This window comes from Mauremys reevesii, linkage group 10 (assembly GCF_016161935.1).
Source record: "Mauremys reevesii isolate NIE-2019 linkage group 10, ASM1616193v1, whole genome shotgun sequence".
In the NCBI taxonomy this organism is placed as follows: domain Eukaryota; kingdom Metazoa; phylum Chordata; order Testudines; family Geoemydidae; genus Mauremys; species Mauremys reevesii.
In genome coordinates, this window is record NC_052632.1 from 59741962 (window position 1) to 59814050 (window position 72089).

Genomic DNA, 72089 nt, shown 5'->3' on the forward strand with positions numbered 1-72089 from the left:
CAAGCGAGGAGATGGGCATCAAACAGCAGGGATGGTGTGGAAACTAACACCAGTATGCAAGGAACAGAGTGAGGTGCATTTGGAGGAGTGAGGGGTGTCAAGAATCTGGGTGATGTCAAGTCTCTCATGGGTGGGAATAAAGGGAGTGGGAACAAAGTATGTTTTCCTTGGCATTTCTAAGCCCGACTGGAGCTCATTTTCAACATGAACATCAGAGCACTGAATTATGCAGACTTGACAGACACAGCGTTATCTTTAATTAAGTAACAGAGTTTTGTTTGTTTGTGTTTTGTTTTGTTGTTATCATAGAAATTTTATAGAGAGGCCCTGATTACTACCATACTGCAATAATCACAAAGGTAGGCTCAACATTGTGAGTCTAACCTTGTTCGCCGCATCCCTTAAATTCATGGACAACTCAGGCTAGGGAGACCTAAATATCATGTATTACTGAAATAACTGTATCACCTAGTTCTTTTACTCCCACCAGAGAGACGAATGATAGGAAAGGGTAGGAAAAAAGCCAAGGGATAATAAAAGTATGTTTGTTTAAAAAGTAAAAATTCCAGTGCATTACTGTTTGCAGTCAACACAGAGTTCCCCTTCCATCTTTGAAATTGTCCGATGTTCTTGCACCAGCTTAGCAATTTCATCATAGCAGGCAAATCAGCCAGCAAGAAAAAAAAATGCAAACATTTCTCTTTTAAAATAGATTTGTGACAGATGGGTCTAAGCAAATCAATAGCAGTCCTTTCTTTAAACACATCAACATCAGTGACTTCCTGAATTCCACTAATTCTTCTGGCTGCAGGGTTATTTTCTTCTAGAAAATTTTTCCCAGCATGCACTCTCTGGGGCTAGCCCTTTAAAATGGGGAGAGCCAAACAGCTCAGGCCCTAAAGTAGCCATTTTGGAATTGGCAGGGGTATATCTTGCTGTTTTCTAGCTGGTGAGTTCCTTTTATATTTCCTTCCACTTTTTCTCAAGACCTATTTATTAGCAGCATGTATGGAGCAGTGCAGTCCAGGAGAGAATGATTTGGTTCTGAGCTTCCAAAGTGAGGGCAGCCTCTACCTATTCATCTCAAGTATAGTTCAGAACACAACTCTCCTCTGGCCAGGTCACTTTGTTACCAGAGGAATTTCACTTGAATCAGCAATACAGTTTACTTTCTGTCTCGTGTGGTTGTGGAAGAGCCCCAAATCATTTTATAGTGGAATCCAGTTTAGTGATCATTACTGCAATGATACATAAATGTTGACCCAGAAATGAGTTTGTGTCACAAAATTGTGCTTTCTAGCAGTTTATGTGTGTAGCAATGGTTATTTCATAAATCTTTAGTTATCTTTATTTCTCTTCCCCTCCCAGCCCCACTTATTCTTTTTCCTAAGTATCTTCATGAATTACTGATATTATTTGCTCCTTTCTGTTGTTCTTCTGGAAGCCCTAAATGAGCCCACGACACAAACCAGGATTGCTAAATTGTGTAGGGCAGAGGAGTATAAATCGGCCATAATAATTTGTCCAGGGAACTGTAGCAACTCAAGTTCAAGCCTGTTTTTCAGCAAATGTTTCAAGCCAGGAGGCAAATAAAATTGCAGTTGATAGGGGTAATGCTTGAACATCAGAAAGGATACGATAGGAGCTGTCTGGGTCAGTCTAAAGTTTGCCAGTTCATTGAATCATATTTATATTGGTTTATTTCAAAGTTGTTTCCTTTGCCCTTCCTACAAGAAGATGTTGGGTAGGAAGGCGCCTACAAGCAAGATGCTCTGAGATTTGGTTCACTCTCTGTGAGACAGAGAAAAATGATTTTGATGAAATGCCAAGCGAGAATATGTGCACATTGGAAAGTGACAGTAGCAGCATTGTGCAGGAGCCTGTCTCTGGCAGTAATATCTTGGCAAACAAAGAGAACTTTAGCTTTTAATCCAGACTAGAAGTTCAAGCGTTAGCTGTGAACCAGCAAATCCATTTGCAGCCTTTCCCAGAGGTGAGCTTAGCTGCTGTGAGGTAGAGCCATTTAAAATCTCTCAAGCTGCTACCTGAGAAAGTTCACATTTTGCTTGTTTTCATCATCTGATTGCTGTTGGCAGCCTTAATTAGGACCTCTTGTTTTTCGAGATAGATCTGTGTTTGCATTTAGCTAACTAAGTCTGCAGGAAACCTCTCTGAGCCCCAAAGGCTGGCAGAGATTACAGATCTAAGCTTTTAACCTTGTGAAAATAGCCTTGATGATTGCAGCTGCCCCTGGGGCAGTGCCTATGGAGAGATAAGCACCTCCACCTGCTCTGCCTAGGATTTCACCAGCTTTGGAGTAAATGCACTAGTGCAGTTTCCCTTCTGTTGACTTCCTGGAGTGTAAATACAGTATCAAAATTCTGTGTATTGGCAGCCTCATGGCACATGATTTAGTAAAAGATGCTGGAAGATGGAGGCAAACCAACATCATGTTAGTCATCAAATGGAACTACTTGTTCCAAACGTTTCTGGGTCTAGAGTGAAATATCTGTTCTGATGTGATTATTCTACAGGTGCTGTTTCAAGCACTGTGGGAGTGCTGGGGTGAGATTTACAGGTTGTACTGCGGTTCTAGCTATTAGATCAGAGCAGAATAAAATGCCTTTCCTAGGAAAGAAGTGAAAGATGTCCACATAGAAATACTTACAGAACCATGGCCTGTACTGTGGCACAAGACCCTGCAGAGCTCCAATTATTCACCTACATGGAAAAATTTGTAGGATCAGGACCATATTTTATACAAAACTTAGCATGTTTAGCTCCTGCTGAGCAGCGTAGGAGGTGACCTCTCTGGCAACTCCCCACTGTAGTCCTGCCTTAATTTTTCAGCTGTGAGCCCTCAACTTTTCTAAGCAGATGGAACTAGGGCTGGCTAGAAAACAAGAATTCCACTTTGGGGGGGGGGGGGAATTGGGCTTTTGAAATTTGATTTTCCTCTTCGTTGGAACAAAAACAAGACTTTTTTGAGAAATTTCATGAAAAAAGAAAACCACAAGAGGAAAACCACCCAAGAATTGAGACCTCTGACTCTATTGGTGGAGCTGTTCCACTTTGTGTGAATTATTAAATATTCACTGTGTGAGAGACAAACTGACTCCAAATCAGGCAGAGCAGGGACTTATACCTGGGCCTTCCACATCCCAGGAAAGTGCCCTAACCACTGGGCTATTTTGTATATGTGTGTCTTTGTCTCTCTCTCACAAAATTCCCATCCAGCTCTAGCTACAATCCCCGGTATGTAACAGATGTACAGGGGCATCTGGAGATACATAAATTTTGTATGCAAGAGAAAATATATATTTGTGAACAAACTAACCAATTGCTGAGACAAACCAGTAACAGTTGTGAGGGCCATAAATAATTTCACAAATTGCTGTTAGCTACTCGGGGGGGGGGGGCTGGAAAAATGAACAGGCAGGAGAGAGTGGTGATGTCAATGAGACATCCTAAGAATAAGTTATTTTTAATGCAAAGGAAGGAATAGAAAGGGATTGTACAAGAGGGAGGGTTGGAAAGTCAGGGCACACAAGAAGTCAAAACGTAACCTTTACAAACTTGTATGATGTGGCCATATTTAAAAAAAAAAAAAAAAAAAAAAACCAGACACACACAGAATGTGGCCTGCATCACCAATGCCAGTGATTTTGGGTCGCCAAGTTGAGATACCTTAAAGAACCCTGATTTTCAGAGGGTGGGTCTTCAGCACTCTCTCAAACTCAGGCCCCTGTTAAGCTTGGGACACCCAGTCACCAGTCCTTTTTGAAAATTTGGGTCAGCAGCTTTTACCAGCTTCTCTTCAGTGCCATTGCCACTATATATTGCCTACGTTCTTGGGCAATGTCACCCATGTGCCACTCAGTGTTACGTATTGTCCAGGAGAGCCCTGAATCTAGCCTTCCTATCTTGCTTAAGGAAGGGAATGTACAAAATCTGGATTTCAATTAGGATGTGGAGCTTTGGGTGGCTTTCTTGTGTGTCAGTAGGCCACAATTAGTGACCTGCAACTCGCCTTCCCAGCCATGTGAATGGGGAGAATTTAGAACTTTGGTATGTAATATTGATACTAATTCTAGGAGTGGTATCTAATTTCCAGAGTTTCATTATACAGTATTTAAATTGCTATGTGTTGCATCACTCAGATGAGGCACACTCATTGCAGCTGAGAAAGGGAGTACAGCAGTACATTGTATGCTCTCATGACCCTAGGTGGGCTATGTGTCAGATGGCCCATTTGAAAGCTGCTCTAATCTGCATAATCTGCCAACAGCCTGAAGGAGTTGGGAATCTGTAAAGAGGGGTGGAGGAAGAAGAGGAGCTGTTCCCCCTCTACATTATAAGGAGGCTCCAAATAACATCTTTTTACTTGTACTCAGAACTCATTGTCTGTATCTTTTGTTTCTGCTCATGTGTAAATCTGTCAACGATACAAGTATGAGTGCCAGGTGTTATGTCTGACACAAATCAGTTCATTTATCATCTATAATCTTTTGTAAATTTTTAAGTTTGCTCTTTTTGTTCCTATATTACTGTTGCTGATGGCTGCTGTTCTCCTGCCTGTCTTCTCATTGATCCAAATGATTATCCTCAAGGATCTAGTCCATTTTTCCTCTTCTCTACAAATTCTCCTCTTTGGTAGTTTTATTAATCAGTGGCAAATGAGCTTCTCACAACTGTTTACTCCTGAAAATTGTCTCATTGTTAAGAGGTTTGGTTGTTGTGATGATTTTGGCTCTTCCTACCTTCTTTGATCTTTTTTTTTTTTCTGTGGTGAGTTCTCATTTGCAAAAGGTTCCACTGCAGGGGACCCTCTCTTCTGAGGCCTGGTATCCACACGCAGTTGTGCTGGTAAGGGTGGGATTTTAAATATGCTTTGTTAAATTGGTGCAATTTGTTTTGTGGACCCTCTCCGCAGATTTATGCCCATGCCGAGTGGGTGTAAAATGGCACCAAATCAGAATTCACTACTCACGCATGCAGTAGCATTTTATACCACTTTGCATTCACTTTTGTACAGATATAAAAGCTGTCTCAACACACAAGCCAATAGAGGATGAGGGTCATACATTTCCTAATCTCATTGACACCAGGATACGTCAGTGTTGGCACACCAATGGAGCAGGAGGATCAGGCCCATGTTGCTCAATGTAAATATGATTACACCCTATACTGAAGGCAAGAGAGAATCACGGCCATAGTTCTTGGATATGCTTGTATCCTACCAGGACATTAGTCTTCACAATCTTCAGGGTCACATTCAGATTTACTCTATGGAATATAAAAATTATTGCTAATGTCCATACAATCCTCCAGCAAACAGACACAATAAAACTATGGTTTGCCATTCCTCTCTCCTTTTTTCTTTCTTTCATCCTCTGCAGAGCTGCTTCCAAGTATGGCTGAGAAATAATATAACGTCTAGTCTGAAAATATACTGTGGAATCCACATTTTATCTTGAGGCTTTTATTTTCCTGCAGTAACTTTGATGCTAGGCACAACGTGGACTCATTATGCAGTTGGGAACATATCATGGCTACACATTAAAAGGGATTACTTGAGCCCCCAATGTGGCTGGCTGCTTCCTTTTCTCTCTTCCTCTCACCCTAAGTAACTATAAACAACATGTAGACAAGACAAAACCCCAGCAATGAACAAAAGCTGCCTGCATGTTATCCATCAGTATTATTTAGGTAGGACATGCTGGGCTGTTCATGATACACTCATACTGTAAGTGATAAGCCGTAACATATGGTATTCATTTACTTCTCCATTCCAACAGCAATATAGTGAAGACAATAAATTTTCCTGTTTGTTCTCTGACCCACTGTTCTTGGGTTAAGCAGCATGTTTTGTCTACATTTGTCAGTTGTTACAAGCTTCTAGCTGCTGTGGACTAGGGTATTGATGAACCCTGGAAAATGGAGCCTTGAATAATGTATAAAGCATTAAACATGCAACCGTTTCACAGGGGGGAAAAAGAAAAAAAGTGTGTTATATGTTTTCTCTGTTGTAGCTCCTTCATTTACAAAACATATTTGTCAAGTCTTTTGCAAAGAATAATGCCATGATGCAGTTTCCCATCATTCTTGTTAATGGGACTGTCTTAGTGTTACAGTAAACAACCATAACTCTTGTGTCTCAGCCATTGTGAGACATGCTTAGTTTTTTCAGCATCCAATTAAGGGTGTTTTAAATGTCATCTAGAGTCATGGGAGTGGTTGTTTAGTCTCCAGTCCTACAGCAAAAGAGGGGGCATTTGGAAAGGGGCGATAAAATGGGTATTTTAACAGGGCTGAATGCACTAGCAGGATTCTGGTGAAAGTTGACATGTTGGGGTTTTTTTAGGTTTATTCATCAGATCTGCAGAGAACCGGGGTGCTGTAGAAAATAGAAATGAAGTGTTTTGGTAATTATTTGGGTGGAGGGAGACAGAAGCTACATTTAAATGTGATTAAAAAGGGGAAATACTGTAAAAATCTATACTATATAACTACCTTTTATTATGATCTAAATTGAAAAATAAAAGTGATAGGTGATTCATGCATTTTGCAAAACAAATTAGTGTCATAAACCATTATATCTAGGTTTTCATTAACAAAGAAACTTTCTAGCAAACAAATGTTAAGGGCTGTTATAAAGAGGAAGGTGATCAATTGTTCTCTATGTCCACTGAAGGCAGGACAAGAAGCAATGGGCTTTATTTGAAGCAAAGGCTATTTAGGTTACATATTAGGAAAAACTTTCTAACTCTGAGGGTAGTTAAGCTCAGAATAGGCTTTCAAGAGAGGTCATGGAGTCCCCACCATTGGAAGTGTTCCTGTCAGGAATGGTGTAGGTTTACTTTGTCCTGCCACAATGGAGTGGGCTGGAGTTGATGACTTCTTGAGGTTCCTTCCAGCCCTATGTTTCCATGATTCTGTAAATGAGACCTGGGGCCAGATTTTCAGTGGCTGGAAATCAGTGCAGTTCCATTAGCTTCAATGAAAATATGGCAATTTACATGAATTTCTTCCTAATTCATCGGCATGTGTCAAAGCTGCAGTAAGTTACTGGGCTTGATTCATGCCCTATTTGACTCGTCCAAAAACCATCACCACATTTGGGTACCTGGTCAGTAGTCTCCTCAGAGAGCCCAAGGAGTGTACTGGCATGAAGACTGAACTATCCTTTTGTCCAGGACACCGTTGAAACCCATTGGCGAGCTGTGTGGAGGAGAATGGCAATGCTTCTATCTGTGCTATATCTGTTCTGTAGATAAACAGGGAGATGGAGGGCTTGGCTACACTTGCAGATGTGCAGCGCTGGGAGTTACAGCTGTGTAGGGACAGCGCTGGTGTGTGGCCACACTCACAGCTACCAGCGCTGCAGTGTGGCCACATTTGCAGCATTTGCAGTGCTGTTGGGAGTGGTGCATTATGGGCAGCTATCCCAGCGTTCAAGTGGCAGCAACGTGCTTTTCAAAAGAGGGGGGTGGGGTGGAGTGTGACAGGGAGCAGGGGAGAGAGAGAGAGTGGATTTTTGGAGCAGACACTGTGTGTCAGCTTCCTGCCTTGCAAAATCTGAAAATTTCCTCGACCCCTCATTTACTCTTAACTGCAAATAGCCTGCAGACCAGATAAGCAGCTGCTCTAACGGACTCCCTTTCTCCTCCTCCCCCCGCTGTTTCTCTCCTCAAGCAAACACTCACCCCTCTGCCTGCCTCATTCACAGCAAGGTAGTGGGTTATCTCAATTGATTGTTCACAGTCAGTTACAGATTGATCACAGCAAACAAAAGCTGTTTGTTTTTTAGATAAGCAGCTCCCGGAGCCCCGAGTTCACAACAAAACAAAGAGAGGCATCATAACAAAACAAAGAGAGTAATTTAGTTAAAAGCATTCTGGGGTATCTCCTAATACCCTGGAGGCCAATAACAGCGCTGGTGTGTGGCCACACTTGACGAGCAGCGCTGCATCACCAGCACTGCACTCGTTATACCCCAAGCAGACCAAGTGTACAGCCAGCGCTGCAGCCAGGGAGTTGCAGCGCTAGATGTGCCTTGCAGGTGTGGACAGTTACTAAGTTGCAGCGCTGGAAAGCCTCCACCAGCGCTGCAACTCTCAAGTGTAGCCAAGCCCTCAGTCTCTAGTGCTGATAATCTGCACTTTTCACACACTAAATTCACTTGCAAATTTGAAAATCTGTTTGACAGAGAGGAACGTTGCTTCTAGCATATGAGTGTTTGCGTGCTTGTTTTTAATTTTAAGCATTGCATGATCTAAAATGGTTACTATTATAACTGAATAATTCCTCCTTACCTTGCCAGGTGTGCATTTCTGCACATAAATCCCATAACACCCATATCTGTGTGCATTGAAATGAGAATATAGCCCATCAATTTACTGGAGTCTGACACTCCTAAAGCACTGTAAAAGGGCAGAGATTCCATGCAATGCACAGAGATTTAGCCACAAAGACTCCCATTAACTTTAACATAGTCACACAGCTAAATCTGCACACATCTTGCTGAATATTCGACCCTAAATGTGTTCATCCTCAACAAATTATTTATGAACGGTGAACTAGAAAATTTTGACATACATAGAGGCAGGTGCACACAGTTGAAGGCAAGAGTGTAAAGTTTAAAGGATATGAATCCTCTTTTCTACCTTCCTCATAGGTCTTCGTTATCCTCCACATGTGGTAAGGAAATAGCCACTGAAGCAGAGTATCTGCTGATAACCGCTACTGGCTTCACACAGACAGCTGATGCAATCCATGTATAAATGATTTTGGCAGGGTTATTCCCTAGGAAAATAGAAGACATTAATATAAGGTTCATAGTAATTTGTTGTATGATCCATATATTATCGGTACACTATTTCAGTCGTACAGAATCAATGTGATTGCTCATAAAGGTAAATATGATGGCTATGTAGGGGGAAAGCCTCCAGAAAATGAGAAATTTCTCTAAGACATAGGACCCTTCTTACATGTTCAACTGATCATAGAATTTTCCTGGTACAGCATCATTGGGCATCTCTCACTGTAGTTTTATAATGTTTTCAGTTCATTGGTTCATGCTTATTAGCATCTAGAGATTTTAGATCCCTGTTTTATGATGAAGGTACAATATTCCTCCAGGAAATAGGTGTTTGAGATATTCGCTTGATGGTGTGGATGATTTCAAAGTTGTGTGGAGGAGCACTGTGTTAGGCCACTTCTGCAGTAAGGTATCTCTGACAGGCCTCAGCCATGTGCCTTCATTATGAGACGCCAGCATATCTGGCATCTCAGATTGTCAGTCTGTGATTTGGAGGCACAGGCTTCACTTTCAACATCTGAAACACTGATTATGTTCTTAACATGAACCTTGCTAGTTTAATTCTCATCATTGCTGCTGTCCTCGATTCATCTTCTGAAGAAAATTATGGATCCACTGAAAAGCGGGAGGAGATATATAATTCAAGAAGTTTTCAAGATTCATTTTCAGGAAGATGAAGAGCTCAACACATTATATGCTGAGTAGGGTTCTTTGAACAGTAACAATGCCACCTGCAGCACTAAATATGTAGTCTGAATAAATGTTTTATGGCAAGCAAGTCAGGAAGAAGAATAGTCAATCACTATTACCTTGTCTTTTTCTTGCAGATTAAAGATTCTTTCCTTGCATTTGCAATGACTTCTACAGAACAGGCACACTAATGTAAAACTAGAGTCCATCCCTCTCACTCACACACCTCTACAATAGACAGAACAGTCCATGCATTAACCCTAGTAGTGATCGATAGAAAACAGCTAAGCATAGTGCCATAAAGAAGTAGTAATAAGAAAGCCTATATAGCAGGGAGGATTAAGACACTGTATTCCACAAAGGAAATATACTGCAGGGTACTGGCACTGATGAATAACACTGCGGTAATGTGTTCCTGTTCTCTCTCCCACCATGAACCCAAACTAACAATGGCCAGACATCATGGGTTCCATGCATAAGTATGGAATACAAGGTAATAAGTGCTAGGGAAGGTGGCCCTTCTATGGCATGAACTTTGGGGGACTGAAAAACTCACGCTCTATTCTGAAGTCCAGGGATGTTAGGCTGAGTAAGAACTCTGGCATCAAGACCTAAAACTCTCCTTTCTCAAACTAGCACTGTCATTCAAGTCAGTGAAGCAACTGTAAATATAGTAAAGAGACTCAGCCCTGTCTGGGGTTATGTGATGTAGGATGTTTTCAGGGTAAATGTGCTGTCATTGTTCTGTGGAGAAGAGGTAGCTCCTCCTTCTGAGAAAGTGAGAGGAGGTAGCCCTTGCCTCAGGGGGAAAGGGGGGGAGGGACAATTGGTGGAGAAGAGGGGATGATGGAGGGCAGAGGCAGGCACCGGGAGCCTGAGAGAGAGAGATGGAGAGAAACAGAGTCTGGGAGTAACCTGAGAAAAACAGAGCAAGGGGAGAGGGGCAGAGAGAAATTGAGAGTGAGCAGAGAGGCTGAGATTGGGCAGGACAGACAGACACATGCAAAGGGGACCTTTGCCTTTCTGTTTAAAGCTGGCTGGTCAAGTCATGAGCGATGGTTCTGGTCATCTCCTGTCATTGAGTCATGTTGTCTTGGAGATCCAGAAGAGGAGAGCCAAAGGTCCTTCAGATCCTGTGGGTCTGGTCTAATGTGCACCCTCACAAACAAGCACCTCTGGAGTCAAGTTTATCTCTTCAGGAAGTTATGAGAGGTCCCTGAGGTTCAAAGACAGATGTGGGCATTAGACAGTGAGAGAGTTGGGGAAAGGGGAACCTTGAACTAAAATAACAACAACGTATATGATGATGGCCTGTACATACATACATACATATATGGGTGGGGGGCATTATATTTTGTTAAGTACACTTAGTACTATAGTGTGTGTCTGTGTGTATTTGAATTGCTATTTTTTATTATATATATTCTTCATATATTTAATGTTGTTGTAGGTAGGTGGAATTAAGTTTCCTTTGTTCGAGTTTAATTCAAATCCCTGTTATGTTGGTTTTTGGACAACCAGTGGTGTTATTTTGTCTACCATTTTATCATGGTATAACACACCCCCAGTGCTCAGCTGCCAAGTAAATTGAATCACCACTGTGAAGGACCATTGGTAAATCTTGGTCAGTGGTTTTGAGATAGGGTGACCCTCGGATGTATTTCAAACTATAACACAATAACCCTATTCTGAGAGGTCAGTTTACACTACTCCCAGGAGGAAGGCAAGGAGTGATTTGGCCACAGGTACTTAAAACTCAGGGTCTGACAGTCACCTCACTAGCCATCAGTTTGACATCAGTGTGACTCCATTGACTTTAAGGAGTTACACTGGCATAACTCAGGGGTGAGCAGAGAATCAGGTCATGGTGCTGAAGGTCCTGATCTTGTCTCTTTAAAATCAGTGGGAATTTTGCCAATTTAACAGAAGCGGGAGCAAGCCCTAATCAAATGTAACACACTCGTATCTAGAAGAACCCATATAAAATAAAAGGAAAGTTAAAATCCCAGATAAGGACACCAAAGGTCTACGTTCCATTCAAGAACTTCCTCCTGAAATCAGCTGAGTTTTGAAAAGAGAGGGTGAGATTTGAGAGCCGTTGAATAATTTGTATTCAGTGAATTGAGTGTGTTTTTTTCTCCCCTTCACAAATCATCTGCAAGCAATTTAGGATTTTCTCAAATGTGTTAGTGGTTCAGAATTATTTGCTAGGCAGTTTTCTCTGAATAATTTTTGGTCTGTAGATTGTTTGGGAGTTGGTTGTGAATATTCAATGTAAGTCATTTTCCCAGGAAAGCTCTGGGAGCAAGAATAAAACATTTACTGCAGAGAAAAGGCTTGGAAAAATGTCTGACCCGCTGATAATCAGCCAAAGATGCTAATTATCAAATGGTCAGATACGATCATGATTTTTGACCTATAATTACTTGTACAAATAACAATAAATAAAAATGAATAGTAGTATGCTGACTTCCTGTGTAATAATACAGAATTACAGAGGGAGACAGTCAATCAGGAGGGGAGGTCACAGTGGTAGATAACATCATCATACTCACTCATTACATCCTTGCAGCATCCTCTGCTGGCAGGGCTCCTAGCAAGTCTCTTGCAGAAATTATAGTTGCCCCTAGAAGCAATATAGGACTTGCCCTCCTAGGAACTAATACCTCCTCATAGAGCCTGCTAAAGGAAGGTGCAGTTCATTTCAGGTGGGAGGGAGTGTGCGAGGATCAGGGCCCATCTATACTTGGAGACAGAAATATAATATCTAGAATCACAAAAGGGGAAATACATTGTCTCTAGGTCATGTTCCTGATAGCTATAAAGAGAGCCTGGGTCACATATTTGAAGGTATTGTTTGACACAGAAAGGACAATCAGATGTTCTTTAGTAACATGATGGACAAAAGCACTCGCTCAGGTGGCTTCTTCATAGAGAACCATCTCAGGATGAAATCTGATGTTCAGGGACTATAGGATTCACTAAACCACGCAGAGCCAAATTCAACCCAATGACAACATTTCTCATGTCCTTATCCTCCTTTTTTTCCCCACCATCATCTCCAGCCATCAGTATTTCATTCCGTCTTTCTCTTTTATATGTTTTCCACCAACATAATCTATTTTAAGGTTTTACACTGACACCCTTCACTTTAGTAACTGAACCCATTGTGTAAAATCAACCGAAATAGCAAAGTCCTTAGTGGACTTTATGGAATCCCTGGCCCTTTCCCCTTTTTGCAGTCAGAAATCTGCTTGGGGTAAGAATATGTTTTATTTCTATTTTTTTTATTTTATTAATTTCTGTTTTTAATACTGTAGTTAATTGTATGAGGGACAATTCTTTAATCCCATTTCAGCGGTGGGTGGATCTTTGATTTTCCAGCTGGATTTATGAGCTGTCTTTCTGATCTGTGTGCTATTCCTTTGAAAGTTTGATGGGATTATTAATCACTTTAAAAACTTGAGAAGATAAATAATGAAAAAATATTGTACCAAACAATACATTTTAACATACAAGAATTTGGGTCAGAAGGAAAATGGGAACTTTTATTCTCATCTAGATGCAAAAGTCTCTCTTGGATGCTTTCCCCATCCTTTTATACTTGGGAAATTAAAGTTAATTACCCCAAGACCAAAATTATGGCTTTTGGAAAGCTAGCTCTTGGTTTATAGAGAACAATAAAATCAAAAGGTTGGTATTTGTGCTTGTCCCTAAAAATGCTGATTTTTTTTAATGCCAACAATGACTATCTGGATCATTTAGTTCAGATCAAAGAAAAATCAAAATCTTTCTCTTGTGGCTTGGTATATTTCTCCTTTAAATTTGATGGGCCATCTATCCAAGCAGTGCGCAGAGCCTTTGAGGGAAAAATACAACGTATATTGCTTTCTGAGTTTGAAATTGTAGATGTAAATGATTTTTTAGATTTAGAAACAATCCAGAATTCATTTATCAAGATAATAATTATTTTCCTACCACAATTCCCCACCCTTAATTATAATGCTGTAACAGAACTGGGCTTGATTCCCCTTTTTATTATGGTTATCTCACTCCATCTGTTATTGATTAAGCTTATTTCCCAGGATAAATTACCCTTTTGTCAAAAAATGACTTATGAAAGCCAGAAGTCTTTCCCAATTTGATTTTCCTTTTGCTAGATGGTATACAGAATATTCTACACACAACTAGTATGAGCAGTCTTTGAATCCAACAGTTATTGGTTCCTGTTAGGATACCAAAGTGAGTCAGTTTGTAGTAAAAGACTCTGAGATTTATCTGCTGAATCAATTTGATTTTAAGTAAGAAAAGTGTGACTTCCTGATATGTGTGTATAACCTCTTCATAAAATGTGCTTAAATCTTAAAGGCTCTACTAAAGAAAGGTTGCTGTTCATTAGACTGCAGAGTCTGGTTTCTTGGTGGATGGCATCCTAGGCTAACTCAAAGCTATCTTTTTGTGTCTTATGAAATCCCACCAATTTGCCACCATTGTCTACAAAGACAAAAAAGCTCATTGTGCAAATGAATAGTCTTACATGTTTGTGAAATGTGTGTTTTCATAAGGGCTAAATATGTGACGGGTGACCTGTTTTGGGGTGGACTCATCATTGTCACTTCCACATGTGTTGTGCCTATGCATACACACATTAGCCATCCATAAGGTGACAATTCCATTTTGTGTCAATTTCCATGCAAAACCTTTTGAATGTTTTCACAAAAACAGAATTGGTTCAAAATCAATGAAACAGTGATGAGAGGCAAATAGTAAATATCCATTTTTGGATTATAATCTGAGTTTTTCAATTTGGGAAGGAGAGATTCTCACACTCTATATAGCCTTTCATCAGAAATGTTCCAACCATCTCTAATATACTATTCCCACTTTTGGCCTGAAGAGTTAGCCAATATTTGAGGTCTCTTACAAGTTGTTTCTGTTAGGAGGAAAAATTGATGTTGGAGTAAGATATTTCTTTGATTCAGTCCCATTTATTTACAAAGACTGTACCAAGCCCAGTTTCCTTAACACAGTAGGAATCCAACTGCAGGAGACTGTTTCTTTGCTCACATTTCCAATCCTCATTCCAGCCAACACTCAACCCCAAAGCTCTCTCTTACCAACTTACTGGTTTAGATTCTCATTTAGACAGCACAAAAGGTTAAAAAGAACAAAAAAGGTCCAAATCAAAATGATTCATTTCATTTAACCAGAACAAAAAAAACCCGTCAGTTTGTCATTAACATTTTTGAGATTTCATCCTGATTCAGAACAAGAAAAAAAATTAAAAATATCAAAATTTTTGGGATGGGAAAACAGTTTCCCACCTGGTCCCTGTTACTGTGGTAACTAGTGTACCTCATAACTTTTTAATGTATTTATCCTTACAACAGCCCTGTGAAGGAAGGCAATGTTTTTACCTCACTGTGGAGTTGGGGAACTGAGGCACAGAGAGTGACTTACCCAAGGTCATAGAGAGTCTATGGCAGAGCACAGAATTGAGCCTAAGTCACAAGCTACCACCTTAACCACTGGTCCATCCTTCCTCTGTCTGTTTGGCTAGCATTTGCGTAATAAATGTGACAAGCTTAGAGCTCTGTGTAATATGCCAAGAATACATGCTGCGCATGAACAATTTCCTTAAGTAATCATCTGGCTAACCCAATCTGTTTACGTAATAAGAAATTCTTTCATTCAGTTATTACACAGCTTCTCTAAAATTTGTGACTGATAATTAGTCAGAAAGCTGACTGTGAAAATTAGCAATTATTAAATCCAACATGTAGAGCCGCTTCTCTGTAGGAACGTCAGTCACATTCTAGCTATACCTTTAAAATCAAGGGCCATATTGTGCCATCAGTTATTATGCAACTCCCCACTGAACTCAGTGTATTGGACCTGGGTCATACACATACATTCATAGGCCACGGTATTGTTTATACTCAGAAAATGGACAATTGTTACAGGTGGGTAGCGCATTCAGGGAAAGCACAATATATTTCAGTAAACCTAATGTGTATTGACCCACAAAATGGGTCAATACATGGATTTAAAATGACCTAGACATTTGGAACAGATTTAGTTTAACCTGGTTCTCCAGGCTTAGGATCACTAAAATGAAATTCTCCCTAATCTCTATTATTTTCAAGTTCTTCCAGTTTAGGTTCCCTTGAGTTACTTTAGGAGGTTGCAAAATGACTAAAGTCAGTATAGCCCCTAGGTACATACAAATCAAACCTCAAATTGCTACATTAAAAATACTGGGTGAGAATCTGTGCTGTAGTGCACAGAATTTACAGTCCAGGGTAAGAAGGTGAGGAGGGGAATTACTTCTTTCTTAGGCTGCTCTGCAGGCTGGAGAGGCCCCAGGCAGAATGTAGACATCCCTGGGGACACATGTAAGATACAGCAACCTTCCCACTGTCTTTAGGGCCATCCTGCTGCCCAGAATCTTTTGATCTGCTCTGGCATACTTATGCCAGGGCTGCTGGGGGTCCTTGGAAGGCAAACCCAGTATGCCTGGCCCTGGGACTATCTTCATGCCTGGCTGCTCTGTAGCCATGGACCTTGGAAGCCCAAGCAGACAAGGTGGCAGGACACCAGGCAGGATTCTGTCAGAACTGGGCAAAGTCGAATTATCTCCAGGAAATGGCTTAATATTGCCAAATCAGTACAATCGAGGGAAAATATTTTCTCAGAGTTTTTTCAACCAGCTCTAGCTGTAGACTTTAGAGTGCACATTTTCCATATTTTCTTCCCAATCATGAGGCTGGAAACTTTTTTTTTTTAAATGAAAGCTGAAATTCTCACCTAATCCCATGAAACCATGAGGTAGGTCATTAAGAAAACCACCAAATATCATGACACTCATAATTAAACTGGCAATGCTGATTGTCTTTTTTTAACCAAAGGCTTTGAGTACAATATGTAGATTTGACTGTGAGATCAGGGTGTATATTTCCTGCTGCTGATTGAGATCACAGGCCAGGTGTGAGGACTGTGACCCTTGGAATGATGCTAACTATTATTGTACCTACCACTTCTCAGAAGCAGTCTACAATTCAGTCCTGAAATCCATATAATGCATGATGTCCATTACCATGCCAAAGTTGTGCATTTGTGGCAGCAGTGAAAAGTGGTTGGCTACACTGTGTGATTTTTCAGGATTTTGTTTTTAAACCATTTTTGTCTCATTCTTCATCTCCACTGGTCTATTTGGATGCCACAGTTTCTTTATCTTCCCCTGGCATAAATATCGCCTCTTGCTCCATGTGGAAAAGTGCATGTGGCTAGATGTAAGATGTCCTGATTGTTCCAAAAGCAATGTGTTGTCATTGTCATTTTGGTTCCTAGAAGCAGCAGTGCTGTGACACAAGCCTCTCTTTGATTAGCTCATGTGCTTGGCATAACGGATTCAGCCGCAAGAAATGGCCAAATTGGAATTAAGAGGCCCCCTCTGTAACAAATGAGGTTGGTGACATAAGGGATTTAAATAATGCTATGAAGTGTGCACAGAACAGAATACACTGTTTATCCCAGAGAACTGGTTGGGGCTCTCTTACAAATTTAAATAAATGAATAGGAAGGCATCACCTTTAATATTTTTTATGTTCTCCACATGGGTTCTGATCCATCTCTCATTGAAGCCACTCGATTGTGGGTGTAAATATCTGAGGATGCAAAGCTGTACCCACAAACCTTTTAGATATCCTTACTAGTGGTTGGAAAATGGGGCTTTTTTCTGCCAAAAATTTTGACTCTGTCGTAAAACTTAAAACTTTGGGGGGGTTGGGTTTTCAGCTGAGGAAAGCTGACATTTCCTGCAAAAAATGTCCATTGAGGGAAAAAAACCCAAGTTTTCAATCAAAAAATGTTTTGATGGGATGTTCTTGACCAGTCCTAGATGTCTGAAGGAAGAGGGAGGGCTCGGGTTTTGTGGGCATATTGTCTGGCCATTTAAAGGTCTAAATACAAAGGTTCTGGGAAACATCAAGGTACGGCACTCTTTCTCTGTGGTCAGGAAAACATAGAGTTTTCTCAGCCTCCAAGCCAGATTCACCGTGGGAGGGGCATACTACATTTTCCTACAACCGCAAAGGGGTAATTCACCGCAGAGGAAAGCTGTTGGTGTTGCTATTGTTGTTCTCCCTCAGGCTTCCTGATGGTTGAAAGAAAACAGCTTTAATTCCTGCTTTCTATTGCCACAGTCTCTTATGGACATCCCACCTGAAGGGCCTTTGGCCAATGTCTGTGGCAGCTAAAGCACAGAGACAGACAAACAGGGTGGTCTAGATCCAATAGTGAATCTTGCCCAACCTCATGAAAAATTACCATCCTGGGGATTAATGTGCCCTGGAAATTAATTGGCAGCACTCTGTTCGTTGCCAATAATTCAGCACGTCTGTATGTATCAGCCACTTGATGCTTGCGTAGCCTTCAAAATGGTGGATGATGTGCTAACAAATTTGAGTATCTGACTAGCAAACAATGTGAGTGTTGCTGTATCATTTCAGGTTGTGTTGAGTTCACATCAGCAAAAGAATACAGCACAGTGTAATGAGATATGACTAAGATCGCTGACACAATATTACAATGGAAAGCAAATGGTCTGTGGGATCCAATGTCTGCTCCCCACTGATACTGAGCAACACAGAAAGCAACGTAATGCGGAGAAATAAGTGGGGATTGGGAGGGTGTCACATGAAAACTCACTTGGAGGCATCTGGAGTTCTGAATCAGTTGTTGTTTTCCTTTTGTTTAAGCAGTTTTAGGTTGTTGTTTTTCCTGGGCCTTGTTTGGCTTACTGTGAAGTTTCTCTGTGACTGCAATTCCTGGGTGGTCAGGCAGCTCAGAGGAAAGTCTGGAGTTGTCAAATGGCAGCTCATACCTACCATGGTCAAAAAAATACTGAAGATGCTGCACAATGGCCACTGGTCTCATTAACGCCCTTGCTAAAAGACACATCACAGATGAAATTCTGGACTGACCACAACCAAATGTGTGACCCCATGGAAGTCAGTAGAGTCACACAGGAGCTAAGTCAGCATGCATTTCAGTTCTTTGGGTGTTCATGGAGGTGGCTGACTGAGGCAATGAGAATTTTAATAAATTGCTGTGAAGGTTCTCAAGCTGTGGTCCATGAAGCATTTGCTGGCAGGTTCCAGAGAACTGGGTGGTCACATTTTGCTGAACATCCTCTGGTTCCAAATGTAAAATTACAATAAAAGCAGCTTTTAAAAACCATGAAATACTTTCCTAATATTATTCTCCAAGGTCAGCATTTAGACAGAGAGGTGTTAAGCAGTCATGATTGGAAGGGGGGACATGGCCCTTGCAAATGTGACTGCATAGGAGGAGGCCACAGAGATAACCTCCCTATTAAGATGTGGTCCATTTTATGAACAAGTTTGAGAGCCCCTTAACTGTTGCATTCTTAGGGTCAGTGTCACAGGGATGGGACTCACCACCGTGATGCCTCCTGCTGGTCGCTCCGGGAATTAACTCAGTCCAGTGCGGCGCCCTCTCCCAGTGGTGTCCCGTCCATCGTCTCGCCCTCAATTGGCGTGTGGACCTGTGTTGCTCCCCGCTCAGTGGCGTCCTCTTCCTAATGCAGCTTTTAAATGAAAAGACTCCAAAATTCAATTTGGATATGTCTGAAAGCAGACCCTGTGTTAGGGGGCTCAGGCAGATAGGCCTCCAAAGTGGCTATCACTGAGTGGTTTTGTGACTCTGATTGCTAAATGGATGACAGAGAGCTTCACCCTCTGAAATCCTGTGATTTTACAATCTGTATAGAGCTTTCCCAGCACAGAACTGGTGGTGGAATTGGAGTAATTATATCAGAGTGTAGATGATTTATTTGCGATGCAAGAAGATTCATTTTCTGGAAACCCTAATCTGGTGAATTTGATGGAAGATGAAATTCTGCATCTTGTACCTTGATAGTGCTTTTCTTCTAGTTTGATGAGAGCAGCCCAAGCAACTATTACCAATGTTGGGAATTAATATGGTGTTTCCTCTCTTATATGATGGTAATAGTTTTCATTTAACATCTTTATACCTAATGGTACTGGAAAATTAATAAATCTAAAGAAAAAATCAGTAGTATCCAGGTATTTTTAGTAAAAGTTATGGACAGGTCATGGGCAGTAAACAAAAATTCACAGCCTGTGTCCTGTCCATGCCTTTTACTATATACCCCTGACTAAAACTTGCGGGGGGGGCTGCCCAGGGGCCCTGCCAGTGCTTGGGGGAGGGCGGCCCAGGTGCTGGGGAGGAGGTGGGCAGCAGCAGATGCCCCTGGGCCCCCAGGTCCCCACTGGTGTTGGGGGGTGCAGGCGGTGGTGCATGGCCTGGGACCCTTGCTGGTGCTGGAGGGGGAGGGCTGGCGGGGCTGTCAGGATCCCTACCTGGCTCTTTGCCTCCTCCCCCACTGCCCCAGCAGCAGCAGAGTTTGGGTGTGGGAGGGGGCAGGGGGTTGGGGCATGGCACAGGGTGAGGTGGGCTCTGAGCAGTGCTTATCTGGAGGGATCCCTGGAAGCGGTGACATCCCTCTTGCTCAGGTCGTAGGTGGAAGCATGGCCACGCAGCTCTGCGTACTGCCTCTGCCCCGGGTGCCAGCTTCGCAGCTCCCATTGGCTGGGAACCACACCCAATGGGAGCTGCAGGCAGAGGCAATGTGCCGAGCTGCTGGGCCACACCTCCGCCTAGGACCTGAGCAAGGGGGATATCGCCACTTCTGAGGTGCTCCCGAGGTAAGCGCCACTCAGAGCCCACCTCACCCCATCCCATGCCCCAACCCCCTGCCTCCTCCCACACCCAAACTCTGCTGCTGGGGGCGCGGAGGGAAAGACTGCCTCAGCAGTGGACAGTGTGTCTGGCGCATGGGCTGTCTGAGCTACCCCTGAACCAGGCGCACCGGCCACTGCAGTAAAGAACATGCAGAAGTCATGGAGGTCATAGAAAGTCATGGAATCTGTGACTTCCATGGCCTCTGTGACAAACTCGCAGCCTAATTTATGAATATGTTGAACAGGACTGGTTCCAGTACAGACCTCTGGGGCACACAACTATTTACCACTCTCCATTCTGAAAAATGACCATTTATTCCTACCCTTTGTTTCCTATCTTTTAACCAGTTATTGATCCATAAGAAGACCTACCCTTTTACCCCATGACAGCTTACTTTGCTTAAGAGCCTTTGGTGAGAAAACTTGTCAAAGGCTTTCTGAAAATTTAAGAACACTAAATCCCCCTTGTCCACATGTTTGTTGACCCCCTCAAAGAATTCTAGTAGATTGGTGAGGCATGATTTTCCTTTACATAAACAGTGTTGAGTGTTCCCCCAACAAATTATGTTCATCTACGTGTCTGACAATTTTGTTCTTTACTATAGTTTCAATGAGTTTTCCCACTACTGAAATCGGGCTTATCGGCTTGTAATTGCCGGGATCACTTCTGGAGCCCTTTTTAAAAATTGGTGTCACATTAGCTATCCTTCAGTCATTTGGTACAGAAGCTGATTTACAGTTAGTAGTTCTGCAATTTCACATTTGATTTCCTTCAGATCTCTTGAGTGAATACCATCTGGTCCTGGTGATTTATTATTGTTTAGTTTATCAATTTGTTCCAAAACCTCCTCTAATGACACCTCAATCTGGGACAGTTCCTCAGATTTGTCACCTAAAAAGAATGGCTCAGGTTTGGAAATCTCCCTCATATCCTCATCCGTAAAGACCAATGCAAAGAATGCTTATTACAACAATCTATAACCCACTAAATCCTTCCCCTTCCTGCCCTGCAGCTTTCTTCTTCTCTCTGCTTTTCACTCTGTGATTGGAAAGGTATTAATGGGCCACTTCACCTTGAAATGGTTCCTTGAAATATGGGTTAAATACTTACGCTAAACAATCTGTCCCACCTTGTATTTAGGTGTGACGATCTGAATACGTTTGCCAAACCTGAAGAGCTCGGTGTAAGCTCCAAACCTTGTGTGTCTCTCGAACAGAAGTTGGTCCCATAAAGATATTACCTCACTCACCTTGTCTCTCTAATAGCCTAGGACTGACATGGCTACAACATTGCATAGTGAAGTCAAAAATCCATTACTGTTTTGGCTTGTATTCCATAAGGAATGACAGAAACTCTGGTTACCAAATAGCATAGGAAAGCAATAGTAGGGAAAGAGAGATGTTATTTTCAAACCGCTGAGAGGTTATTATGCAATCAATAGAGAGTAAAATGGCCAAATTAGAAACTGTATAAAAGCACTTGATAATATCCCTTTATTCTGTTTCGGAAAAACCTATTAATAATATGCTTATTATATTTCTTGTATCCTAAAGTATAATGCCACTACTTAATCTGTAAAGGCAAGTGCTCATTGAAAGATATTAATGAAAAAGCTGCTTTTCCCCTCCATGTTACTGCAGTTTCTGTTATCTTTTTTCCATCGCTATGTATCTCAGCAAATACAGAAATGTATAGATTTCTGGCATTAATTGGCATTTGGGCATAAAGCTGGCATGTGGATATTTACAATACCTGTTAGTACAATTCATAATTTTCTTATTTATTAGACTACCTATATGTGAAATGCATTCGGCAGTGCATAATTCTGCAGACACAGCATTTCCTGACTGCCTGTGAGCAATTAGAAATACACCAAAACGATGAAGAAGGAAAACATGGTTAACTGAGACAGACCTGCAACCCAAGAGCTTTACATTATTATTATTGTTTATTATTTATTCATTTGTGTTACTGGAGCATCTAGAAACCCTAGTCATCCCCAGAACCTTATTGTGCCAGGTGCTGTACAAAGGAAGGTGAAAATGCTTAACTTCTGTGCCTGCTACATGCAAATTGAGGATAAAATTCCTCTACCTAACCGGGGTGTTGTGAGACTTAATCTATTAGTGTTTTTGAAAGTGCTTTCAGATCCTTTGGATGGAAGGTGCTATGGAAGTATCATTGCATGCAGTTATAATTATCTGTTTGTTCAACAGGCATGCACTTAGCTACTTGGCACAGGATTTGCAAGAGTTTGAAGTGTAACTTTATAATTTTATTATTTCTTCCCATTTGTATTTTTGCAGGAAAGGGACCAGTGTCATTTTGGCACAAAACTGTATTTTGTCTATGTGATTCAAATGAGGCTCCTGACCTTTTCTCAGGCTTAATTTGCATTGACTGAAATGCATCCCCCTCTGTGCTTTTGGTGTATGTCTCCTTGGGAATTATAAACAATTGAAATGGGCTAACAAGAGGAGTAAATTGTGTTTAATGAGTTGTGGTAATAGGATGTTCTACTGTTGTATGAGTAATTTAGTCTAGACTGAGGCAACAGACCAAAAATTAATTTCTTCATGGTAAGGCTTTATAAGAAAAATTAAATTTATGGTTAAGTTAAAAGTGAATGTATAGATCGTAGCAAGCGAAAGTTCCATCTTGGAGCTAGGTAGTTCTCTCTCGTACACCTAGCAAGAATGAAATCTCTAAGTACTATCAACTCTAATACACTGGGCTAAGGCTCCAGTGTTCCCTGTAACAAAAGTTTTCAAGAAGTGCACTAAAATTATCAAAAATTGAGGTCATGTGGCTGCTTTAAAACACTCCATTGAGCCCCTCTTTGTGCCAGTGTACATTTTTCATCCTTAGCTTAAGGTTGTATTAATAAAGAAGAGGTCTGCTGCACATTATGCATCTCCTGATCTTGGCTATTTTACAGAAACAGTAGGCTATGAAACTTCAGAGTGATTTTTTGCTATAATAATCTGCTTCTGTTCCTACTGATGAGGATCTACTGCTCCTTTCCCTGACCTTCTGTGTTCACCAGCCAATCAAGCTTGAACGGTTTCAGCAGTGTTAAACTTCACAGCTATTTCTGTTACTCCGAGGTCTGTCCCCATCGATTTTTTAAAAAGTCAGCATGCCAGGAATTCATGTCAGATGTCAGCAAGCTTCAGAGTCACCAGCGATAACCTGCTGTCTCAGCACATTGTAGCAGAACAGCGCATTCATGTTGTTCCATTCCTGATTGTCTAGTGAATTGGGAAAACATTGTGCAAAATACAGCAGCTTCACTGGTGGGAAAAATTGCTGAACAGCACCAGCATAGTAAGGCAAGACCATCTGCTTACTTCCCACACTCCTCATCCCTCTTTTTACCTTGATATTTGCCTTGTTTTATTTTATTTGATAAGATGAGACAGCCCTTTCCAAGATTTTTTTAAAGTCAGTAAAGAGAAAAAATCAAAGCTTCTACTCTGCTTTCATACAGTACACAACAAGCCTGTGGAACTCATTGCCACAGGATATCAATGAGGACAGGAGTTCAGCAGGATTCAAAAAAGGACTGGGTATTTATCTAGAGAAAAAAATGTCTAGAGTTAAAAGTATGAATTTAAAAAAAGTGGTTTGGAAGGCCTTTGGAATCTTTTGCTCCAGAGCACAACCCACTAACTAATGGAGGTTAGAAAGAAACATTTCTTGTTGGCGGGTTATTCCTTGTCACCTTCTGTGCTGCAGGGTTTCTTACACCTTCCTCCACAGCATCTGGTCCTGGCCACTGTCAACAGGATATTGGGCTAGATACTCATAAAACTGATCTAGTGTGGCAGCTCCTATGTTCTTACTCAAGGTGCACTCTATAAGAAGTAAAAATTCTCACTATTTTCTTTTTGTTACATAGCACCAAAGAAAGTAACATTCAAATAACCAATCCACTCCAGTAAAATTTAGCAACATCTGCTGTAGTGGGAACAATTGCACTCTTTCCTACTGGAGTTTCATAAACCTATCCACTGTAACATTCTGGTTAAACTGGAGACAGCTTGTATTGATTTTTGTGTTTCACATGCTTGTCCATGTGGAGGACAAAGAGACTATCTAACTAAATATTTTTTTCCGTAATCAGGCTGGGAGAAAGGAGGGTTTCAAGGTCAATTATAGTGCAAGATGCCTTTTATGACCTCCATCATGCTGTCTATTTCTTCAGCCTTAATAAGCAACCCCCCCTCCATCCTTTTTTTCCCCATTATACCAATTACAATGAACTCTCCCTCAGAGGATTTTTCCATTCAGGCTGGTATTTGTTCTCAAAGTCAAGCCCCAGTGCTACCCAGCATTGTTTTGGTGATGTGCACTGCTGACCTTTGGGAAACTATCCTGAACTTCATGAATTCCTTCATCCTTCACTTCACTTATTACAGCTGTGGGTTACTATTTGTCTTTTGCTGTGTTAGCAAACACAGTGCAGTCAGGAAATATAGATTTCTTCTGTGAGGCTAAATTGGTAAAATATATAATGCAGTATCAATTGCCCTTCATGCCCCAAACTCCTGCTTTTGTTAACGAGGCTGCAGCAAATGTTTAACTCAGACCAGTCACTAAATAGGGAAGGGACCAAGTCAGAGATAATCAAGGGAGCTGCTTCCCATTCTCTCTATCTTAGGTTTTTGTCTGGCCCTCATTATAGTAGTATCTGACCACCTCACAGTCCTCCTGAAAGATAGGCCAGTGCTATTATTTCCATTTTACAGCTAGGGAATTGAGCCACAGAGAGGCTAAATGACTCGTCCAAGGTCACACAGCAGACTGTGGCCAAGCTAATTCTCTAACCACTGGCCCACCCTTACTTAAATTTCCAATTTAATAGCCAGCATATGTTGTTACTGAGGGCTATACCCCATGCAATACAATGAGTAAGGAATGTATTGGTGTGCCTGCAATTCTGTGGCAAAAGTAAAAGGTGCCAGGAAAGGCTTTCCAAAGTCAAGTCAAGGGATTACCCTCATGTAAAACTGGTGTAAGTGAGCACAGAAGTAGGCCTGTTACCTCACAGTACATGTAAAGCAGCTACTCAATTAGAATAATGTATGGGCTATTTGTGTTGGTTAGAGCAAGTAAAGACATGTTTAACAAGATATAGCTGCGGGGCTTAGTTCTGCTGTTGAGCCATCTAGGGCATTTAGATTCTCTGGCCTGCTTCTTTGAGATCTTAATGCTGGAGTCTGTTTCCGAAGCGATGACATTTCCTTTGTTGTTCCTTACAAGGGTCAGAATTACTACCAGATAACATTTTCATTAAATGCTACTACATTGCAGTGGTGTTAAGTGTCCCATGGTAGCAAAGGTTAATAAGTGTGGAGCTGAGCATGACATGCTAAGGTAAATTCCCCTCTCCATGCACACACTGTGAAGAGGAATTGCATATGGGCATTGAAAGAACAGACTCCACTGTTTCCAAGTTATGCAGTTAGCTCTTGTTACTGCAGCATACATTGGATCGTGCACTGTTGTACGTATCCTGCACGGTGTGTTAAGAAAGAAGTCCTGCTGTTGCCTTTGATATTAAGTGTCTATCATTTCTTTAGTTCTCAGGGTATATGTACATGCAGTAAGTTCTGGGCATTTGCTAAAAACAGGCACACTTCTTTCCCAGGAGAGCTCACTGTCTATGAGTAGATGAGGTGATAGGCAATAGGGGGAGACAAGGGTGATACCAATGATCACACGTTTATTGGGGGAGGGGGAGTAGTATAGGCTGGTGCGTGCTCTGGGGCAGCGAAAGGGGATATATATATATATATAAAGCTTATAACTATAGCATTTTGGTGGGGGAGTGGTTTGCTGCAATGGAAGGAAAAGAGAAGAGGAGGGATGGTGAAGAGGATGTTGTACCTGGCAAATTGAGGAGAAAGAATGAGTGGGGGTGGGCTGAGGACTGAGGGGAGGAGGGAGAAAAGAGGCGGTGACATGAATTAAGGACAGTGACATCTTAGAAATACTGGATTCCATCAGGGTTCTCCATGACTTCCTGGGGCCAACGGGGCTAGTGGTGGCAGTGTGTATGACACAAGCCTTTAATGGTTGCACGTGAAGTGCCTTCCTGGCTTCTACTTTCAGTGTGAACTGTGCCTGGAGGCGTGAAATCCCTGCTAGGGCCTGCTCCTAGGGTTGCCACCTCTGAGAAGCAAAAAACCTGGGACATCGAGGATGATCCTGAGTCTATAAAACCGGACAGCTGGCTGTGTGTATGGAGCACCCTTACAGATAACTACCTCCAAAAGAGGGAAAACCTGGAGACATGGCAAGTCTACCAGCTTCCCCTGAGCATCTGGAAGGGGCAAAAAGGGCAGGGGAAAAGGACTGGCAGGACCTGGTTTATCATCAGGCAATGCGCAGAGCCCCCTGACCCCTCCACCGAGGGGCCACAGGGACTGCCAGCTGCTTCTAAGAGCTGCACAGAGCCAGGGCAGGCAGGGAGCCTGCCTTAGCCCCACTGTGCCACTGACCAAAAGCTGCCTGAGGTAAGTGCTGACTGGCTGGAGCCTGCGCCCCAATCCCCCTCCCGCATCCCAACCCCCTGCCCCAGGTCGGAACCCCCTCCCACACCCTAATTCCTTCCCATAGCCTGCACCCCAACCCCTTGCCCCAGATCTGAGCCCCCTCCCACATCCCAATCCCCTGCCCCAACCCTGCACTCCCTCCCACATCCTAACTCCCTCCCAGAGCCCGCTTCCCTGCCCCAGCCTTGAGACACTTCCCAGAGCCTGCACCCCAAACTCCCTCCCACACCTCAACCCCAGCCCTGAGCCCACTCCCACACTCCAAATCCCTTGGCCCCAGCCCTGAGCCCGCTCCTGCACCCCAAACCCCTCATCCCCAGCCCCACCCCAGAGCCTGCACCCTCAGGCAGAGCCCTCACCCCCTCCTGTACCCCAACTCCCTGCCCCATCCTGGAGCTCCCTCCTGCACCCTGAACTCCTCATTTCTGGCCCCACCCCAGAACCCGCAACCCCAGCCAGAGCCCTAATCCTCTCCCATACCTCAACCCCCTGCCCCAGCCCAGTGAAAGTGAGTGAGAGTGGGGGAGAGCAAGCGATGGTGGGAAGGGGAAGTGGGTGGGGGTGAGGCCTCTGAGAAGAGGCAGGGCATGGGCAGGGCCTCAGGGAAGGGGCAGGGGTGTTTGGTTTTGTGCAATTACAAAGTTGGCAACCCTATAAATGATATTTCCCCTTGTTGATTCCATATCCCCTTTCATCCTAGAACCTTAAAGCACTTTACAAACATTTACTAATTAAGCATACAGCCCTCAGTGAGGGCACTCTTATAACCATTTTTCAAGGGGTAAGCACAGAAGGTTAAGGCCAAGGACTGGCCAGCCCTTACACAGCGACACAATGTGGGAAGTGCATAAAGAGCCTCCCGCTCATCCCCAGACATGTCCCACATTAGGGCTGGCCACAAATACAGCCCCAGTGCTAAGGGAAATGCAGATTTGTACTCTACTGAGTGCAACTATGCTGAAGAGTATGGGGAACAGACAGAGCCATGAGTCTGGCCCCTGCACTGTTTAGGGATAGAATATGGCTGACTCTTTAAAGGGATGTTGCAGGTTACTCCCCAGTACACGCAGCTCATATGCTCCAGGAGGCGCTCTGCTCTTGTCGTCCAACACATTCTCTGCGCTGCCCCCTACCACAGGCTGTGGCGAAATGCCACATCTGGTATTAAATGATGAGCTCAGAATTATCTAGCAAGCGAATGACAAAAGCATAAATAGAACTTAGGAGCTCTGATTCCCAGTTCCCTCCTCAAACCGCTAGACTCCATGAAGCTGCTGTGATCTCCCAGGGGAGCTCATCTCAGCTCATTCCCTTTTTGTGGGGGTAGCCACTTCCATTACTTAAAAGCTACAGAACTGGTTGTCTCAAAAAATTATTTTAAAAAAATCCTGTTCCTTGCCATCTGGCTGTAAGCTTGTACAATATGTTACCTTTCAAACCAGAGGAGAAGTTTTATGATCAGGTTATAATTTGTCAACTGCTTGCAGAGCTTTAGATTAAAATCATATTGTACAGGATAAAGTTACACTCTCTATTTTCTATTTTTTTTTTTTTTTTCTTTACAATGAGTGGGGGAAGCAAGAAAGAAAAAAGGAAACTTGAAAGTGTTTTAATTGCACAGGCATGTCATTGCCTCTAGCAAGAGTTCTCCTGCTTCTGTCATAAATTTTTCATATTGCCTCATGAGAGTGAAAACTGGAAACTTTACCCTCTAAGTGAAAGTCGATGAACCTCATACCAGACTCAGATCCCAGTAGTCTTGCACTCAGGAATATTAATTTAATTAAGATTGCTACAATAAATTCTGTGCGGGAACTCTCCTGGCACCTGTGGTAACTCACTCAGAAAATAAATAAATAAATGGAAAGAAAAGGCAGACCTATGTCTGATGGAGGAAGATACAGTAGTAGTGTCCTCTGAATGGTTGTACACTTATCAGAACTGACAGTTTAAGAGACATGGGAGACGTACTAAAATAGAAGCAGGGATTTTTGGTGGAAAAAACATATGATTATATGTAGTGTAATCATTTTATTTTCATTACACTGACATATCTGCAGCCTAAGAAAACATGAAAAATGCCTTGAAAAATTGCTTCTCTTTCTCTTGGGAAATAGAGGGCTGCAGCCACAAGGGGCAGTTGCCATACGCTATATAAAACAAGGGAGAGGCCTCTCCTCATCAGCTCCTGAACATGCCACTAGGGGGCTGCATTATTTCCCATCTCCAAAGTGGAGCAAAGGACCTCTGCTCACCCTTCATTCTACATAGAGACATTGAGCACAGGACTGGGAGGTAGGAACCTCCCGACTGTAACTCTCTTTGTGGCCCTGGGGAAGTCACTTTAATTTTCTGCTTCAGGTTTGGAAGGGAGGATTAATTAGCAGCTTGAAAATAAGTAAAGAAAGCCTGGTTCTGGCCTGATTTACGTGTCTCTATCAGGGGACTCCATTTCAGTCAATAGTATTACAGCCTTGTTAAACCCATGCAAATTTAACTGGCTTCTCTAAAGATGCTAGTTACATAAATACAGAAGGACTTGGGAGGAAGCGCAGAATACAGCAATACATTAGTTTGTTAGGACTGACCATGAAGAATTTCATGGCCATGGCTCACTTAAGAAAGACCTTGTTTTAGAGTCATACCATACACTTCTAGATTGTGCGGGTAACTTTTGTGTCATCAGAGTGGGGAATTCTTATTTTAGACTCTCAAAATTTCCAGGTCTAAGTTTACATGCAGGATTATGTATTCAGTTATTTTAAAATAATTGTTAATGTAAATATTTAGGGTCACATGCAACACTGAATATTTTCTCCTTAACTTTTAAAAGAGTATTTCTTGATTATGGTCACGTGGTCTGTCCCACAATTTTTCTCTAGATGAGTTGTATGAGGTCAATATTTGTTATTGCTACACGGTCATATCTTCCAAATACTAATATGCATATGGCTAGATTCTGGAATCCTGGCTCGTAATGGGTAGCACTTTACCAAGGGATGTCTCAGAAGGTCAGACTAGGTTATGTAATGGTGCCCTCTGACCTTAAAATCTAAGAACAGTTCCATTGATTTCAGTGGGTCTCTACACAGAATTTAATATGAGTGAGGGTATCGGAATGTGGCCCACAGTGCTGACTATAATGAGTAGTCCCATTGATCCTAACAGTAGCAAGTTGTAAGCGTGCTATTAAGAATCCATAGTGCATTCTCTGACCAGTGTTGAGTCTGGTAAGATAGATGTCACATTCTCTTGCCCTAAGCCACTTCTGCCTTTGTAATTTTTTTTCACCCCAGAATTTAATAGATAAAATCTATTTTTTATTTCATAAAATATTCCTTAAACAAGATTTGTATTTTATTCATGAGATTTAAAAATTGAGTTGAACAACTAAGCTGACTGAGACCATGTGATGGCTAGAAGGCTGCTAAAAATAAAGCAGCAACAAGCAGAAAATAGCCAATTGTATTTTAAATTAAGTAAGCTTGGATGTATCATGATAATTTTTTGCCTATCCTTCTATCTGCCCTTTGCTAAATGGCACAGTTCACTAAGATGCATAGATTGGTGTTACTGCAGGCAGTGCAGAGCCCTTAACTATAGTATCTGTTCCTCCTATTCCTTCAGGGTTTATTTGCAAAAGGGCAAGGTAGCCAAATGTGATATTTAGGGTCTGGTTCCTATTAAAGCAAAACAACCATAGCACTACAGGAATGTTTCCTTATTTCAAGGCAACTTGTATCTATTTAGAAGTAAATACGGGTTTCTTCCTGTTTTCAGATGTTCTGCATAGACATAGCAAATATGAACCTTAGGGAAGGAAAGAAAGATTTAAACAAGCCCCTGGGTACTAGAACAGTTGGGAAAACTTCAGCAATAACAGCTGATAACTGATGGTTCAAGGGGCTGAGGATCAGGTTAAAATATCTTCATTTTCCTGAGAACCACAGGGATTTGGCTCCAGATAATGTTAAATCAACCCTTTATGCTCTAAAGGAAAACAGGAATGGATTCTGATCTCATTCACAATGGTGTAAATCAGGATAGACTCTCCCAAGCTACTGGGTGTGTGGAGAGCAACCAAGCTCATCCTGCTCTCTCAACCTGTGAAGGTGGAACCGTGGGAAGCTCCTCTTGGAGCAGTTTCCATTGGGCTAGAGGAAATGGCACCCCTTTCCCTTTCCCCAACTCACCCCATCCCTTAGTCAGATCCATGGTTTTTGGATCCTTCCTGCTTGTGCTAGTAGAGAGAAGCACAGTGCACTATGTTTAAAAGCAGGGAATGTGTATGCTGGTTGAAATAAAAGCAAACCAAATGACAATGATTGTGAGATACTTGAAGTTACTAAAGAAAATTGGGTTTAAATCTGATATATAGCATTTTATGAGCATTGCTTGTTGGTTGCTGATTCTGGGGGGGGGTGCTCCTACCCCAAATAGCCTGCATTCTGGTATGCACACTCTAAACCATTCAGATACATGGCGGCAAATAAAGCCCCTATCAACTCTGTTGCTGCAGTGCTCAGCACCCAGGGGGAGCACAAAAGTGGTTTTCTGTCCCCCCCATCCTGATACTAGTGGCAACAAGGGGCCAGTTCTGCCCCCAGTGACCTAGAGCACCAGGTTTTAATAGCCCCTTTATATCAGCAAGGATCACTGGACAACAATGTGATCCAGTCCTAATCCAAGCATGCCAACATGCCCCTTATGGTGCAGGGGCAAGGAGGGGATGGGATAGAGCCAGTTATGCCAACTCGTCACCAGGGAAAGTTTCCCCTAGGTTGGGTGTCCAGTTAGGGCAGCTTGAGCTTCTGTTTATGCTGCTACCGTGTTGCAAAAGGGACTTGTGTAGGTTAGGTTCTAATCCACAGGATGTAGACCCCGTTGAAGTAAATGGAGTTGATGGTATTCAGTGTCAGTTATGACTGGGCCCTAAGTGATTTCCAAAGTCCCATCACAAGTTAGCAGGAGAACTCGAAGCCCTGACTCGAAGCCCCCCAGCTCCAGTCACTATATAGTACTCCAGGCCTTCAGCTAAACTCTTTGATTTCTCCAAGCTATAAGCATTGGCACTTGTTAAATGTACTTTTAAAATAAGGTAAATTGAACAAAAGTCCTTGTTTTCAGTGCTTGCAGCTGTGGAGGGGCAGCAGATGGTCTGTTTGGGAATTTGGGAGGAAAGAAAAGGATTTTATTCCTGGTTGTTTAATAGCACAGCCAGGAAGCAGGTGGCAGGCAATTCCCCCAAAGCAAGGACATGAGCCAGGCAAAAAGGGGATATTTGGCTGCAAACTCCACTTGCCATGCCTGATCCTGCAAGGGACAAAGTGCCCCCTGGGAGGTGCTGAGCATCCTCTACTCCTGCTGACTTCAAAAGCAGCTTGAGGTAGTTCACCATTCTGCAGGCTTTTGCCCTCCATTAACATGACAGAGAGCAAAACCTAACCTAAGAAAAAGTGGTTTTTTTCCCCCCTCCACCTCTTTATAATCATGCTGCTGCCTGGAGTTGCCGCATTGACTGAGCTCTTGTTTTACATCATGGCAGCCAGGAGATAAGGTGAATCAGAGCTTTCCTTAGGCTAGCAGTTCAGAGAGTTTCCTGGATGGACACAAGGCATTACCAAAACAATTATCCAGTAGGAAAGTGCAGCTGTGCTTACCCACTAGAAACGCTCACAGCATTATGCAGTCTGGTGGCACCCACGGCCATTGTAAAGAGCCATTGCAGCTACAAAGGAGAGAGCTGTTCTCATTCATGCATGACTTTTTAGGAATTTTACTGCCGGCTTTTAAAAAATGACAAACTCAGCTTTAGCCTTTCCAAGCTAACTGTTCATTAGAGGTCTCCCTTCCGATTCCGTTCCATCCACAATAATCTCCAACTGAAAGGGCTGCATTCCCAGGAGAGATTGAAGGACCCATAGTGTGCAGGGCTGCTAGTAACTTACATTTGTGTGAATGTATTTGTTTGTCTGCTAGAACACGTAGCAGTTAGGAGCAGGCAAGCTTTTATCCTGCAGTATGCGTCAGGTGTTTGTCTTAGAATTTCTTTGTGACATATCCAGTCTGCAACACACACACACACACACACCATTTTCTGGTCACTTTATAATACAAGATACTTTATTTTTTCACTACCATGAACTTTTCTGCAAAGATGTCTTTTTCTTTTGAGGTTCCTTTCTGCTCATTTATGTCTCTGTACTTGTCCTCCCATGAGCTGCTGACTGGTTTTCATTTTGATATCTTCAGTGTGATTCATTCTTTTCTCTTTTTTATCTTGTACCAATACAGGAAATATTGGTATGGTCATGAGATACACACACTGTACGCGTCTCGCCTTTCAACAGGACACAATACAATTTACAGGGAAATATAAGACAGTCCCCAAGGTCTCCAGCTCATATTGGCTAATAGATTGATTTTGGTCACAGGAACAAATCTTATTATTCTTGCTCACTTGCACTGGAAGGTGTATTAGAGGCTTGCCGAGTCAGCATGCTCCAACACAAATAAACATTTGGCTTTCTTCTACTCTGTGGACTTTACTGTTGGGAACATTGGAATCTCAGGTTGCCATGAATGCAAATTTTATTTTTAATATAAAATAGGGCAATGGATAGATGATATACTTCTCCTGACACAGATGCTAGCAAATACTACATGGACTTTTCTCAGGCATTCAGCCTGGGCTCAATCACGGACTGAACAAAATGGGTCAGACCTGCCCTGATGCTTTCCCCCCTCCCTGCAATTGTATACATTACAAGGGATGGGAAATGCTGGCTCAAACAAATGAAAAACCAAGCCTCCTAAACCTTAGCCTTTTTCTAGAGCTGAGCCTAAGGGGAACAGTTTAAAAACCTTTGAAATGTTCAAATAAATGACTGTGGGGGATTTCTTTTCATTGTCCTGTCGCCTTCTGCACTTAAGGTTGTGGCCTGTTTTCATAAGATCTCCAGCCTAAGTTTGAAGGCTGAAGATAGTTCAGATTAGCTTCCTACAAATAGTTGAATTTACATGAGCTGTGAACCTTTCTGGGCTTTCCCATTGCTAGTGTGAATGAACAAGGAAAATGTTACCCTGTGACCATCCTAAGGGACGAATAGGAACCTTCTGAAAGACACCTCAGCATGTGAGCTCTGTATCACTGGTGCTTGCATGCAAAACAAGACAGGAGAGCATGTTCTTTCTCTAAACCAGGTACTCTCCTCTGATGATGATGAGTGCAGACATGTATGTCTTATAACAGAGACACAATTCAGTGAACAATTTCTCTGGGGCAAAATCCTGCTGTTACCCAGGAAGTCACTCAAGGAAAGGAACAGTGGTGGCTGCATGTTGCAGGCAGAGTAGCAGCGTGGGGAAGGAGAACTAGGGGGGACAAGGCACTAATCATACTTTGCTGCTACTCTGCAAAGTAGCAGTGTCCATCTCGCCCCTTCCCCCCGCCCCGCAGCTATTCTGATGGGCTGACTGGAGCAGTGTCTGATCCACAGACTGCACTCCATGGAGCTGAGGTGCTCTGGCCAGCTGGTTCCACCCCCTCTGATTAGGAGGAGGGATGCTGCCCTTCTGCTTGGAATAGGGAGTGAAGGAGGTGGTTTCCTGTGCCCTCTTTACCCCCTAGTTCACCAACTCAGCAGGGAGTTCTCCTCACACCTTCTATGGGCCATCTTAATTATCACTTCAAAAAGTTTTTTTCCTCCTGCTAAGGATAGCTCATCTCAATTGATTAGACTCTGCCTGTTGGTATGCATACTTCCACCTTTTCATGTTCTCTGTATGTATAAATATCCCGTCTGTGTGTTCCATTCTATGCATCCGAAGAAGTGAGCTGCAGCTCACGAAAGCTCATGCTAAAATAAATTTGTTAGTCTTTAAGGTGTCACAAGTACTCCTGTTTTTTTTGCGGATACAGACTAACACGGCTGCTACTCTGAAATCAGCAGGGACAGGAATTCACCCTAATTTTTAAAATGAATGTAACTCTTTAGAATCAATCCTCTTGCCCTGCTGCAGAGGTGAAGGAATGTGTAAAAGGATTTTGACTCTTAGCTTCTTGACAGGCAGTCTTTAAGCATGCTATTGCTGCTCATTCAGTTCCTGTTCTGTGAGCACTGTCTTCTCGGGCTCCTCCCCTAATCCCAGCCTTTTGGTGTAACATCAAACAAGCAGAAGTGTTTTCCTCCCAAAAGGTTCCCCCCACCCCAATCCCAGCTCCAGATGTTGTGTATGATCTTCAGCCTGGTTATTTGAATTTGTTTCAAGCAGCTTTCTGACAGCAAGTCTTAACCAAAGCCCTGAAGGTTTCCCCTACCAAAATCTCATGACAACTTTGCTTCAGGCTTACAATGGTCAATGCAAGTGCAAGTTGTTTTAATGGTGAATGGCCTTATTAGCAAGATTCTGTTCTTGGAATGATGCCAGGTCTAAGCTGGGTTGAGTCCTGGAAGTGCAGGGAGAGGAGCCCATTTGTACCTCTCATGATGGGAAATCAAACTATTTGGAAGAACCAGGACATGGCTCGCATACTCTGAACAGGACCAGGGGCGGCTCCAGGCCCCAGCATGCCAAGCGCGTGCTTGGGGCGGCAAGACGTGGGGGGTGCTCTGCTGGCGCCGCGAGGGCGGCAGGCAGGCGTGCCTGCAGGAGGTCCGCCGAAGCCGTGGGACCAGCGGGCCCTCTGCAGGCAAGCCGCCGAAGGCAGCCTGCCTGCTGTGCTTGGGGCGGCAAAATGCCAAGAGCCGCCCCTGAACAGGACACAATGATGGCAGAGGGGGATATTTTTGAAGACAGTTCATCTTTCTGGGTTTCAACCTTCTCTTAATTCATCTATTGTGGCCAAAGCCAGAGACTTGACTTTCCTGTTCATACTGAAAAGCAGGCAGTTACAGTACCAATAAATGGCCACTCCTGCCTGACCAAGCCCTGTGCTAACTACCATGAGCAACCTAGCTGAGTCATGGCAATAGCTATTGAGCTTGGTAATAAGTTAGTGAAGGACTAGACCCTAAGATGTTAAATTATAAAACAGTGAAAATGCTATGAAATGATAATAAGCCGTTTAAGAAGACAATACGGTTCAGCTGCATGTACACACTGCTGGTACTGGTCATAGATCTCCCTGCTGCTGGGCCTGGTGCTGACTATCATGATTGTTGTTTATTATTTCTAGTGCCAAAGAAGCCCCAGCCGAGATTGTGGTAGGTGCTGGCCATCCACATAGTAAGAGGCAGTCCCTGATTCAAAGAGCTTGCAGTCTAAATTATAAGACAGACAAAGCGTGGGAGGAGAAGCAGGCACAGAGGAGGGAAGTTACTTGCCCAGAGTAGGTCAGTACAGAACAAGGATTAGAAGTCAAGACTTTTGCTATCCCTGAGGGATAGCTCAGTGGTTTGAGCATTGGCTTGCTAAACCCAGGGTTGTGAGTTCAATCCTTGAGGGGTGTCACTTAGGAATCTGGGGCAAAAATCAGTACTTGGTCCTGCTAGTGAAGGCAGGGGGCTGGACTCAATGACCTTTCAAGGTCCCTTCCAGTTCTAGGAGATAGGTATATCTCCAATTATTTAAAAATTCCAAATCCAATGTTGTGTCCACTAGGCCATGCTGCACCTCATGCTGCATTGGGTTTAATGGGACTAATCATAGCTATAAGCACTATACGTGGTAGTAAGTATTTGCCGCATCAGAGAGGACTTCAATCTTTAGGGTTGTCCATTGAGCACCTTCCGAGGGACGTGTTTCAATCTGTGTAGGCCAATACGTTTCCTAGCAAGGCACTAGGATGAAAATGGCCCTTAATAGTAGAGCTGGTTGGAACATTTTCATGAAAATGAAATTTTACTGAAATATGCTGTTTTGTCGATGCTGCCATATTTGTGGTGATGTTGAATTTGACAAAGATTTTGTTGGGAAATGGGTGGGGGAGGAGAAGTGACACTCACATTCTGTAGCCTGTGGGAGACCCAGGTTCAAGTCCCTACTCCTCAGCCTGATTCAGAGTGATCTGGGATATAAAACCCTGCTCTGAATCAGGCAGAGCAGGGACTTGAACCTGGGTCTCCCATATCCCAGGCCACTCACACACGTACCTATATTTTTGTGAAAATGTTTGCAATGTTTAGTTTCATTCCTGTGTAGAAAGAAAACAAATTTTGAAACCTTTAGAGTTGCTCTGAAATGGAATTATTGTCCCCCAGTGGACTCTGCATTATATGACCTTCCTCTGTAGTATATTGTATGCTCTGCTGGTCAGCTGCCTGCTTGCTATAGTGATCCCTCTTCAGCTATTGTACCACAAGCTGCAGCACAACCTCTTCTGAAGGTACAGATGGAGATGAGCAATATTTGAACCCCCACCATTGCCCTGGTGCTCTGTATTACAGCGGTCACTTTAGTCTTTTTCTCTACATCCATTGATGTCTTTCCTCTCTGAACTTTCAACCCTGTGCTTGCATTTTCTCACATGGAATTTGAGTCGATGTGCTAACTAAACTTTAGAAGGGGTGCCTACTTTCCCACTTCATGTCTACTGTCAGTTTGGGGAGGTAAGTACGTGATCCATTTAATCTCTCAGTATTTTCTGATCATACCAGATGTCCATGTTCAATCACCTTCTTACTGTCTCTAACATTAACATTTGTTACATGTCATACTCAATACTCATCAGAGCCGATTATAAATACATAAAACCAAGCATAACATGTATACTTAATACTACCCAAACTAATGTAATTCCTAATTATAGTTGCAATTTTATTCTCAGTTTACCCCATAGTGCCTAGGTATTGATTCTTGAAGAAAATTGTATGTGTAACAGATCGCTGTACAGAAGCAAGATACAAAGACACAGCTAAATGGATTGTTATTGGTTATGTGGGCCTGATTCTGATCTGAGTGACAACATGACAATAACTCCTCTGACTTCAGTAGAATCATTCTGGTGTAAATCAGGCGTTTCCACAGTTTAAAACAAGTTTAAGCAAGATCAGAATCAGTCCATCCGTCTTTTAAATTCTCTGTTTCCTTGGTTTTGTGAGCTCAACACAGATCATTAATCTTATTTGAAAATACTTTGTTTTCTTTATGGTTTAATTTATTTTCTACTGTTTTGAATTGTTTTTTACCTAGGGCTGTCAAGCAATTAAAAAAATGAACCTAGATTAATCATGCAATTAAAAAAATAATGGATTAATCATGCTGTTAAACAATAATAGGATACTATTTATATAAATATTTTTGGATGTTTTCCACATTTTTAAATATATTGGTACGAAGTGTACAGTGCTCACTTTATATTTATTTTTATTATAAATATTTGCACTGTAAAAATAAAAGAAACAGTACTTTTCAGTTCACTTAATACAAGTACCATAGAGCAATCTCTTTATCATGAAAGTTGAACTTAAAATTTAGAATTATGTACAAAAAATAACTGCAATCAAAAATAAAACAATGTAAAACTTTAGAGCCTACAAGTCCACTCAGTCCTACTTCTTGTTCAGCCAATCGTTTACATTTGTAGGAGATAATGCTGCCCGCTTCTTGTTTACAGTGTCATCTGAAAATGAGAACACGAGTTCTCATGGCACTGTTGTAGGTGGCTGTGACACTACACTCCATATTCTTCATAGAGGTATTGTTATGATATGAATATGGCATAACCAAGATGTGTTTTATGCAAGATGGGTCATGTGAGGTATCATTGGAAAGGTTATGATTTACTGAATATGATTATCCAATTTGTATGCATGTATGATTTCTGTATCTGAATTTAGGAATATTGACTATGTAACAATTACAAGTGGGTTTACACCTGAGGAACGCCCACTAGATAGAATGCAACCAGCCTGGATGAGCCATTTGGAAAAACAATAGGACTTTGAAGATGCTAATCTCCCACCTTCCTGAGAAGTTTCCTGGGATGCTTCAAACAACCTTTGACTCCTGGCTGCTTTGACACTGCAGGGTCATGTGATCATGTCACCTGGTACTGGACTCCATCTTGGGATACTTGTATTTTTCCCCTAATTATGGGTGGGGATCAAACTGGGAAACAAAGGATTCCCATCATATGTAAATCCTATCTAAGGCAGGGAAGTGAGTTAATAAGGGAGCTTTCTTCACTGAATCCCCTCGCAGGATGCCTGCTTGAAACATCTAAGAAACAAAGACACACGGGGAGAGGGAGAGAAGAGCTGAGCCCAGGCTGGAAAACGTGTCTAGTCTGTGAAAGAAATGCATAAAATAACATTTAGGGTGAGAAATTACTACTTGTAACCAGGTTTTGTGTGTGGGTGTGTGTGTCTTAAACTTACTTTGTGGTGGTTTTGTTGTTGTTGTTATTTGCTGGGTAATCTGTTTTGGTCTGTTTGCTATCCCTTATCTCTTAAAATCTACCTTTTGTAGTTAATAAACTTGTTTTTTGTTTATTCTATAACCAGTTTGTGGAATTCATAACTGGGGGTTGGGAGGAGCTGTGCATATCTTCCTCCACATTGAGGGAGGGGACGAATTTAATTATCGTATGCTGTACAGTTCTCTGTGCAGTGAAAGACCATACAATTTTGGGTTTTCACCACAGAGGTGGTATGCACTAGAGTGCTGGGCAATTCCCTAGCTGAATCTTCCTGTACAGAGTCTCTGTGTCTGTGACTTTCTGCACCTGGGAGGAGGCTTGAGGGCCTGGCTCAGCAGGACAGTGTAAGGGAGCCCAGGCTGGTGGAACAGGCGGGCTCAGTGGTACCCCAGTACATCAGGTGGCACCCTGGAGTGGGGGGGGGTAACCCATCACACTGGCATTGCATGATATTTATGTGCCAGAGGCACTAAAGATGCATATGTCCCTTCATGCTTCTACCACCATTCCAGAGGATATGCATCTATGCTGATGATGGGTTCTGCTTGATAACAATCCAAAGCAGTGCAGAACAATGCATGATCATTTTCATCATCTGAGTCAGATACCACCAGAAGAAGGTTGATTTTCTTTTTTGGTGATTTGGGTTCTGTAGTTTCCACATTGGAGTGTTGCTCTTTTAACACTTCTGAAAGCATGCTCTTCACCCTCTCCTGATCGGATTTGGAAGGCACTTCAGATTCTTAAATCTTGGTTCGAGTGCTGTAGCTATTTTTAGAAATCTCACATTGGTACCTTCTCTGCATTTGTCAAATCTGCAGTGAAAGTGTTCTTAAAACAAACAACATGCTGGGTCATCATCTGAGACTGCTATAACATGAAATATATGGCAGAATGTTGGTAAAATACAGAGCAGGAGACATACAATTCTCCCCCAAGAAGTTCAGTCACAAATTTAATTAACACATTATTTTTTTAACAAGCATCATCAGCATGGAAGCATATCCTCTGGAATGGTGGCCAAAGCATGAAGGGGCATACAAATGTTTAGCATATCTGGCACATAAATATCTTGCAATGCCAGCTACAAAAGTGCCACGCAAACACCTGTTCTCACTTTCAGGTGACATTGTAAATAAGAAGCCAGCAGCATTATCTCCTGTAAATGTAAACAAACTTGTTTCTCTTAGTGATTGGCTAAACAAGAAGTAGGACTGAGTGGACTTGTAGGCTCTAAAGTTTCACATTGTTCTGTTTTTGAGTGCAGTTATGTAACAAACAAAATCTACATTTGTAAGTTGCACTTTCATGGTAAAGAGATTGCACTGTGGTACTTGTATGAGGTGAATTGAAAAATACAATTTCTTTTGTTAACCATTCTTATAGTGCAATATTTGTAATAAAATAATATAAAGTAAGTACTGACTCTTTGTATTCTGTTTTGTAATGGAAAGCAATATATTTGAAAATATAGAAGAAATATCCAAAATATTTAACACATTTCGATTGATATTCTATTGTTTAACAGTGTGATTAAAACTGCGATTAATTGCAATTAATTTTTATCACAATTTATTTTTCTGAGTTAATTGCATGAGTTAACTATGATTAATTGACACCCTATTTTTAACAAATGAACAGAAATTAAATAAAATTTATAATTGAGCTAATATTATAGTAATGTAAACATGCATCCTTACAACATCTTCAATTTTGCTTTAGATAACTAATTTACTAATATAGTACTACACTATAGGAAAATACTTTGTATCCTAGGAATTTCTGATACTATGCAAGGACTGGGACCTTTGTTGTTTTATTACCTAGGGCAATTGAAAAGTTTTCATGGTCAACCACTCTTGACTTAGGAGTTAGAAATGGATGAAGCAGTGAACTTTTGCATTGATGGAATTCTAAACAAAATGTTTTTGGTAAAATTTCCAAGAACAGAAATGTTAAATTACTACATCCAGCATAGACCCCTTTCACTTCTATCTTTGGATAAAACTGTATGAGGCACAGGCTGGAAGAAACTGAATAAAACATAAGGATGGCTGGAAACAATTATGCCAGAATAAGAACCAACCTGAACCTTCTCACAAAATCTGAAGTAGAGTTTGGCTACCATTTTTGGACGGGTTCCTTTTTTGCACTTTTCACTTTGACTATGCTTAGAAGTTGAAGTATAGAAATACCATGGGACAGGCTGTTTCTATATTATTTCTCAATTTAGTCCAACATTTTAGATACTTCTCTAAACCACATCTCAAATCTCATTTTGTGAGATTTGCCCATCTTAATTGATTAAAGTTATTCTGAACCTCAGAGAACTCAGAACAAACACAAATTCTATGATGAGCTACTTGAAGCAAGAAGTGAGAGCTTGAGCGATCTAAACTATTCCTGGAGAGTATACACAAGAGCAGGGGCGGCTCCAGGTCCTAGCACGCCAAGCGCGTGCTTGGGGCGGCATGCCGGGGGGGGGTGCTCTGCTGGTCGCCGGGAGGGCGGCAGGCAGCCAGCCTTCGGCGGCATGCCTGTGGAGGGTCCGCTGGTCCCGCGGCTCCACTGGACCTCCCGCAGGCGTGCCTGCGGAGGGTCCGCTGGTCCCGCGGCTTTGGTGGAGCCGCGGGACCAGCGGACCCTCCGCAGGCACGCCTGCAGGAGGTCCACCGGAGCTGCGGGACCGGCGACCGGCAGAGCGCCCCCCGCGGCATACCGCCGTGCTTGGGGCGGCAAAATGTCTAGAGCCGCCCCTGCACAAGAGTTTTGCAGACTTAATCCTACAATATGCTAAATGCCCTCTTCTCCCATTGAAGTCTGAAGGAGCTCAGCATAATTTTATATGATCACACCTTAATACCAATACCAATCTGCTGGCCTAAAGCCATTAAGAATTTACTCCATATGTGCTAATTATTAATGGATGCCATCTGTTCAGAAATACTGTTTGTCCCAATACTAAACAGATTCAGCAGACCTGGAAACAGCAGGGAAGTCCATAGCAAAGGGAGAGCTAAAAAGTAGCCTTCCTCTTTCAAGAGGAATAGAATATGATCTTAATATGTAGTTGTGGATTTTTATGTTGCCCTTATCTTGTGTTAATGGACTCAAATAGGTTTATGTGATTACAGTTAATATCTATATCGGGAGATATCTGAGATAGGAGTTCAAGGCTCACAGTCATATGGAAGTCTCTATGCAGCTCTGTAATGTCTGACAAGCCACTAGCCTGTTTAACAGATTTGTAAATAAGCCTAGAATTATTTTGGTTCTAATTCAGTGACATTTTACAAGACTCATGAAAGATCTCTTAGGCTAACCAATGGCTGTACTGTGTTTCATTGCAAGTGACAATTTCCCGGCATGAGCGCCTAACCTTTTGGAAAAGTATTCAGAGAGCCCTGTCAAAGAGCTGAATGTCTCTTGTTTTTCCTTTCTCTATGTGTGCAAAATCCTATTTTTGGCTATGGACAATATATTTTTCAGCTCTTTCTGTGGCAAGAGGCTAAGTTTTGGAACTCATAACTGGCTACTGTTTAGTGCTTTGGACATGTACCACTTTGGACATTACTTTGCCAATGCATCAATTGAGAGTCATGTTTGCAAGAAATTCAATAGCATTTTGGAGACTCTATTGAGATCTTTACTTCATCCAAAATGTTCTTCATTGGAACAGTAGCTTGACATGATGTAATTGTATTACAGTTAATATAGATAACACATACCTTTTTGAAAAGTATGGGATTAGGTTTTCCTCTACCTTGGTCTATCACTGGAAAGACGAGAGGAAGAATGGCGATCCGGGTTAATTTCCAAGTTCACTCAGAATGTGTGCTCACATCGATTGCCAAGTACAATTATGCCCTGAATTTTCTAAGGGGAGAATAGTGATTTTGAGTGCACAACTTGAGACATTCTGAAGGGGCCTGATTTTCAGAAAGTGCTGAGCACCCACCCTGTGAAAATCAAGTCTCTTTAAGGTGCTGAAGTTAGGAACCCAATAAACACCAGTCAGTTAAAAAATTGTAGGCCATATACATGTCCAGTGTGTAACCTCCTTTGATTCATGTGTAATTAGACACTGGCTAACCTGTGTGATTTGCATGCAAACTTGGAGTGAGCTTTTAAAACTTTAAAACATGTCCAATATGTGACATGATGTGACAGAGAGTGGTCTATTATTATGTAAGCCAGAGGTTAACATGGGCCATCACTTTCACTCTTTTGTGGAAGGAACATGCTGTCGTGCAATCTTGGAAAACAAAATATGGTAAAATCAAAGCAGCATTGAATTATGAAACTAAAGTTACAGTAAACCCAACCGGCCTAATGAACAATGCACTTAAGAAATTATTTCCCCATCAGTGGAATCTTTTTTTTCCGGCCAGGCTTATTTTTGTTCTATCCTTCATTGTGCTCATGTGTCTTCTGTTATAAAGCACAGTTTGATCGGTGCAGTCTCTGCTAGGCTAAGTGAGATCCTAGTGCAGCCAGCTGTGATAACAAATTGAAGATTACAAACATACTTAATTAAAATGATAAAATATTTACTGTTCAAAACTTTGTTTAAAAAGTAACATGGTACTAATGCTCCGAAAGAATTTTTTTTTTTAAAGACTAAGTGGATAAATTGCTTAAGGCACCACATCCCATCATAGAAACACTTAGAGAATTGGGGCTAATGGAATAACTTAAATTTTGCAGTGTTTCACTAGCTAGTAGAAATAATCTAGAATGCACTTTTAAGAAGTGCACTTTGTGGTATTGTGGTTATACTGATGAAAATGTTTTGGTTTGGGGTGGGGTGCAGTGGGTTAAAATGTGACCTTAGTTCCCATGCTGTTGATGAAAAATACAACAGCATTTAATAAAGAAAATCTGAATTCATTTCACAGGCACAGATGAGGAGGTTATATTGCAGGACTATTCAGTGGAGGAAGAAGTGTCTATTAGTTTTTTTTCATGGGAGAGGGGGAAGGATAAGTCATAAATTGGTTTTACTATAATTAGAACTTGGCCCTTTCTAGTTTGAGTTGGAAAATGTGGATTATTGGGAGAGGGATTTTTTGTTTTATTTTGTTTTTTTTTTTCCTTTGGTGACTGGATTTGGAACTGACCCTGAGCTTGTGAAATAATTAGAACAATAGTGCAAATCAGCCATTTTTGAAAAGAGTAATTTACTCCATATGCAGCTTCTCAGCGGGAGCTCTCATTAATCAAAGAAGGCCATGTACATCAAAGTGTTCCTTGCTTGCTACAACAACATCCATCATACTGCTATTAAATGTGCTGTGGCAGAGCTTGATAAATATAATGCCTTTGATATGCTGATAATTCTGTGTATTGGCATGTTGCTGCCTGGAACTCCCTGGGTATACACAAAAATCTAAAGCAGCCATAGACTCTGTTTTAAAATTATACCTAAGCTTACTCTTAACTCTATCAAAAGCCAGTTATTTCTGAAGCAAGACTCCAGTATATTCTCTTTCTCACTAATATTTAACAAAATTGATTTTTTTTAAGTCATCAAAATATTGCAAAATGCCTTCTGTGGGTATATTTACACACGAGACGCAGCATCAGCTGAAAACCAGTTTATATACGATGAGCTACTTTTATTAGGCAAAAAATTATTGATTATTGTGCAGGAACTTGTAGAATGAATTTAGTATAATGTTTGTAAGAGCCCTGAAATGACACAATAAGGAAATAAAACATACTGGGGGTGGGAGGGAATCCTACTGGAGAGAAATGTCTTATATGTGATTTGTTCTTACTGAAACAAAATGTGTTTATAGGAGTTTTAGTACTTTAGGCATATAGAATATGATCCATTAGCTTGTATTAATTAACTGCCTTCAGGGTACAATTTGTCTGCTGCCAAAATGGCTTGCTGACTATTCAAGCTTAGTGAGTAACAAAAATGGCTATGCTGCAAATCTTGCTGCATTGCCATGTCAGCAGTGGGAGATGGGATTTTTTTGTTTTGTTTTTTTGCTCCATTCGAATTGTGACAGTTCAGATTTTATTTACATAAACGCGAGTAGTTGAAGGCGGAAGAGACCTGGTTTCAGGATTTTGTGTTTACTGTTTACTGAACCAGGACTTTATGGTATACAAAATGGAGAACCGGGCTTCCCCGCCACTCCCCTATGTCAAGCTATGGTTTCTTTTTGCTTTCTTAAAGGGAAGTAAATTAGACCCTGCTTGCTGAAGAAACTTGCACTCCAGCACAGCTCAAGTTTGGTATGGAAGGGGCTTTGAGAAATGTGTTCAGCAGTCACCCAATAGCTGCCACTCCAGCCTGTGAGCTTTAGAATCAATCCGCTGTCGCTCCATGTGGTGAATAAGGATCTCAGAGTCCCCTCCCATAGCTGTCCTTCATGCTGAACCATGCAGAGCTAAAGAGAAGGCTCTCTCTGTTGCCTATGGTCGGTACAGAGGTGCCCCTACACAATCCCACTGGGGCCCCCAATGGGTGTGTGAGGAAAAGGAAAAAATGCTGCCCTCTGTACCCCAGTGAATTTCCCCACTTTGTGAGCCTGGAGAGGGATGGAAAGACAACCGGAGTGGCTTAGAATAGGATCCCCATTTATTACACTTTCTGTGGGGCAGGCACAAGCCTTTCGAAGGCTGAGCATCTTCCTCCTCTCTTCCCCTCACAAATGCTGCAGCCTCCTTATCAAGCAAAGCTCCCACTAACCTGATGTAGAGCATTTCCTGAGTAGAGCTCAGTTGACTAAATCTCCGTTGCTCTCTGTGGTGCAGTCCAGTGGCTTATTTGCAGTTCATATCACAGAAGGGGGGAAAAAACCCTCTTCAGGCAGCCAATATTTCCTCCCTCTGGTTTTATGTATCCTCTCAGCATGCTGATGTTAGCCCAGCGCACCACCCATGTGGAAGTAGAAGGGTGAGCGCCACTGAATACTGAGATGCTTTCCAATGCATCACAATTACAACACCACCTGTGCTAAACAACTGAATGCTGCTCCATTGTTAGCACTTGTACAGCACTCAATCATCCTCTAAATGTCTCATTTGTTATCTGTGATAGCTTGCAGTGGGATGCTATGGAGGGACTTTGAGGGTGTGTTCCTCTCAAACACTGCCTCCAAGGAAGTAAGGATTTCTTTCTTTCTCCTTTTATGAGCATGGTTTTTTAGAGATGAAATAGGCGTTCTGTGTAGCTAGTGATATAAACATCAAAGCAGAGGAAAGTAAAAATTCAGTGTGAAAAAAGAAATGTGAGATTGAATCTATAAAGAAAGCGTTGCCAGGACATATTCAAATGACACCCCATGCAAGCCAGTAAGTGGTGGGGGTCAAACATGCTCCCAGGGGGAAACAATGATGCTGTTGTCTCAGTATAGTGGAGGCTAGTTTGGAACTTCTTGTTATTGTTTCTTTGGTTTATTTATGTTACTGTAGTGCATACAAGCCCCATGGGACCAGGATCCAGTTTTGCCAGGTGCTGTACAAACACAGAACAGAAAGACAATCCTTGCCCCAAAGAGCTGATGATCTAAGTGTAAAACAAGAGACAACAGATGGATGCAGATGGGGGGACTACAAGCCAAACAATGAGAAAGCATTGTGTAAAGGAACAAGACACAGAGAGTGGGAGAAGTCAGGAGAACGCACAAGCAGAGTGAACAATGTGAGTCGGCAAATAATTAGTGCCACAATTTGGGGTGTGGGGGTGTGGATCGGCTTCCTTAAGAGAGGATCAGCAAAATGGAAAGAAAAGGGATAGGGACCTGGAGAAGAGAATAAAAACAGGCAGTTGTGGAGTGAAATGAGGTGAAGAGACTGAGGGAAAAGTAGGGAGCAAGAAAGGGGAGAGGTGGAGAGAGCCAATCAGTGCAGGGCAGAGACAGTCTGAGAACAGTTTACACTTTTGACTTGCAAATCCAGAGGTCCTGCTCTGACTGCTTCTGCCCTTACCAGCTGGAGTTTCTGGTTGGCTGCTCTCTGCAATTGTTGTTGAGTTTACCCTTACAGAATGCAGGGAACATAATTGTAAATGCTGTAATACTAATTTTCTGTTGTACCTAAGACTGTGCTTTGTTGTTATTACCACTTTTGGATGTGACTGTCCTCTGTGTGCCTAAAAAAATGCCATTGAGAACCATTTGCATAATTTCCCACATGCCAACATTAAGATGTGCAATTAAATATGAACTATTGCTGAATAGTTCTGGAAATACTTTCCGGTCGTTGGCAGTGGGTGTCATTAAAATGCCAACAATGATCCAGATTTAGCACTGGTGGCATTGGAGGTACCACAGTAATGTTTCTGTTTTACCTGTGGGGAGATCATCACAGCTATCACTGGGTGGTAACTCTGGTGTTGACTTTTTAATGGCAGCAGCTGTGCATCTTTGAAGAGGGGCAGGGCCTCCATTGAGCAAGGTACTCCAGTACATAAATAATTTCAATCACACGTGAAGCTCCATTGAATTTTGTGCCTGAAGTTAGACGTGTTTAAGTACCTTGCTGAATTGTGTACAAAGGCCTATTAGCACTACATACTATCATGATTGGTGATATATAAAATATTACAGTGACTGGAGATATAAAAGTATGAGAAGAGAGCACGAATTAGGTGGCACCAGCTATGGCTAAGGTATAGTTCCCATAAGTAAATGGAGTGAGCAGTCTAAGTTTGATTCCCATTCCATTAATAGAGCTATGTAAAGATGAACAAATCGCAGCCTTGCTATTCTAAACATAGCCCAATGTGTTTTTACCACCTTTGTTATAAATAACCAAAGAAATTAAAAAGGCCTAGGTTTGTTGCTCCTAGAACAGTAACAGAGTGGGTCCCAAATCATACCAAGAACAGTGTCCCTTCCCTCTACCCACAGATTTAAAAAAAATCTTGTTGGCTAAGAAAATAGTCCTGAGAAAACTAGGCAAAGTCAGGGCCCTTTATCAGGCGACATTTGCAATATCTGAAGCAGCAGCCTAAAGCTGTCTACATTACAGCCTATATCGGCAAAATGTGTGTCATCAGGGTGTGAATATTTCACCGACATAAGTGCAAGCATCTCCCGTTGACATAGTTTATGCCACTTACTTAGGTGGGTTCTGTTGTATATTTGGTTGTCGTGGTAATAGCCTCCTGTTGTTGCTATGGCAACTGAATTAGATTATTAGGGAATAGCCCAGCCAGTTTGGGCTGGTTTTTGGTTAGTTCAGTGTGTGGCAATAAATGGCTGCTTTTAAGGTACACAGCTGTCTGTGCCTCCAATGATTTCTTCCGAAAACTGTTGCCCACAAGGATATAACAACTTGGTGGTGAGGATGGGAGCTCTGTGCTGCCCCAGCAACAGAAGGAAGTAGAAGTCAAGGTACAAAAAAATCCCCTTTTTGCTGCAGAAAGGGGTGAGGACTGGCTTGTTTGCACTAACTGTGCAAACTGAAACTAAAATCATGGCTACACTTACAGGGCCACTGGAACCTTTTGAGGTGACTATAGTGCAATGGCATGTGTATAATGAGCGTTTTGAGCTTTTTGTTATTGCAAATGACATTACAGAAGAGAAGAAGGTGCCAATATTCCTAAGTGTTGTAGGGGCTAAGACCTACTCCCTGCTACACAGCTTACTACACCCTGTTAAGCCAGAGACCAAATCTTACAGTGACACTGTGGAAATCCTGGGGTCCCATTTTTCTCCAAAACCATTGGTAATTGCTGAAAGATATAGGTTCCACAAAAGAGACCAGAAAGAAGATGAAACAGTTGTACAATTTGTAGCAACTCTGAGAAAGCTTGCAGAACACTGAATTTAAGGAGATACTAAATGACACCCTGCGTGACAGGTTAGTGTGTGGCCTGCACAGTGAAGCTATATGGAAGCGCCTATTGACAGAGGCTCAGCTTACCTTACGGAAGGCTGTTGACATTGCGGTCTCTATGGAACTGGCAACAAAGGAGGCACAATATATCGGTGCATCCCCTAGGGTGCATAAGGTGTCACAAGAACCTACCCACAAAACTGTGGGGAGTCAGGAATGTTACCGCTGTGGTAAGCCAGGTCACCATGTATCAGAATGCTGGTGTAAGGATGTGGTATGTTGACATTGTGGCAAAAAGGGACACATTGAGTGTGCCTGTAAACAAAAGAAAAAGAGGCCTGTGGTCTGGCCAACCAAAAAGGGAAATCTGCATACCCTACAGCAGACCCAGGAGACACCTCATCACAAGAAGAGCCACTCCACGTTTTGGCAGTGGGCTCACATAAATACTGGGTAACCCTGTTATTGGACGGCAAACCTATACGCATGGAACTGGACACCGGTGCAGCCGTCTCGCTGGTCTCTGAGACTGTGTATAAAGAAAAGTTACAGCATCTTCCGCTTAAAGCAACAAGAACAGTTCTGCAGACATATACAGGAGAAGCTGTGCCCATGTTGGGTACTACTGATGTTAAGGTGGAGCTCAATGGACAGGCTGCTAAATTGCCACTGTTTGTGGTGAGAGGTAATTACCCAGCCTTAATGGGTAGGTCTTGGATTAGGAATATCCATCTGAACTGGGCAGAAGTGCACTGAATGACTGAAGAAGAAACCAGTCTACCTGCTATACTAAGGGAATATGCTGCTGTTTTCGGAGAGGATCTGGGAAGTATGAAGGGAATCACTGTGACATTGAACATTAAACCTGACAGTCAACCAAAATATCTGAAAGCCAGAACTGTGCCATATGCCATCAGGCCGAAGGTTGAAGCGAACCTGGAGAGCCTGGTCACAAATGGAGTCCTAATACCAGTTACCCATAGCCCATGACAACTCCTATTGTTCCAATAGTGAAGAAAGATGGCTCCCTCCGGATTTGCAGGGAATTTAAAGTCACTGCATTGACAGTTGTGTGAAGAGCAATACCCGCTTCCCCGCATGGATGACCTCTTCACAGGCCTGGATGGGGGACAAAAGTTCAGTAAGATTGATCTGAGTCAAGCGTATTTATAGATGCACATTGATGAAAAGTCCTAAGAGCTGTTGACTATTGTGACACATAAGAGGCTTTATCAATACTGTTGCCTACCCTTAGGAATAATATCTGCTCCCGCCCTGTTCCAGAGGGCTATGAACCAGATCTTGTGTGGCTTGCCAGGAGTGCAGTGCTATCTGGACGACATCCTGGTCACTGGAAGGAATGAGGAGAATCACCTAAATAATTTAGAGGCTACCGTACAAAGACTGGAAGGGTATGGCCTACAAGTCCACAAAGACAAGTGTGAATTCTTCCAGCCCTCTGTTGAATATTTGGGACACATCATTGATGCTACAGGTCTTCGTAAGGCCCCTGCAAAAGTTAAGGAGGCTTGTGGAGGCTCCCCCTCCTCGAAATGTTACCCAGCTTCACTTGTTTCTAGGACTATTGAACTATTATGGAAAGTTCATCTCACAGTTAGCCACACTGCTAAAACCACTTCACAAACTCCTTGGGCAGAACAAGGCCTGGAAGTGGACTGAAGCCTATGATGTTGCATTTAACAAAGCTAAGGATGCATTGCTAAATTCTGAAGGTCTAACGCACTTTGATCCATCCTTACCCCTACAGTTGGCCTGCGATGCATCCCCTTATGGAGTGGGAGCAGTTGTGTCACACTTTATGCCTTCGAGAGAAGAGAGACCTATTGCTTTTGCTTCACGCACTCTAAGCAAAGCAGAAACTAACTATGCCCAAACCGAACGTGAGGCATTGGGAATCATTTTCAGAATTCAGAAGTTTCATCAGTACCTGTTCAGATGGAAGTTTACTCTTCTCACAGACCATTGACCCCTGACTTCAATTTTTGGACCCCACACAGGCATTCCCCCATTAGCTGCAAGTCATATGCAATGTTGGGCATTGTTGCTTTCCGCGCACATGAAATCAAATATCGGAAATCCACTCTTGTACGGCAATGCGGCTGTCTCTCAAGGCTGCCTTTGCCAGTCAAACATCAAGATATTTCCCAGAAGGAAACTGTTTACTTTGAACAGGTAGAGAATACATCCATCATCTCTACTCAGGTAAAGAAGGCAACTCAAGTTGACCCAATATTGTCCCAAGTTATGTGCCTGGTGATGCATGGAACATCTCAACGAACCTCTCCGGTCTCACCCGACCTTGTTACCTACATGTCCAGGAGGATGGAGGTATTGCTTCAATCTGGTTGGCTGTTGTGGCGGAGACGTGTCATTATCCCACCACCACTGAGATCACAGATGTTAGAACAGCTACATTCCGGTCACTGTGGAATAGTGCGCATGAAGGAAATTGCACTAAGCTATTTTTGGTGGCCTGGATTGGGCAGTGCTATTGAAAAGAAGGCAAGAGCTTGTATGTCATGTCAGGGTGTGAGGAATGGGCACCCCTACACCCATGGGACTGGCCTGAAAACCCATGGCAATGTATTCATGTTACCTTCGCTGGCCCCCTTGAAGGAAGCATGTTCTTGGTGGTGGTAGATGCCCATTCTAAATAGCCAGAAGTCTCTATAATGCAGTCCACTACTACAGAGAGTACTATCCAAAAACTACGAGGACTCTTTAGTCATTTCAGTCTGCCAGAACAACTTGTGAGTCACAATGGACCACAGTTGGTCTCTCAGGAGTTTCAAAATTTTATGAAGGCAAATGGGATACACCATATTATCCATCCACCAATTAGCTGAAAGATTTGTGCAGACAATGAAACAAGCTTTGAAATCAGCCAGGGCACAATTATCCATTCAAAAGTGTCTGGACACCTTCTTATTATCCTACAGAAACATACCTCATGCTATGACCAAGGCATCCCCAGCCTTTCTAATGATGGGGCAACAGCTGCGCACTTGCTTTGATCTGCTGACAAACTGTGCAACGTCAGCAGCAAGATCAAGTCGTCAGGCTGCACACAGAGCAAAAGACCAAACCTTTAGCCAGGAGAGCCGTTTTTGGCTCAGAATTATACTTCTGGAGCTAAATGGGTCCCTGCCACTGTCAGGGCCTGTTTCCTACACAGTCCAGACTGGAGAGGATCATACCTTGCGGCGACATGTAGATCAGTTGCTGCCAGGTAATACCAGTCCTCAGGACACATCTTCAGTTGAGTTGCCTGACTTCACCACCTCTGGTGAGACACCGAATCAAGAGTCACCTGTTCCTGACTTTCCCCTCCATTACTGCCGGCGGCAGAGATACCCCTCTGCCTGGAATGAGCTGATACCACATCCTTACCCATTCACCCTACCAACCCTGAGCCCATTGTCAGGCCCGCGCCCAAGACACTTCTGGGCACAACAATATCAGAAGTCCCCCGTAATCCACCTAGAGACAGAAGGCCTTCTCAATGGTTGGATCTTTAACTAGGGCAAACCCATGGTCACAGGCAAAATAACCCCTGAGGTTTAGCCGGGAACGGAGGCAGTCTACTAGCCTCCTTCTCTAGTTTATTGTTTTATTTAGAGGACATTCTTCTTAACGGGGGAGGAATATGTTGTGTATTTGGTTGTTGTGGTAATATAATCTTGTTATTGCTATGGAAACCGAGTTAGATTATTAGGGAATAGCCCAGCCAGTTTTGGCTGGTTTTTGGTTAGTTCAGTGTGTGGCAATAAATGGCTGCTTTTAAAGTATACAGCTCCAGTGATTTCTTCCTAAAACTGTTGCCCCCAAGGATATAACAGGTTCTTTTAATGCCAATGGGACAGCTCTCTCCTGTCAGCATAGAGCGGCTTCACCAGCCACTGCAGTGCTGTATGATTAGACATACCCTAAGTCTTCTGCCTTTCAAATAAAACTAGTGAACTATTTATCAACAGCCTTAAAGACAGAAATGGGTACATTGAAAAGATATAATTTGGAAACTGCATAATGTCTTGGGCAAGATATTTATGTTAATGGAATTAATCCTTCCAGATCATGATAAAGGTAAAGATGTTCCATCATACCTGATGCTTTTTTAATAGATTCTAAAAGCTTAGAAAATTTAATCTTTACTCTGTTGATCATTCAGTTAAACAAACCCCAAACTTTATGGTTATGAAACCCTGAGATACCTTTAAAATTGTAGCCATGTAAAACCTCTCTTAAAATTAAGTTAGAAAATGACAATATCTCTGACTTATCCCAATTGATTTGGTTACTTTAAAGTCCACATCATGTTTATTTTTTTTGAAAAATGCCAAGTTGGAGAATAGAGGAGATCAGTTAAGTCAAGATCAAAAATAAATACGCAAACATGCACATCATGGTCAAAATTTTCAAAAGTGACTAGTAATTTTGGCTATTCTAAACACTTAGCCACCATTTTTGGATGCTTTAAGATGACCTGATTTTCAGAAATTGCTGAACCACCCTCCCTTTAGAAATCAGGCCTCTTTTAAGGTGTCTCATACAGGATTACCCAAAAATGGAGAAACACCATTGAAAATCTTGCTCTGCTCTTAATACCCTGAATTGTTCCATGTTGCTCTTATGGAGGGTCCATGAGTTGATTTATCCAGATAGCACTTGCTTTTTGCAAGGTGCTTTCCAAACACTATAGTAGGATGGCTCCTACTCAAGGTTGCTCACAATTTAATGATAAGCAGACAGAGGTTAGGGAAAGGATAACAGCGGTGGGCAATTTATACACAAGTCACTTTAAGAAGCAATGGGCAATGGGGAACTTCAAAGTGAATAGGTTGACTTAGAGAACCTTTTATGAGACTGGAAGAATGGAATTTCATGCTATTTCAATACCTGGAGGATACAATATCTGGCAAAAACTGTGTTTTATTATATTTCAGCCCCAGATATGCCTCACTCGGGCATTGGAAATCTCAGTGAAAAGCATAACACACAATATGGATCCCAACATATGTAGCTTTTATTCAGATTTACTCCAGATATTGTTAGTTTCAAATTGCCAACAATAATTTCTTAAAGACTTGAAGCAAAGAAACTCTATCAAAGTCTTTTTTGTTTGTTTGTGTTTTTTTTCTATAAGTGACATGATAGCAGACTGCCTGTTGTTACTTTGGGGGATGATGAATATTTTCCAATCTTTGCATAGCAGGACAACGATGCCATAAATACACATTTATCATAGCGTATTCATTCTGGCTGTGTGGTGCCAGATTCGGGGAGTAGGAAACTGCCAGACATTTTTCAGTTTTTTACTGCATAAAGACTATTGATCATTATTTACCCACTTCACAGACAGACTGCAGAAGAGGAGGTTAACTGTTTTTTTTAATGTTAAACGTAGTGCTCTAAGGTCAATTGCTGCCCATTCTTGAAGATTTTCCAGAAAATAGGCACTGGTTAATGCTATAAAAGCAGTGTATTTGTGAAGCTACGTCTTGCCACATTCTTGCACCCATCCAAATTAACCCTGACAGGGGCATGAATTATCAGCAAGGGACCAGGTCATGACATGTACTCCCTAAGGGCTCGATCTTGCGAAGTACCGAATGACCTGAACTCCCAGTGAAACTCAGAGGGCCGTGATTTTCAAAAACGCATAGTGATTTTGGGTTCCCTCAGTTTTTAATTGGGCTTTCTTCAAGGGGTCTGATTTTTTAGAAGGTGGATGGTCAGTGATTTCTGAAAACAGGCCCCTTTGCAGACTCTCAATTTGGATGCCAAAAAATGGTGCATCCAAAATCACTAGTTATTTTTGAAAATGTTGGCTCGTGCCTTTAAGGACTTGATCCAAAGCCCTTTGATGCCAGTAGAATTCCATTGACTTCTAGCATGTGTGGGGGAATGAATTCCAACCGTACTGCAAAGGGAATTCAGTATTATCTATAGCCAGATCTTGACTTGATTCAGTTGCCAATCTATTTTGAAAAACTGACTTGTTTTTCTAAAACTATGGAGAATAATATATAATTTCTATACAATGTGACAGTGAGGAGGGCAATCTCTCAGAAAAAGAACTAATTAAAATACAATATCATTTGTCCAGCTGCAGCTATCAACTTATTTTGCCAAATGAAGTTACACAGGAGTGAGTTTCCAGAGCAGGAGAGTAAGGTTTATGACTCATTAAGAATAACAGAGTTGTACACCTACACTGTAATTCCTGAAAATGTATTTTCTCCTTCTGTACTGCATATGCTGTATAGAATGACAATAATTACAGAAACTAATTGAATGAGATAGTCATAACTCTAAAAGTCATATTGCCTATTTCAAAATTGTTTATTTCTTGAAATAAACCATCTTTACATAGTGAACAGACATAACTTCCCTTTAAGTTTATTAAACTCATTACATTTCTCTAAATATGTTTAAAAATGAATGCAGAACATTTAGTAAAGAATATAGACAAATTGAAAATATGACATTCATAAAAAATAAAATCCCCAAAATGATATTTCAGTGAAATGATTTTGCAGTTTTGCTTTTCTGTCCAATAAAAAGAAGAATATGATCAAGATTCATATTGGGGAAAAAATCATTACAGATATAAAAATATCTTTTTAATTGACTCAAGTAACCCCCTACCCGATTGAAACCATTGATAATACTTGAACAACAAATAACATGGAACTAACACGTTTGCAAGCTTTCACATTGTTCACTGTGCTTGTATGTTACATCCTTTCCTTTCTTCTTTCTCTTGTCTAAGCATTTTGGGACAGGGACTCTCTATTACTTTGTATAGTCCCTTGCAAAAAGGGACCTCATTCTTGTTCAGCCTCTTGGCACTACCATAATGCAAATAATAAGATTTTTTTTTCTGCTAGACCTTAGAGTAGCTGATATAGGATGGAATTTTCAAAAGTGCTTGATGTTGACCTAACTTTGTTTGCATTGATGGTGGTGGTATTTTTACTAATGAAAATCCCACCCATAGTGTTCAAGCATCTTGAATGGGCTACATCTTTCATACAAAATGACTTAATTCTTCATTGGCTGAAAAATTAGCTACACTGATGTAATGGTAGTAGTTATCCATTTGACTGTCATAAGTCCCCTTCTATTAGAAAAGAGTAAGCTGTATATAAAATGAGGCTCTTGAAAAAAAGAAAAAAAACACCACAAACTGATTAGGTTTAATATTACATATATTGATATACTTTCAAAGCAATTTTTCTGTATGCATAGGTCAGGCTTTACCCTCCCAACTGCATGCTTCCAAGATTACATTGGGATTGTTGCTAATAATATATTTGGAACTCACATTAGACTAATATTAGTGGCACCTGTCATTGGCAAGGGTTCTAATCAGCTTGGTCATCTTTTCCTTATTTGGAGGGGTTTAAGCATAATAGGTCCATATGCTTAAGTCAGTCCATGCACACAACTGTCATTCTGTCCATGGAAGCACATCATATGGACAGAGTTCAGTGTATGACCTTTAGTGATCAGTTACCTGCTCTGTTTCATGCAGTTTGCAGTTTGTTTGCTAAGCAATCATGTGAATTTCTGCCTGGTATAGAGTCTTTTAGTCCAAACTCTTCTTTCATTCACTGAATTGCCTTCACTGACACTGACAATCTTCATCAACATTCATCTACTATGTCATCCAAAACAAGATGATACATTCCACCTTTGCACCCAAGGGTGTTTAGTGTGCAACCAATTTTCTAGGAGTTGCTTTCTTGCACCACTCTCTACATCATTGGACTCCAAAACCTAATTGTACCATCTTCTGCCCTCTGAAACTAGCTCATTTTTCTCCAGCCGAGCCATCAGAGATTCTGTCAATCAACATGAAACATGTCACATACAGAACAGGGAGGCAAAGGCTGTATTCTCTAGGCTATTCATTGGAAAAAAGTGCAACAAAATATTTTAAAATGTTGGCTTAATGTTCACTTTCCTTCTCTGATCAAACACATCTTAATTTTTAGTCTGCTCAGTGTGTTCCTGCCCAGCTCTAAGTAAATGAAAACTTCAATAGATGCTAATAACAGATCTGTACAATTAAAAAAAAAAAGAAAGAAAAAAAAGAAAAAGCCTGAAGGCAATTTATTTTAAAATGTACTCTTACAAGATTTCCCTTATGTACCTAAGTACAATATAGTCTATTCATCATTTCATTATGCCTTAAATATGATTGTAATATCTAATGACTCTGTTTAATTATATAAGTTTTTTCTCCTTTATTATAGGGGTACATAAGCTTCTAATAGCAATTGGGCTGGTCAAAACAGGGTGACATTGATTCATACTCATAGGCTACAAGTATTCATTATAAACAAAAACTGTCAAATCTTTTCACTAATAAGGGTGTAGATCTTATTACAGCCTCAGGACAGCAGTAACTTATCCTCTGACACATTATGTGAATTTTATGTGCCTACTCTATAAAAAGTGCACAGTTTCCATAGCAATTTTGGTACTTATTTGATACACGATATGACAGCAGGTACCATTTTTCCACCTTCCATGATAAATACTTTTTTTTCCCTTCTCTACATTAGGATGCTGTTAGAAATCATTATTTTGCCCTGATACCACGAACTAGTAATATCAATAATTTGACTCAGATGTTTGTTATGGCAAAGAAAACTTCTCTTTTTATTATCATTACAACGTTTTATTATTTAGGCTAGCAATTTTGAAGTCATAAAGTAGGGATGGAAAGATAAAGGTGGAGAACTGGTTCAGAAACAGTAAAGATTAACCCAAAACATACAGCTCAGTCTGACAATCTGATAATTTTTAATGTTGAAAAATATTTTGTTAACTTAGATTTAAAAAATCACATCTTTGCATTTTCTGTTTATGACCAGAATTTAGATATATGCAAATACAACAGAGGCTGTGTGGTGCCCTGGCTGGAAACAGCAGGGACTATGAGAAATGTTATAAAACATTGATGTGTGTGAGATTTGTCACGTGACAAACGGTCTCTAAAGCATGTGAATGTGTGCTGGGAATCAACCTTTCAGATATCTGTACTGGATATCATCATCAGGAATGGATCTTTCTGGGGTTTATCCATGACTAGTTCTGTCAAGAGCTGGAAACATTAAAAAAAATGGTTTTGTGAAACATTTTGAAATTTCAAATTGTTTTTACCTAGAAGGCTTTGAAACAGACCCATCTTTTTGGCTTTGGGCCAAAAACCCCGAAAAACATTTTAATCAAAAATTTTATAGGTATGATTATAAATTTTTTTCACTGATCCAAAAATCTATTTCCTAATGAATTATAACTCCTCTGTAAATGTTTTGATGTTTTTTAATAAAAAAGATGTTATTTTTTCTCAAAAAATAGGAATTTTGACATTGGTAATATTTTGCAGTTTTTAAAAAAGGCAGTGTTTTAATGAAAAATCATTCAGAATACCTGGACCAACTCTAGTTCTGTACATATAAAAAGGATTAATGATTTCATTTTAATCCAGATCTAACAGATTTTAAGACAGTTAGTCATTTGAAGCAAGACATTTATCAAATAGCACTCATGAACTCAGGCCAAGGTCACCTGTGCCTTTTTCATTCCCACTCTGAGCAAGCATTGTGGCACTTTTCCATCTAACTAGAGGGCACGGCACCAGGCATCTTATGAAAACTCTGTCATCGTGTCATGAAAAGCTGGTGGGGTAACTAAGACCACTGCTGTATGATAAGGAAGTCTCATTGCATTTACAGTTCAGTCTCCACTAAAGATGAGGCTAGTTCAGATTCAGGTTAATGTTCAAGTTAACAGTACTGAGAGAAGGCATCCTTTTAAAATGGATTATGCTACAGGTCAGCTCACAAAACTTTTCCACCCACTCTCTGTCCTGTTAATTAGCTTAGTACCTACTTCTGATCAGATCAATTGGGAATAGGCAGGATGGACAAGAAGGTGATCTGGGCTTCTCTGCATGTGAATACAACCAGCCTTTAGAAATAGAACAAATAAGCCTACATGTCTGCAGCTCTTGCTATGTCTCTTTTTCTGCTCTTCACTTCAATGTATGTGATCTATTTGGATTTTAAGAGGCTTCTGAATACCATGTTGCTTACATCTGTTTGCAGCCTTTAGCCTCTCGCACTTTGAGGCACAAGCACCTTCAAGCCTTTGGTGTAACTAATGCAGCTCCCTGGCACCAGTTGGGTCACGAGAATGGAATGTGCAAAGTGTATGACTGAAAATCCCCCTGAGCACAACCATCACTGAACTCCTAAACAGGGTTTGGGGCTTAAATATCATTTCAGTGGTGCATATGCCAAGTGCTAACCTTTTGCACAGGGCTGAATCTCTGCCTCAGTAGGCAACGTAGGGGGAAACCTTTAAATTTCCTTTTAGTGCTTTGCATGTTGGTTTGTATCAAGTACCGCATATTAGTTTAAGTGGATCAATATTTGTGTGTAATAGATTATGTTAAAGATGAAATATATGGGCTTGAATAATGACCTCATTGTTTGATGTTTTAAGCATTATTAGATTTTACAGTATGGATGGTACATTGATCTGCACATGTAATGTACGGTTCTGTCAGGCAGCAACATTGGTTTCTGTTAAGTATATTTTCAGTGAGTGTTATTGGTGTGTACATAAATATCTGGATTAATTTACAAGGAAGTATGGCAGTTTTTGATCTATGTTAATTTATATGTACCACAAATTATTGGTTTGTATTATCTGCCAACAATATTGGCTCAAACTGGTTTATGTGCAAAAGAAGTGTTGATCTTTCTCTCATATATTGATTTACCAGCAAATTGTATTGCTTTTTATGAAAGAGATTACTTCCTATTTTTCAATCTTATTCTGATTGGCTAACAAAGACTCTAGTTTATAAAACTCAGACGCAACTTGTCAGGCCTGGTTATTGTTGTTGATTTCTTCTGTTCTGTTCCATATAGGTTTTTATACCACATTAATCACTGTAGTATCTGAGCATCTTCCAGTACTTAGGGACCCTAGCTGAGAATGGGACCCCATTGTCCTAGGCACTGTACAAACATTGAATAAGAGGCAGTTCCTGCCCTGAACATTTTACAATCTAAATATACAAGACAGACATAAGGATATAACATACCAGGAGAGTGAACAATGAGATGGTCTGGTAACATCATGTTATTTCCACAGTGCTTTTGTTGGTTTCTTTGGTTTTGTGTTTTAAATTACATCATCATTATCTAGAGTCAGGATTGCCCGATCAGGCACTGGAATCTCTTTGGTTATTCCAGAGGGTTGATCTGAGTTAGTTTACAGAAGACCGGCCATTGTGAACTTTGGAAATAAGACCCTTTGTTTCTCCACAGGTGTGTGGTACAGAACATACATGATCTGAGACTTTAAATCAAGGATGGATATGGTGCAGAATGTGCAGGGTGAGGTTCTATGGCCTGTGTTATGCAGGAGGTCAGTCTAGATGATCATACCTTGAAAATCTATCAATCATATGATGGATCCTGCTGCAGCCACTTCTCTCTGCTCCTGTGGGCTGAGTCGTTGAGTGGTGCCTCACAGCAGTTTCTTTCTTTCCTGAGAAAGAAGAGATATATTGGGCCTGTAGCGGGCCGGTGTGGCTCCCCTCCTCCCCTCAGAGGGTTGAGCCCCGGACACAGGAAGGGGCGGGGCTACAGCGTGGTGAGCCCGCCCCGCATAGGGTCAGACAGCGACCCGGAAGGATAAAAGCCGGGCCTTCCAGCCCAGTCAGGACCCAGCCACCGGGGAGAGCAGACCTGTCAGAGGGAGCTCCTGACGGAGGAACCGCTGGAGCCCCGGGCAGCTGCCTGGACTGGCCGGAGAGCACCCCACCTCGCTACTGGGAAGACCTGCCGGAGCTTTCCCGTGCCACCTACGACGAGGAGCCAGTAGGAGTTTCCCCGCTACCGTGCTGTTACCCCAAGGAACCCCCGGAGCACGATTGGCCGGACTTCCCCGGGGAACTACCCGATCTACCCCCCAGCCCGGGTTGTGAGGAACCCATGCAGTGGGACTTCCCGGGACCAGACGCCGTGGACCAGGTAGGACCAGAGGGGGATATTGGAAGTGGCCCGGGGGCAGCCGACCTCAGTCAGGCTGCTGACCAGACCGAGCCCATGTCAGTGTGTTGCGGTCAGGATCCCCACTGACCGTCAGCGGTGACGACCGCTGCCTAGGGCCCCGGGCCGGGACACAGTGGAGTAGGTGGGCCTGTGTCCCCCCTGCCACCCCACTCACGGGTGGCAGTTATCCCCCTCACCCTATTGCTCAGCCCGCCACAAGAGGCCTGAGCCCCTATACTGTTTACTGCTCAGCCTGCCACAAGAGGCCTGAGCCCCTGTACTGTTTACTGCTCAGCCTGCCACAAGAGGCCTGAGTCCCTGTACTGTTTACTGCTCAGCCTGCCACAAAAGGCCTGAGCCCCTATACTGTTCCCTGCTCAGCCTGCTGCAAGAGGCCTGAGCTCCTGTACTGTTCCCTGCTCAGCCTGCTGCAAGAGGCCTGAGCGCTCCTTGTACTGTTCCCTGCTCAGCCTGCTGCAAGAGGCCTGAGCTCTCCTTGTACTGTTTGCAGCCCAGCCCCTGCACCCGAGGGCCTGGGCCTTTTCTGAACTGTTTGCAGCCCAGCCCCTGCACCAGAGGGCTGGGGCCTTTCCTAGACTGTTGATACTGTTTGCAGCTCAGCCTTGCAGGAAAAGGCCTGAGCCCCACTTGACTCTGTCTTTGTCACCTAGCCTTAAAGGGACAGGACAGAACCCCTGTGAGACCAGCAGGCCGGTGTGGCTCCCCTCCTCCCCTCAGAGGGTTGAGCCCCGGACTCACCTGTTACAAGTGGCACCTGACCAGGGACTGCGATCTCTTGCCCCTGTGAGAAGGGGCCGGTGAGAGGGCGGCGGACGCCCCTCTTAGCCAGGAAGATGGAGACTGAGCGGCTGTTCCAGCTGCTGGTGGAAAGCCAGGAACAGCAACAGACGGCTCAGCTCCTACAGCAGCAGCAACAGCATGCCGCCCAGCTGGAACAGCAGCGGCAGCGAGACGCGGCCCAGCTCCAGCAGCAGCAACAGCAGCAGGTATCTCAGCTAGAGCAGCAACAGCAGCTGGTGCAGCAGCTTGGGACCCAGCTGCAGCACCTCCTCGGGCCCGCCCCCCGCCCCGCTGAATGGCCCGCGGGAGAGGGCACGGGGGGGGGGGTCCGCGGCTGACGGCCCCCCTGCGTCTGACCAAGATGGGCCCAGATGACGACCCAGAGGCTTCTTGGTCACTTTTGAGCAGGTGGCCCTTGTGGCGGGGTGGGCAAGAGACCAGTGGGCCACCTTGCTGGCCCCCTATTTGACCGGGACGGCCCAAGCAGCCTACCGGGGGCTGGCGACCGAAGAAGCCCGGGACTATGACCGCGTGAAGGCGGCAGTCCTAGACGCTTTGGACATTAGCCCCGAGACATTTAGGCAGCGATTCAGGCGACATACCTACCCGGCGGGGGCCCGTCCTGGGATGGTGGCCCAGACCCTGAAGGAGGCCTGCCGCTGGTGGCTGCAGCCAGACGTCAGGACGGTGGAGGAGGTCACCGAGCAGGTGGTGTTGGAGCAGTTTGTTCACACCCTGCCGGCCAAGGGCAGGGCCTGGGTACTCCGCCACCAACCGACGACCTTAGCAGACGCCGTCGCGCTCATGGGGGGCTTCCTGGCTGGTGAAGCCTCGATCGGGCCCACCTTCCGGCCACCTACCTCGGGGCCCGAACGACCCCGGGAAGAGAAGAAGACGTCGAACATACCCCACCCCCAAAGCCCAAGCCACGGGCCCGAACCCCGACAGGGAACCCCGACTCTACGCTTGGAAGCAGCTCCCTGGCTCACTACCCTGGCCTTCACCCAGGGAGCGCCCAAGGTCCGTCGGAGTCCCCCCCGAAGTACCAGAACAAGCCTCCCCCGGAGTGGACGCCCCGAGTTCGGCCCCTGCTTTCGATGTGGGAGAGCGGGACATATACAACGGGACTGTCCCGAAATGGATTGCAGTTTCGGGCAGGTTTACGCAGGGGACGGCCGGGCCCGCCGGGCGGAGACCCCCAGGCTGACAATCCCGGTGACGGTTGAGAACCAGACAGTTGAGAACCAGACTGTTCCCTGCTCAGCCTGCTGCAAGAGGCCTGAGCTCTCCTGCTCAGCCTGCTGCCCTGATTGACTCAGGGTGCGGCCAGACCCTGGTCCGCCAGACTCTGGGCCCACCGGCCCACCCCCGTTTGAAGCTGATACAATTACAGTGCATCCATGGAGATGTCCGACCCTACCCAAGTGCCTGGGCCCGGCTAACGGTGGGGGGCATTACACGGCGGGTAGTAGTAGGCCTGGCGCCCAGCCTGGCCTACCCCGTGATTCTAGGACGAGATTGGCCCACCTTCGAAGCGATCCTCCGGTCAACGCCAGGGTTGGCTGCCGAGCCCCGGGGACCTCCGCCGGAGGCGGAGCAGGCTGGTGAGGAGAACGAAGGAGGAGACCAAGAAGATAAGGGGTTGCCGTGGCCAACTCCCACCGAACCTCGCTTCGACACGGACTTTTGCCGCGACCAGCGTTCAGACCCGATGCTTAGCCGGGCCTACGAGCAACTTGCGGCCGTTGACGGCTCCGTAGTGGATCCTCATCGGGCCACGCAGTGGCCCCATTTTGAGCTGCGTCGGGATCGGCTCTACCGCATCGACCGAGACCCGCGCACCCGGGAACCCTTGACACAGTTGCTGGTACCCCGTTGCCATCGGAGGGCCGTGATGCAGTTGGCCCATGATGTGCCCGCCGCCGGGCATCTGGGGCAAGAAAAGACCCTCGCCCGAATCCTGGTGCGGTTTTTTTGGCCCGGTATCCACCAAGAGGTGAAGCAATATTGTACCTCCTGCCCCAAGTGTCAACTGGCCGCCCCGCCGCGGATACCCAAGGCGCCCTTAGTCCCTATGCCGGTGGTCGAGACCCCCTTTGAACGGGTCGCCATGGACCTGATAGGCCCGCTTCCCCGAAGCGCGGCCGGGTTCCAATATGTCCTCGTTCTCGTGGACTATGCCTCCCGCTTCCCCGAGGCCGTCCCCCTGCGGAGCATCACCGCCCGGACCATTGCGGGGGAACTGATGAAGATTTTTGCCCGAGTAGGATTGCCTATGGAGATCCTAACGGATCAGGGCACTAATTTCACATCCCGGCTGCTCCAACAGGTCTGCAAACTCCTGGGGGTGAAACAGCTTCACACGTCTGTATACCACCCGCAGACCGACGGGTTGGTAGAGCGGTTTAACCGCACTCTTAAGGACATGCTAAAAAAATTCCCCTCCAGGGAACTGCGGCACTGGGACCAGTTCCTACCGCCCCTGCTGCTGGCCATCCGGGAGGTTCCTCAGGCATCGACCAAGTTCTCCCCCTTTGAACTGTTGTACGGGCGAAGACCCCGTGGACTTCTGGATTTAATGCGGGAAACATGGGAGGAGTCGGCCTCCCCAACCCAGGGCCTCCTCCAGTACATCCTCCAACTACGGGAGTACTTAACTCAAGCCGGGACATTAGCCCGGAGAATTTGCGGGTAGCTCAGGCGAAGCAGGAACGGAACTATAACCGAGAGGCACGGGCCCGGGGGTTTGCTCCCAGGGACCGGGTCCTCCTGCTCCTACCCTCCAGCGAGTCAAAGCTGTTGGCCCGCTGGCAGGGGCCCTATGAGGTGGTGCGACAAGTGGGACCCGTGACATATGAAATCCGCCAACCCGACCGATGGAAGAAGCTCCAGGTCTACCACGTCAACCTGCTAAAACCATGGTGCGACCGAGAGGGCTTACTGATTGACCCTTGCCCGCCTGAGCCAGAATTGGGTCCGGACGCGACTGAGACGGGGGGTTCCCTCAGGCCTTTATCAATTCAACCGGATGCCGTTTGGTCTCCATGGGGCCCCAGCGACCTTCCAGCGGCTGATGGACCACCTCTTGCAGCCACACCAGGAGTACGCGGCCGCCTACCTAGATGACGTGGTAATTTACAGCCGCCGCTGGGAAGATCACCTCAACCGGGTCGCCACGGTCCTACGAACCTTGCGAGAGGCAGGGTTGACCGCCAACCCTAAGAAATGTAGGATCGCCTGGCAGGAGACCACCTACCTTGGTTACACTGTGGGTGGAGGACGAATAAAACCCCTGGTAGGCAAGGTACAAGCCCTTGCGGACTGTCCCACACCCACGACGAAACGCCAAGTGCGGCAGTTCCTGGGCCTTGCCAGGTATTATCGGCGGTTTATTCCGCAATTCGCATCAATTGCCGCACCCCTAACTGAGCTCCTCACTAAAAATAGCCCTCGACAAGTGCGGTGGAAAGCCGGATGCGAGGTAGCCTTCCGGACCCTTAAGGACCGCCTGTACCAGGCACCAGTCTTGTACAGCCCGGACTTCAACAAGCCGTTTATCCTTCAAACAGACGCGTCGGAAACCGACGTAGGGGCGTAGGGGCGGTCCTGTCTCAAGAAGCAGAAGGGGGGGACCATCCGGTAATATACCTCAGCCGGAAACTATTCCCCCGCAAGCGAAACTACTCCGTAATCGAGAAAGAAGCCCTAGCGGTGAAGTGGGCCTGTGACGCCCTCCGGTTCTTTCTCCTGGGTGCCCCGTTCACCCTCATCACGGACCACGCACCCCTCCAATGGTTGATGTGAATGAAGGGTAACAACCCCCGTATCATGCGGTGGTACCTAGCCCTACAACCCTATGCCTTTAGCGTCCGGCATCGGGCAGGCAAGGACCACGTAAATGCCGACTTCCTGTCCCGCCTTGGGGAGATGGAAGGACCTGGCCCCAAGGTATGGGAGCCAGGCTTGAGGGGGGGGGAATGTAGCGGGCCGGTGTGGCTCCCCTCCTCCCCTCAGAGGGTTGAGCCCCGGACACAGGAAGGGGCAGGGCTACAGCATGGTGAGCCCGCCCCTGAGAGGGTCAGACAGCAACCCGGAAGGATAAAAGCCGGGCCTTCCAGCCCAGTCAAGACCCAGCCACCAGGGAGAGCAGACCTGTCAGAGGGAGCTCCTGACGGAGGAACCGCTGGAGCCCCGGGCAGCTGCCTGGACTGGCCGGAGAGCACCCCACCTCACTACTGGGAAGACCTGCCGGAGCTTTCCCGTGCCACCTACGACGAGGAGCCAGTAGGAGTTTCCCCGCTACCGTGCTGTTACCCCGAGGAACCCCCGGAGCACGATTGGCCGGACTTCCCCGGGGAACTACCCGATCTACCCCCCAGCCCGGGTTGTGAGGAACCCATGCAGTGGGACTTCCCGGGACCAGACGCCGTGGACCAGGTAGGACCAGAGGGGGATATTGGAAGTGGCCCGGGGGCAGCCGACCTCAGTCAGGCTGCTGACCAGACCGAGCCCATGTCAGTGTGTTGCGGTCAGGATCCCCACTGACCGTCAGCGGTGACGACCGCTGCCTAGGGCCCTGGGCCGGGACACAGTGGAGTGGGTGGGCCTGTGTCCCCCCTGCCACCCCACTCACGGGTGGCAGTTATCCCCCTCACCCTATTGCTCAGCCCGCCACAAGAGGCCTGAGCTCCTATACTGTTTACGGCTCAGCCTGCTGCAAGCGGCCTGAGCTCCTGTACTGTTCCCTGCTCAGCCTGCTGCAAGAGGCCTGAGCTCTCCTTGTACTGTTGGCAGCCCAGCCCCTGCACCAGAGGGCCTGGGCCTTTTCTAAACTGTTTGCAGCCCAGCCCCTGCACCAGAGGGCTGGGGCCTTTCCTAGACTGTTGATACTGTTTGCAGCTCAGCCTTGCAGGAAAAGGCCTGAGCCCCAACTGACTCTGTCTTGGTCACCTAGCCTTAAAGGGACAGGACAGAACCCCCGTGAGACTAGCGGGCCGGTGTGGCTCCCCTCCTCCCCTCAGAGGGTTGAGCCCCGGACTCACCTGTTACAGGGTCATAGGGGTGTGACACTTCTCTCACTACCCAGTGTTGAGGCACTTTGTTACCACCAGCCATTAGCAAAAGGGGAGCCTTGTCTCTGCCGGCTGCAGGTCAGCTTACTGACTCCATTGGCCATGGATAACAAAAGTCCTTCCCTCTCAGCCAACTCAGGCTCTGCTGTCCCTCTGCAGGTTAGCAATAGGCACACTCCAACCCCTGAACCCTCCACGCATCTCTCTAAAATGTCCAGCCACTGCTTCACTGGACACTTACAGTATTCACAGATTCATTACTCCCAAAGAAGTAGTACATCCCAGCTTACCCGTTTCACCTCAGATGATCACTCTGCTTAACTCACAGCGTTTAGATAGACTTTTGCTTCTTTTCACATAAGCATATGTAACAAAATACAGAGGCTGAGAAGTAGCAAGTACAACTATTGGAAACAAATGTCTACATTAAAAATAAAAGCATAACACACATTCTAGATCCTCAACTTAATTTCCTGCCTATTGAAGTTTAGTTCACAGCCATTGCAGCCACAGGTTGGCTGTGATCCTCCTTTCATAAGTCAGAACACATGGACAGTTCATCTCCTTAGTGAAGGATCCAGGGTGTACCTCAGTATCCCCAAAACTCCATTGTCATTACTCATAACCTGGGTATCCCCCAGCTGTTTGGTTTTTTTCCTGCATCTTTCCTCTCTTGTGATTTTGCACTTTTGATTAACATCAGGCCCAGTAATGCAGAGAGGCCTCCATTGTGATACATATAATACTCAATGCACACATAACCAGACAGAGATATACATTGCCCTGAAAGGAACCTGCCCGAGAGTTTGTCACCCTCTGGAGACCTGACTTTAATTTCAGAGCTTTAAGAACATAATTTCTAGTGTAGGTATAGAACTTCTTAAATGTTATCCTTACATATATTTCACAATGATTATGATGATCAGTAAGCTACTGGCTCTCTGTAGCTAAATTATTATGCACAAACCTGACCTAGGGGATCCCAATAAAACCCCTTTGCCCTCTGCTAGTTGGTACCAAGGGGTCGCTGAGTCACAATGGCTGTTGGTGCCCTGCAGTTGGAGTCTCCCCTGGGTAAACCCAGGTAGGTCTCAGGTCCCCCATCCATATACATGCATTTTAACCTTTTTACAGCTGCTATTATTATTTATTGATTTATTTTTAGCTGGTTAATCTTTATAGTGCTTTTCAATGGCAGTAGCTCTTGCCTCACTTCCTTTGTACCATTCAATATCCTAAGTCAATGTGCAAGTGCTAATGTGATGGCTACCTTGATCCTCAGCTTACCTTACAAAATGCAGTTTAGATGATTGTAGGAAGATAAAGTGGATGCTTGCATTATCTGAGAAATAAAGGGCTAGGTCCAAAACTGGCATAAATTGGCCTCGCTCCCTGGAAGTCAAGGGATTGCTCACTGAGTTTTTGAACTATGCTTTGTTAAAGAAATGGACAACTGAACAGTTGATGCTGATTTAGACCATTTTCTTTTCTGCGTGAGGGAAGCATTTGCTGAGCTGTAGAGATCTAATCCTTCTTGACTTTATGCTAGGTCTCCGGTGCTCTGCTTCCGCTCCAACTCTTTAATCCCTTTGCCGGTGCAGAGTGTTACATACAACAGATGATTAGTTTGACTGAATTGTTAGAAAGCCCTTGTATTATTTAATAGAAGATCAATACCACACATTCCTTCACATTTCAAAGATTTATATCTTGTATCTGAGATTTCAGGTTGGCTCAATTTTTTAAATCCATCCAGGCACTCAGTTTAAAAGGGAATTTTGCTGAAAATTGAAGAAAAGTCTGTTTTGAGTCATAAGAAAGCAAATTAAATAGAAGTTAACTTGTTTTCTATGCTCATTAAACTCATATTTGCTATAACAATGTCATTTCTGTCTTCAAAGAATAAAGAGACTCAGGAATACATCTTAAAGATTACCCACTGCTGCGCTTACAGTATATGTTGATGACACACGCTAATTACTGCATTTAATTGCAGTGGCTGTTTTCTGGTCCATCTTGTAATTAAACCCTTCTGCAACTCTTTATAATAAGAAATGGCTAAAGCTAGGCAAACAAATCTTGGACAGAACAGTTGTCTGCCCAAAAATGCTGTTTAAATAAAAACATTTGGGGGTGAGCATGTCAATTTTGAGGAAATATTAGATGAGAAAAAGTCAAAAAGTTTCATCTTTTTTCATTTTGATTAACTTCATTCTCTTTTATATTACATTACTATTTTAATTATACATTGCATATCATATTTAATGTTATATAGTATATATTTTAATATAATATAGAAGTCTAACTGAAATAAATTGAGATTATCTAAATGAAATGTCTTTACCTTATCACAATGAATAATTCAGCATTATTGAAGCAAAACATGTTGATGGTTCTAAATCAGAATTTTTGTTTTGTGGGAAATTTTGACATGTTGGATTTTCATTCCAATTGGGAATTATTGTTGTTGTTTGTTTTGAATTTCCTATGCAATGGAAATTCTGGTTTCTGACCAGCCCTAGAAATGGCTGTAGGATTGTGAATGCCATTGGAGTCTAATACCTGGCTCCCAATTATACCATATCCATGTCCTTAAAGATTAGCTGTGAGTTCAGACAGTAACCTTGTATCAAAAACATGTACTTTGCATCTTCCACAAGGATATTTAAGTTGCCTCCTTTCTTCTATGCTCCAGGTGGCACGCACTCTGAATTTTTACCTGGCCATTACATGAGCTATAGAGATCTCCTTGCAAGCTCTCACCCCTTGCTGGACCCACATAAGGATCAAGCACAATCTTGATGTAATTAATTTCTTCAATGGCATTATCTTGGGAAGGAGGGAATTAATTTTAAATAAAAGTTAAATATAAATAAACAAATCTGATTCCAGGCCTCAGGATGTGCACCCAGAGATAAGCATGTTCTGTATAAAAATGCCATTTTCCAGCAGTTACCAAGGGCAGAAACGATGGAAATTAAGGGCATTTTTCACATCTCCAGCATGGCAGCTGCTGTTATTGCTGGAACAGGAATGCTTCTTTTTCAGGGATACTTCTTTTTCAGCAAAACATATCTGGGGCCAAATTTATCTGAAGTTACACACCCATGTAATGCCATTAAAGTTAATATGGTTAATATGTAACAAAAGGGCAAATTTAGCCCCATAGACTGCAGTTTTTGGATCAATGTTGAACTTAAGCAGTGATCGTTTCCACAAGTACTCAGATACGTCAGGGACTACTCCCTGACTACTTTATACCCAAGGCTCAGAAACTTTCCCGTTTAAATTTCAGGTCTAATCAATATATACAGTATTACATTAAAAAAACAAACACTTTAATGAATGTTAGGGTTGCAAACACTAGGAAATGCCAGAATAAAGGTTACCCATGCAAAAAATTCAGCCACCTTATATGTACGTGCCATGATAGTTTTTCACCCCATGTCACATCAAGTGTAAAGTGGTTCCACTTTTTGCTGTGCACTCTGGCCAACACTCTTGCTCAAAATCTATAACCCCCTCTCTACTACTCCAATAACCCTTCACAATAAAATACATATCTGGGTTGTGTGTATGATGTACTTTTTTTCCTTTTGTCTCTTTCCCAGTCAACTCCCGTCTACTCATGTCTGACAATCCACAAGAGTATACGGTGTATTTATAATCGTGTTGGTCCCAGGATATTAGACAAAGGGTTTATCATTTTCCTTTTTGAGTTCATTTGAGAGTGTAGTGATTGTCTGGTTTCACCCACATAGTTGTTGTTGGAGCAGTTATTGCACTGGATGAGGTACACCCAGGAGCATCACCAGCTTTTTTGCCGCCCTAGGTCCCGCCCCCAAAATGCCGCCCCCGACAGAGGCGGCAGAAGGTCCAGCCGCCATAGTCGCCACCCCCCAAATGTTAGCGCCCTAGGCAACCACCTAGGTCGCCTAATGGGTTGCGCCGGCCCTGGGTACACCACATGTTGTTAGGCGTATGTAGAATCCATGGATCTTGAAAGATGGATTGGGGAGATGGAGTGTTGATCACTGTAGCAGTGCAGATATGTCTGCAGGTTTTGCATCTGCTGGTCTGGCAGGGTCTGGTGCCACTTTGAGTTAGTGTGTCCTGGTCTGTGGGGAGCTTGCTTCTGATGATGAGCTTGGAGAGAGAGTTTGAAGGCAAGAATTGGGAGTTCAGGAAAGATTTTTTTCAGGATGGGGTTCCCATCGAGTATGGGTTGTAGTTGTTTGATGGGACCCGTGTGTGTGGAGTGATAGGTGACAAGTAGGGGTGTGCTGTTGGAAGGGGTTTTATTTCAATACTGAAGCAGGTTCTCTCAGGGTATTTGGGTGGCCTGGTACATGATGCGACATTACTTCATCCACCTTGTCTCTCTAAATTCCACGAAAATGGGCACTCTTCTAGTTCTGCTTCTGGATGAAAACAAAATGGTGCTGTCATGCAGACATGTGGAAACCTCTCTCTGACTGAGTGGAAATTTTGCTTTTATATTTAAAAATTGTAAGTTGTCTTGAAAAGCAAAGGCCCCAAAGTGCTAAGTGGTTTTGGACAGGATGTTTTATGGCAAAATAATGAAACAAATATGGAAGATTTTCCTTGGCTCTAGAGTTAACTGGAAAACAGATATGAAGATCAGTGAACTTTATTCATAAATCTGTACTTTAATGTATATATCAATGGACATACTTTATTAATCAATAAGGAATGCAATGACTGTAGTGCTTTGTCCATAAACCAAACACAGATTTTATATACCCACGAATATTGTTCACAGGAACCAATAAAAATATCTTACAAACCAGTATATTATCTCCGAATGCATTACACATAGGCAAAATGATATTCTTGCAGTTCAAAAAAGAACATGATTAAAGCAAAACCAGAGGTTTTAATACAGAACAAAGTAATATATTTTTCCTATAAACCAATCTCCTATAATCTAGAAGAGACCACATATAAAACACATTTCATTGACAAAACAACATATTTGGTAGACAAAACAATATGTAACACTAATGGGGTATTTAAATTTCAGTCTGTGTTTCATCTTGTAGTATTTCTATTTTATGAATGAACACA

At 43.2% G+C, this 72089-nt stretch overlaps 1 long non-coding RNA gene across 1 annotated transcript; it reads right to left on the reverse strand.

Moving 5' to 3' along the window:
* Positions 1 to 33038: 33038 nt before the first annotated feature.
* On the reverse strand, positions 33039 to 46089 carry LOC120374136. The gene is made up of 3 exons (XR_005585895.1): positions 45927 to 46089; positions 42949 to 43096; positions 33039 to 33138 (listed from the first exon to the last, which is right to left on the reverse strand). It is a non-coding gene; the product is annotated as an uncharacterized LOC120374136 (long non-coding RNA).
* Positions 46090 to 72089: the final 26000 nt, after the last annotated feature.